The sequence below is a fragment of the Varanus komodoensis genome, unplaced genomic scaffold (genome assembly GCF_004798865.1).
Source record: "Varanus komodoensis strain SLA01 unplaced genomic scaffold, ASM479886v1 scaffold39, whole genome shotgun sequence".
Classification (NCBI taxonomy): Eukaryota; Metazoa; Chordata; class Lepidosauria; order Squamata; family Varanidae; genus Varanus; species Varanus komodoensis.
The window spans coordinates 6,265,139-6,337,227 of record NW_025335922.1 but is presented as its reverse complement, the minus strand read 5'-3'; the positions used below and the strand labels follow the sequence as shown (position 1 = coordinate 6,337,227).

General features: G+C 42.9%; 1 long non-coding RNA gene across 2 annotated transcripts; it reads left to right on the top strand.

The window, feature by feature from the left end:
- The first annotated feature begins 29,722 nt into the window (after window positions 1-29,722).
- Window positions 29,723-45,363, top strand: LOC123028942. 2 transcript variants are annotated; one of them, XR_006415797.1, is made up of 4 exons: window positions 29,723-29,888; window positions 39,824-40,016; window positions 41,170-41,239; window positions 44,927-45,363. It is a non-coding gene; the product is annotated as an uncharacterized LOC123028942 (long non-coding RNA). The 2 variants fall into 2 exon arrangements; XR_006415796.1 differs by having other exon boundaries at window positions 39,824-41,239.
- Window positions 45,364-72,089: the final 26,726 nt, after the last annotated feature.

Below are 72,089 nucleotides of genomic sequence, written 5' to 3'. Positions count from 1 at the left end.
TGTATGTCAGAAGAGACTCAGATGAGGCTGTGAAACGGACACAGACTCAGATACAAGAGGCTTGGATGATGGTGCCAATTGGCAAAACTCAGTGCATTGTCTGATCTGTGGCACACCCAGGGCTGGATGTTGGGGCCAGAGACTAATGCCTCATAGCCCACGGACTCCCCAAATGACCATCCAGAAAGCAGCTGGCGATGAGGACAGAGGCACAGAAGCCTGGCTTCAGCATCTGGGCCAGTGCTGCATACCAGAGCCCATCAGGGCTGACACTGCCACCTGTAGAATTACTTCTTTGGGTGTTACATGAGCATAGCTGGCTGGAGCCAGGGGTCAGCCTAGATGGCCCAGGAATCCCCTTCTGACTTGCTCTGTTTCTATGTTTCTTCCTTCTTATACAAAACCGTTATAGCCAAGGGGTAGCCAGCAAGTGGTGCTGGAACATGATTCCAAATGTTTGTTTCATTATTGAAAAATAGATAAATTCTCTTTTTCTTTTACATGAAACTGTGCTTTTTGGTTTAGGCTCAGGGCATAGAGATGATGCTGTGTTTTATTTCACATTTGGTATTGTTAAACTGTCTCGAGACTTCAGTAAGGGATGGTATAGAAAAGTTTTAAATAAAATAATAACATAAAAAATGATGGTGCCATGTTTATGATGAAGTGAGCAGAAAGCAGAATTGTGCATAACTGGCACCCCCAAATTCTCTACCGGATTCGAGGGCTGAAAAATTGCAGGGACAGCCAGTTTCTCCAACAGGGGGAGAAATTCTTGAACGGTTTCTTGGGGGTCAAGCACCCCATTTCCATGGATGCAGCACGACTGCTTTCATTTCCCCCGCAGCGTTTTTGTGCTGCCATGGCAAGTGGTGATGGCAGCCCGTGTGTTGCTAGTCCCTGTTGGCAACTAGCAGGGGCACCGTCCCCCTGCATGTACCTGGAAGTGGCCAAATCACTCCACCAGCTCATTCAGGTGAGTGTGCTGAAGACCAGGCCCTGATTAGCCCAGGCTTAAAAAAAATAATAGCAGACTGAAGAGTCAACAACTTTTCAGGAAAATATAAAGAGTTGCAGTTTAAACACTGAGTTCTGACAGGTGTCACCCTGCCGTGTCTGATCTGAAAATTAAAAACCCTTGACATGTCTCATTGGGCGCTGCTGAATCCAACAAAGGCTGAAAAGCGAAAGCAACTTGCATGCCACCCTCACTCCAAATGAGCCATCAATGTCTCTGCAGAATGCAACTGTTCAGCCAAAACCACTTTGTGACCCCGACACAAATGGGACTGTCTTGGAACGGCAGGATTTGCTTTTGTGCTTTGCTTCCAAGAAGAGTGAAGGAAGGTCAGGAGGGAGCCTTGCGTGAGGGAGCTGACCATTCAGTGCAAGCAGCAGCATTCCCCGCTGTCTGCTCCAGAGACCATTGCTGGCAGCCGGCCCTGGAGGCAGCAGACTGCCGGCCCTGCTAGCCTTTGATGGGGCTGCTGTGGCCATGACAGCTACACACAGGAGAGCACTTTGGAAGGAGCCTGGGAGAGGGGGAAGCCGGTTTCTCCTTTTCTTTTGCAAAGTTGCAAAAGGCCGCTTCAGATGTTCCCTTTATAGATTCTGCAGTTGCCATCTCCCCTCCATCAATATATGTAGTGTATGTACCATATTTTTTGCTCTATAAGACGCACCTGTCCATAAGACGCACCTAGTTTTTAAAGGAGGGATCCATGGAAAGCTTCCTGATAATCACAGGCACATTCCCCAGCACTTCCCCATGGGCTTCATTAAAAGACGGGTTGCCATTTGAAAACACACACCGACCTGTGATTAACAGCTCTCACCTGCGCCGGAGGAGGGGGGCGGAGCAGGGTGCGCCGAACGCTTGTTGGCCAGGTGTGGTGCAGCCGGGCCGGCAGCGTGGCGGCGGTGGTCTTTCGGGCGGCGTGGCGGCAGCAGGTCTTCCCAGGCGGTGGGGGTAAGCAGTCCGTCTCTCCATGCAGCCAGCAGGTTAAAGCCCGCGGCTCCTCCTCCTCTGCACCGCTCCCCCTGAGCGGCAAAGCTCTCACCTGCGCCGGGGGGGGGGCGGAGCAGGGTGTGCCGAGCGTGTGCCGGCCAGGTGGTGCCACGTGGTGCAGCAGGGCCGGCAGTGTGCCGGCAGTGGTCTTCCGGGTGGTGCGGCAGCGGCAGGTCTTCCCGGGCGGAGGGGGTGAACAAGTCCATCTCTCTGTGCGGCTGACAGGTTAAAGCCCGTGGCTCCTCCTCCTCCACACCGCTCCCCCTGAGCGGCACAGCTCTCACCTGCGCCGGAGGGGGGTGGTGGAGCAGGGCGCGCCGAGTGCGTGCCGGCCACATGGTGCCATGTGGTGCAGGCGGGCCGGCAGCATCCTGGGCATCGGGCATACACACTTTCACTCTATAAGACGCACAGACATTTCCCCTTACTTTTGAGGGGGGAAAAGTGCATCTTACAGAGCGAAAAATACGGTATTTTGACTGTACTGCCTTGCAGGTTCAATGAAAAAGACACATTGCACGTGAAAAAGCTCATTCCACATGATGCTTTATTTGTTGTTTTTGCATCTTCTGTGATTCCACATCAATGTCTTGATCTCTGACATCACTCTTCTGCAAACTGCATTTTTTTAAAAAAAATTTACAGAACATAAAACTGATCTTGAGGGAATTGAAGGATGAGGCTGAGCTGGGCACTCCAGGGCATGGTGTGGTATTTTAAAGAGGACCTACAGCTGCCCACTGCAGAGGCTCAGGGCAGAAATTGCTACAGGTCGGTCCTAATGGAATAAATGGGCTCTGTGAGTTGGCTGAGTGACTCCGATCTTGATACCCATTCCCCCTTTGTGCACAATTGAAAGTAGTGATTGAGGGAGCCTGGCTGGTTCTCACTTCTTCATCCCTGCTTTGCATGACCATCCAAGGTCATTCCGTATCCCTCTACCCCATTTCCCTTGAAAAATGAAAGCACAACAGGAAAAGTACACATCGCTATGGAAGGAAGGTCGTGAAAGAAACAAACAGTGCACTTAATGTTAAACCATTAACCTTGTGCAAACAGTTCTGATGCACCAGGCTGACACAGGTCTCCCTGACACTGGCAGTGCTATGGAGGCCACATTTTCATGAAAATCAGCTGTAATTCCACATATCAGGCATGGCACTCAGCACTGAGATGTTTTGAAAACAGATGTAAGACCAAAACACTTTCTGCACTCTTAGGAAATACAATCCTGTATCAGGAGATTTTGGTTTCCTGTGGAATAATGAAAATGTGACCGCTTCCTCATTCCCCAAGAGTAGGAAGTGTGTTGCCCTGATACAAAGAAACCCCTCAAAAATTTTAGCACCACTTCTCCAGACTCATGTGGCTGGTTGCACAAAGGCAGGCTTCAAACACTGATATCGCACTCCTGACTTCCATCAGGGTTGATCTTTCCACAAGGACCAGTGAAACAGCCACCTCAGGTAACAGAATTTTGGTGTTGTGAAAAGGTAGCAAATTGTTCAGTATTCATTTTATTATTTTTCTGTTTTGACTGGCAGGGCACATGTGAGGAGTTCTGCCCCAGATGAGGTTGGGTACTATGTGCCCTAACTTGTGGTGTTTGTATCTCAGGCAGTAAACAGACTTATTCTAGACCTGGCTGCCATCACAGTGTGGTGTTCCCCCACCCTCCAAAAAAAGAAGAATGCTTTCAGCTGGTTTGTCTATACACAACAAATGTATAGCAAGAACAATTGTTCTCTCACCAGGCCTCCATATAGGATTAATCATTACTTTGGCAGTAATGATCTATAAAAATCCACAGCACATCTGTTTGAAAAGCATCTGTGTATTAACATTTGGATTTATGAGTGCTAAGATCACACAAAAACTAGTAATAGCACACATGACAAGAAGTGAAATCTACCAACAAAATAGTGCATTTATTGGACCAGGTCTCTTATTTCTAGATCAGTACTTAAACAGTTTTATTGTTGAATATATCATTCTGTGCATAGCACTGATAAGCAATCTTCCATTGTATTTGCCTAGGTTGTATTAGTTTTGCAAGTTATGGAAAGTAGCTATTTCTGTTTTCTTTCATGTTGTTACTGTTTTAAACTGATCGAGGCTTGTGCCCCAAATAAATTAAGGCAACAATACAGATGGATATACACTTTGTTGACTCATGTCCTAGGTTAACTTCAAGTTATTATCTGCTTTAAATTTGCTATTGAATTTTGTATTGTAAACTTTTTGTGATTTTTAATATGTTTTAATATGATGTATTTTATAGTTATTTTTAATGTGCTGATGCGAACCACCCAGAGAGCTTCAGCTGTTGAGCAGCATAGAAATCAATTGATTGATTGATTGATTGATTGATTAAATGGTAACGATTATTCTCGAGCGTAATGCTTTGACTGGCAGTGGTGTCCCATCTCAGAAAGGTCTTTGTCATGAGCTCCTTATTTGGAGATAGTCCGCCGTACATGCGTTACCGGTCCACTTTGCCTTGCTCCAGAACCAGAGGATACAGAGGACACAAGAGCCACTGAAAACAGCAGCTCCACACCTCTTCTGTCTTTCTTTCCCATAATGTTTAATATTTGAGACAGCCTCCTTCAGTGAGTAGGGTTGTCAAAAAAAAATCTGCAATGGAACAAAATGACACCAAGATTTCTAGGAGTCCACCCCACATAAACAACAGAGAATCATGTTCAGATTCTGCAGATTCTGTGGAATTAAGGATTTTTTTTAACGCTTCTAAAACTTTAAGCAAGTTTGGACATGCAAAACTAAGGAAGCTGCATAAAAACACAACAATCTATATGCCATTTTTAAAAACCCAAAGTGTTCCACACCTCTCAAAACTCCACAGTTTTCCTTGCTGTAGCAGTTTCTGGAGGGGAAATGGTACTTTACGCTGACCTTAAAAAAAATATCCAGCACAAGTGCCATGGATTCTGATCTATTTTTTAAACATCCATTTTCAGGGGCAGAGGAGATCTACGTTTGTAAGTTCATGGATGGTGGAGCAGATGGGGCATCCTAACAGTCTACAAAACGTAAATGGAGTTAAACACAATTTTTGCATTCCTAACTGTGAATCCCTCCACCTCTTTTCTGTGCTGGCTTCAGCCTGGGAGGGCACAGGGATGCCACATCTGTAAATGCTAGTGAAGGACAGAGGAAGAAGAGAGGTAGGCTCCGTAGCAGCTTTCATCTCTTGCTTAGTTCTTGGACAAAGGTCCTAACAACTCTAACTTGAACTGACATTGCATAGGACGCCTGCATCTACCTGGAGAGCATCATTAAGGGAGGTTTTCGTATAAAATAATGTAGACAAGGCCCTTTTTTACCTTTGCCAATTGCAGTACATGAATTTAATTTAATGAGCAGCTTTGTCACAAATGCCTAGTGTATAAATAGATGAAAAACCAGGATAAGGGACGCATGAAATGCCATGGTAAATATAAAGGCCTCACGTTAGCAGTTCTAAAGACTAATCTGGCATTCATAATTCACTGTTTGCCCTTATTTGGTGTGTCGATGCTTTCACTACGATCTAAACACGGTGCTTCATCATAGCTATTGAACCATTGTCCAGGATGAGCCCACGAGCTGGACACAAAGAAGGGCTGAACAAGCAGCAGGCACACATGGACAAAAAATAGGAGAAGCATTCATTCTGCTTAGCTGCATCCCCCTTTCCCTCTCTCTCTCTCTCTCTCTCTCTCTGTGCCTCTACTTGGCATCCAAACAAATTAATTTGGGAGCACAGCCTGAAGAAAGGCTTAGCAAAAACTCCTCAAGTTTCAAGCACCAAGGTGCCATTCGCGCAACTTCCATGCACTCACACTGACTTGGTATTTGTATTTTAAGCTAGTAAAGCCTACCTTTCTGAATATCCTGCTAATTGCTCTGGCCAAGAGTTGGATGAGAATTTGCATCCAGGTTTCACAAAATTATATTAGTCAGCAGGGGAGGAAATTTGCCACATGGATATAACAGCTTCCCCATTCCAGTTTTAATCTATCAACCTTTCTTCAAATCCCTCTTCAAAACATACTCTGCTCCAACAAAGCCCTACCTAAATCCTATCATAGCTTCATATTTCTGGTGCCTTCTGCCTTCGAGATAACCCTCACATAGGGATATGTGAGCTTTTTGTTCTGTTCATTTTTTAAACAAAAGAACTCACCAAAATGTGCACATTTCATCATGAAATAAATGGAAAAACTTGGGGTTTGGGGAGAAAACAAAACTGACAGATTTGTTTATAGAGACAGAAGGCTTTGAGTGATTAACTTTTGCAAGTCTGTGCTTGAATCCCTGTGTACTCAACCATATTTGTGGTGCTGAAGGGGGCCTGACAGCTCCTTTTTAAGGTGGACTCCTTCTATTTGCACAGATACATAGTGGGCCACCTCCCCAGGCTGAACCATTTCAATAAGTGGCTGCTGCAAATCAATGAGAAATTTATGATGGCTGCTGGTTGATCAGAACTTTAAATAAACTCACAGAATGCTTTAGAAGTGAGATTTAAAAATAGCTTGGGATTTAAAACATTCAGTTGTGAAAGAAAGCAAAACTGACTGATGAATTAATCCTTACCCTATCTCATGTTGTTGTTTTTAAAATATTGCTATTTAAAGTCTTTCCTTTGGTGGTTTTTGGCTTAGAAACAAATAACATATTAGCCTAATCACATATTTCAGGGAGGAGAGGTATTTATTTATTCTGAAATAAGCATGCCTGGCCTTCATTTGGAAGAGGAGGTCATTTATACCTCCTCTTCCAAAGCATGACAGCCCCAGTCTGAATCAAAGCCATGCACACTTACACTAGAGGAACTAAAATGATAAACCCTAGACTATATGCAACATGATTTGTGCAATGTATAGTTTGGCTCTTGAGACAGCAATCCAGGAACTTTGAAAACCATAGTAGAATATGGAGGGGGGGGGGAGGGCTGGAGTCCAAGTCCTGGAAGGACACATTGAAAGAGTTGCTCATGTTTAGCTTTCAAAGGAGATGATTACAGAAGACAGCACTGTCATGCGGATGGGGCATTGTTGTTCTCTACTGCTTCAGAGGGTACGCCTGAACTAACAGGTTCAAATGTCAAGAAAGTTGAGTTCAGCTAGACATTAGGAAGAACACTGAGAACTTTCTTGGAAGATGTTGAGGGCCCATCAGTGAGGGTGCTCAAAGATAGGCTAGACATGCACACGGTGGACATGTCACGAGTGGAGCTGGTTGGGTCAGACTAGATGACCTGGGAGACCCCTTCTGACTTGCTCTGTTTCTATGTTGGACTTTGTCCTTTGTTAGAAGATTTTCATCAGAAGCTAGATGGCCAACTTTCTGGGATGGTGTAACAGTGGATTTCTTGATAGGCAGGAGGCTGGATTAGATCTAAGATAGCATTCAAATAGGGTAAAATAATTATAAAACAAATATCAAGATTAGTATTTAAAATAATAAAATAGAAAAATATATAATGTATTTCAAGTCCAAAAGCCCATCAGAGGCTCTAAAACAGCAATTTTAAAACATTAAGCAACAGTAACACCAGCCTACTCTCTTAATTAAAAGTAAAGTGAATTTCTTAAAAAGACGGCCTGCTTAAAATATTGAGAGCCTGTTTGGGGGAAATTCCTAATCATATATCTTGGGGGAAGGAGTTCCATAAATATGGGGCCACCACTATGCAGGTTCATACAAGTGTAGAAGGTCCTTTAAGTAACTTGGCCAGAAACCATTTAGAGGGGCTTAGAAAGAGACTGAGGTATTTTACCTAACTAAAGTTAAAAGGGACAGCAACAGCTTAGACCAATAATTGTTCTTGCCTCTTAGGGGGCATCAAATTTCTCTTCACAACAAAAGGGGGAATACATACAATCATTACATAAAGAGACAAAATGAAAGAAAAAAGGCTGCCAACTAATGAGTTCTAGTATATTGGCAATCATCACAAAAGCAACAGTATAAAATACAGTTGAAAAACCATGCAGGCCTTTATTTGTAATCATGAAATTAATTCAGATTGAAAGATATTCACTAGGGTGGAGGCAGAAGGGGACTAAAGGAAGGAGAAGGACAGGCTCATAAAAACAAATAACCACATACAACTACTGTGCCTCACAGTGACTATATTCAAGAAGTCTGGTCAAATACTGACTGTCTTTCATAGTCAATCAGATAATAATAAGACCTCTTTTAGATGACAGAATAGTGAAATTCATCACCATAATTTAATTGCGAAAGGTTATTAAAGAGCACTTCGACTCCCCTCCTGCTCCGGCAGTGCTTTTGTATATTAAACTCAGCCTAATCAAATTGCAGATTCCAAGAGTACGGTATTAGTCATCCACATCTTGTTTAATTTCTTTAATGGCCTCCCTGTGTGTGTGTGTGCTTATGTGTAGCTGCAGCACAGGCTCACGCCACGTAAATAAAGAATGAATGGGAGAGCCAGCTTGATGAAAAGAATAAAGTGTGCCTGCCTTCTAAGGTTACATGTCGGGGTAATTCATGGGATGTGTGTTGTGGCCAATGGCTTATTTCTGCTCAACCGTCGACAGACACCAGAGGAGCAAAGGAGGAGGTGGGGATAAAGGAAAGAAATCAGAAGTCTGAATTTAGATTTACTGCTTCAAAACCCCTTTTGTATTCCACCAACTTCTCCTGGCTAAAGATACGGGGCATTTTGTCAAGAAGTTGGCTGCAAGAGAGGACCGATAATAAGAAAGCCTGAAGTAGCCCATAGAAGAGTCTTCTTTTGTATGTGTGTGTCTCTCTCCCTTCTCCCCACACATGGGGAGAAAAAGGCCTGTCTAGGAAGTGAACTCCCCCATTTCATTGGGATTTGGCTTCCAACAGATGCTTCTCAGTAAGTCTGGTTGGGTAACCCTCAGAACTAGTCAGTGGATCAATCACTGAAAAGTTGCATTGACCACAAAAAGCAGAAAGCCAGCCAGACCCAAATTCTGGGCCCTTCCCTGTGGGAGCAGCCTCACATCACCTGGAAGTCACCTGGAGATGTGAGAAGCAGGCTGCAGATGCAAGTGGGGAAGTTCCCTCCTTTCCCCTCAGCAGTAGCAACGCCAAACCTCCACCGAGCATTGTATTTTCTAAGTGTGCAGAAAGCACGTTTTATAAACTGTGATGCATGTGCTATGGCTGGCATGCTCAACCACCTCTTTGCTCCTGACTTTGGTAGCATCGTCAATGCCATGGCATGCCACTGATTTTTCCAAGCCATTTACGTGGACTTTATAGGAAGAAAATGCTGGACTAGATGTTCCTTTAGTGTAACAAGCATGACCCACCCCATGATCTTATTCATTGTATTTCATTTTAAGTTACTGATGTATCTCTAAATATAGACCTGGAAATTAACATATGAAAACACCCACACACACCCTCTTTTGTCCTTTCTTTTGGTGATGCTTTTCTTCTTTTTTCATGTTGCCTAAATGGCCACCATTGCTGAGGATAAGTTTACACACACAGACTTTGCACTGAAATTTGCTCCATGCTGCAACACACCAAGACCATCAAAATGGGGTTAGCTGCCCAAAAGAAGCAGTGACATTTGTGCAAGGAGAATTTGAGCCCAGTTTTACTTTCTAATGATCTATAGTATACGAAAACTTCCTGTAGTTACTCAGGGGTGAACACTTGCATTGCTCAGGGAAAATTTCATCTGTTTAAGATCTGGCACTGCCAACACATGTGATATTAAGCCATGCTGAGCTATGGCACAAATTAAACCTGATTTTTCTTCCCTTCAGTGCTTTTGGTTTACCAAAGATAAACATGTTCTCCTTCTGCTATAGGCTCTTGGGAGGAAAGACAAAGGGAAATCTTCTTATGAGCTTCCCTTTCTTGCCATCCTGAGCTACCCTAGACAGCTGGCCCAAACTTCATCGAATGAATTCAGTGCAGAAGGTCTCCTCTGAACAGAAATAGAAAGGCCTTTGTCTCTGTGGAGACCAGGCCTTATCAGTCAGTTCTGTCACTCATCCTTCCCCAGTCCACTTTCAAATCCTGCTGGATTTCTTGCAGATGTATCAAGCATGCCAGAAAATAATGGTACAGCAAAGAGGCTAGTCAGCTATCGACTCCAAGCTCTGGACAATGCCAGTGGGAAATTATTCAGACAAAAGGTGCGCTGGGGTGACAAATGAAGAGAATGCTTTGGACCCACTGGAGTTGCAAAGGCTTCAGGAAAACCAGCACACGAAAGCCAAACAGCTAGATGGCTCTATCTGATTACATCTCATTGCTCAATGCACAGACACAGTTTGAATACACACACAATTGCTTAAGAGGCACAGGTTGCATTTTGGACCACTGTGCCATGGCACAACAAGGTGGACATTACCTCATTTATAAAATGCACGTGCACATAGACAGTGATATTGCCTCCATACCTAAACTCTCACTGAGCACAGTAGCTCTGATTTTTTAGAGTGTCTGAGGTGTGCAGGAAGGAAAACAAAACTGACATCCACAGTATTTGTGTGTATTCTACACCAGCTCTAACCCTTTCAGTTTTCAGATCATTTTCAGGATTCTTGCCTCCTTCCCCCGCACTTTCTGAACTGCTGGGTGAAAGTCCCTGAGTGAACACTAGAAGATAATCAGATTCAAAAATGAAAAAGGACCATCAAGTCATCTCTTATGTTTTTCTTAGGAGGAAGACAATATAGGATGGCTTCCTTAAGTCTTTGGTAGTGTCCAAAATATTTGGATCCTTGGCCATTCAGATAAGAGGAAATTCCAAGCCACACATGCAGCATGAAATGGTAGAGGGCAAATAGCAGAGACCACTGAAACAGCCAGTTGGGATACCATTATAGCTCCATTGCATAAGAAAAACAACCATTTCCTGCAAGCAGAAAACTAGAACCTCAGAACGTTTCTTACTGAACTAGAATGTTTCTACTGTGCTAACGTTTCTACTTACAGGGCTTTAAAAAAAAAAGCATTAAAATATTTCTCCCTCCCAGGAGTCTGAAACGATACAGTCTATTTAGCAGCCTCAGAATTCTGTCTATCTAAGATGGCATGTCGGGAGGAACTTGTCTCTTCAAGAACACTTTCTTCTAGGAGTACTCTCTTGGGAGCGACATGCTGGCTAGAGGCATGGGCAAAGTGGCAGCGGGCAAAGATAGAAAGAAGAGGATGAAACCAGAGGCAAAAGATGTGAGGCCAGAGGCAAAAGTGGCTTGGGCTTGCAACTCTGCAGGTTCATTTTCTCTGCCACTTCCTCTCACCCCACCCCACTCATCCTCTCTCACTCGCTATCACTGCCACATGCAATTAGGCTTCACGCTGCCCTTGGGCCACAAGCCTGTAATGTAAGCTTCACAAATACCTCATTTCCGTTTTCTGGGTTGGTGAGCAATGGAGGAGTAACATCATGACTGTGATGTCAGATGTCAGAGAAAACTAGAGTATTCTAAGCTAAAGGAGTCCCATGCTTGAAAGTTCTTCCCAGTGATCCATGAATGTTAACTCCAGTGTGTGGAAGAAGATCGTCCTGTTATCATAAATGGCATCAACCAAGGTGGAGACTCCAAAGCCTGCGGGGCAAATCTAATTCTCCTGGGATCCTAATTTGGTTCCCCAGGTAAACTAGATAGCCAGACAGGCAGGCAGATGACCTGCAGTGTAGCTGCAGCTGGACTGCACAATCCCATTTAAAAGAGCACGTTTTCAGCCACATTGCCCAACTCCAACTTCCATGTTACTTTCTCGCAGCCTTGTTGTTTCTTCCCCCACCACCAATGAATCCTACTAAATATGGAGCACCTTTGCTTATTAGTCATTGTTGTTCACTTTGTCAAAAGCAGGTGCTGCTTTTGGAATGTTTTTGTTTCAAAAATAGAAAACATCCAACTGCCGCAATCCTGTTAGAGAAAAAGGTGTGAAAAGCAAAAGACTCACATTGTGAACACAGAATTTACCTACTTCCCAATTTCCATGGAACATTTCAGCAACTAGGAAAATAATACTTCTCAACTTCATTAAAGGTATACACATTTCATCTTCACTGATGTATACATTTCCAGCAAACTCAGAACATTTCTCTGTACCAATAAGGATCAGAGAACGTTCAAAAAATGATTTCCACCTGAATTCATTTGCCAAAGAACTGGTAGCACTTGGGCCACAGAACTCCAGTGGGAGGTTTCTGGGACATGCTCTTTGGTACATGACCATATCGTGTAGGATACCTACCAGGCCTGTTTTCCAAGCCTAGTAGAGGAGCTGTCCAGCAATGTCAGCAGTCAGAAGGTCTAGTGCAGAAGAGGAGCTGTCCAGAAGTTCACCAGACCAGGATCCCGTCTCTGGAGGCTGTTGCTTTAACAGACCCAAGCGGCAATGTTCTCTGCCCAGCTGCTCACCACCCTTTCAGGAAGGGTTGCAGGGCCTCAGTTCTGTCTGGCTTTATGGCCCTGGTTCATTTTCTTGAGTAAAATTGAGTTAAAGGGATGCCTCATATTGCCGGTGAGTACGCCACCCTCATGACTGAGCTCACTACTTTAGGGCAAGGCACTGCTGAGAGAGACTAGAGTCACAGATAGAGACAATTTTCAAGTGGAACTCCACATGCATCTGCCCTTCCATCCCACTTGTATAACAATTAAGAATAAAAACACTTCCATTGATTCCATTTTTTCCTAAACATAATTGCATGAAAGAATGAGGAGGAGGAGGAGGAAGAACTTCTATATCATCCAATAGCCAAAGCTCTCTCTATGCATTTTGAAAGGGCTCATGAAAAAAAACATCTTAGGGCATCCTTGTTCTGCATTTTTTCATGCCTGCTCACACCCATTTCAAATGAATTGCAACTGAAGAGCTACTGGTTTAGGAGAATCTGTGAATGTGGTGCAAAATAATGCAAACATTTATTGTATTTGGTCTGGTCTGGAAGAGAAGCCAGTTGGCTGGCTTTGCCTTCTGTGAAATTTAAATAAACCATTGCCATATTTTTCAAAGTGCGCATACATGCATATACATTAGTATATGCACCTTGGTGCCCCATGGGTATGGGCCCTGAACTTTTCATGTGCACAGCATCCCCCACACACCTGATTACCAAGCTGAGAAGAAGCCATGGGACTCCATTTCATTCGTGGTGAAATTATTGATCTTGCAGAGAAGCTTTTCTGTGCCTGCCAATTCCAAGGGCTGCATCTCAGAAACTGACCACGGTGAGAAACCCACTTGAAGATGTCTTTGTGAGGGGACTGGCCCAAGAGCATGGAGTCGTGTGGAGAGAGTTCCAAGACAGATCACTGCAACATGGCTATACTGTGACCCTTTTTACTAAGTATCTTGTTCCAACTAGAATTGAACTTTTTTAGGTATGTTTCAAGTTCCTATGACCTACACCCTAACAACAATGCTCAGAAAACCTTCTGAAACAGCGTTATCACAGGCAGATGAAAAAAAGTCCATCAGTCCATGATGAAATGGATGGAAATGGTCACCTCAAATATTTAAAGACCCTGACATCTAGCTGCCTTGAGCTTGTATATGTATCAGATTAAGGAAGATCTATCTCTTTATACTTTTTTTAAAGGATGGCAGCTTCTATTCAGTAGTGCTGGAGAAACAATCCGTTAAGCTGTGTCAAAATGCCAGTTATCCTTAGATGCCACCCAGATTTGAATAATTTAGAGAGAGACAAAAACCCCACAGAAAACAGGAGTCATCCTTTGAGTAGGGCTGCTTTGACATGACAGCCTCCTTCATTTTACTGAGGCGGCTTCATCTCTCTATCAGCCATGACTAGTGCCAATCAAACCTGCTGTTCCTAAGCTTTTGGAAGAAGACGATGAAGAAAAAGAAAAAGAAGCACGAAGCATTTTTTAACAATTGCTGAAGGAAGATCCACTATCAGTGTGTGGTCCAGGATAGGAGGCTGGAGAAGGGGTGAGATAAGGGGGGAGCAGACAGCAGAAGAGGAAAACCACATCTTTCCCCCTTTTGCACTTCTAATCTCTGACACACATCCCCCAAAATACCTCTTTATACATTTTAATCTCTTGGTTGCTCCAAATGATCCTAAACAAATTGTAGGTCAGCCTGGATTAGCTTCTTTCTTCTCCCTGATTAGGACAATTATTCATACTTTTAACATCTTCAGCAGCAGCAGCTGAATGTCAGGAAAGATGCAGGGAAAGCTCTCTTGTGTTTGGAGTAAAGCTCTGACCCACACCACACAGAAGAACTACATTGGTTGGAGCAGGAAAAGAACTGAAACGCAGTAATGAAAAGTGATCAATACACTGCTAACGATCTGTATATGTCTACTCTGACCTTCAGGCAAGTCTATGTTCAGGAGAAATTAAAATACAGGACCTCAGCACTGGGACTCCCAGATTTTTAAAAATATATTTGTGTGTGTGTGTGTGTGTGTGTGTGTATTCAATTTTATTTTATAATTCATTTTAAATGGTTTTGGTACATTTCTGATGTTAACAACTGCACTGCAAAATTTGTAAAAATGCAGAATCCTATATCCAGAGGTCATCTGCAGCGGTCCTTCTCTAGGAATCCCTTCCAAAGGAAGTGAGGCAGGCGGGTCCCAGGAAAAAGGCCTTTTTCGTTGTGGCACCTACTCTGTATTCTTTTTGGTGCCAGGTGAAGACCTTCTTATTTTCCCAGCATTTTAAAAATCTAACTTTTCACCTTTTTAACTATACCCCAGTTTATTTTGTACCACTACTGTGCTGAATAATAGCAATTGCAATTGTAATTATGGTTTTGTCCTTTTAAATTAATTTTTGTCTGTATGTCTTTTTAACTTTTGTCTAATTTTATTTTTTTTAACTACCCAGTGAGCCTTGACTATTCATTTTGGTATAAAAATGAATTTAATAATACTACTAATAACAATTCCGAATGTATCTTAATCTAGGTGGTACAGACCACACTGGTTTTTCTTTGCAATGCAGACTGAATGAAGTACTTGAGCATCAGTAGTTATTGCCATACATCTTAACAAATACCAACATGCATAGAATCCTTTCATTCATGGCCATTCCCAGGGGCTCTTTCTTTGGTGGCAAGTCTATTGCCAGAGGGCACTATACCAAGCCCAGGCAAACTGAATCAGGAGAGGAAAGAATCTTTTATCACAGCAGGTCCAGCAGTTGATGCCCTTACTCCTACCTCCATATCTACACAATGTACCTCAGATGCAAATGAAGCACATTTTTCATCTATTAAAATAGTTGCTGATTCATCTGCACAGGAAGAGGGGATGAACTCATGTTTCCAAGCCATTACTGGGGAGGGGGGGGGGGGATAGCATTGCAATTCAAGTTTTCCCAGAAGGTCATGTCCCTGCCCACAACCCTTTTCCCACAAATGGACAATGGGTTCTGGTTTCCTGCCTCTTGCTCAGGTTCTTTCCCATTCTAAAGTGTTCACCTGACTGTCTGAACACTTAGTTAGCTTTAGGCTAAACTATGCTGGTCTGTGGAGTCATTTGGCCATTTCTCTTTGCCTTTGGTCCCATTCCTTTTGCCTTAGGCCCCATCCACCAGTAGAAGGTAGCTAGAAGAATGTCCCCAAAATTGAAATCGGCTCCCAGACTGAAAGAGGTCCAACACACCAGTGGAGATCATGCTGAGCTAGAGGACTCGATGGTCTTCCTTGGTATAAAGCCACTGCCCATGTTCCTGTTACGACAATTAGGGAACACGAATGTTTATCCCAGGGTAGGTTTTCTGTTTTTGAATGAGAGACACGGGAAGTACAAAAGTCATGCCAAGTGTCACTCCTGGAAACAGCCATTCTTCCTGGCATTTTCCTAAAATGGAAGACAGCATTTAATTACACAATCCCATACCTCCTTTTTTCCACAGAGCTCCAGCTGAGGATTTTGATCCACAAAGATGTTGATTGATATGTTGTATGATCCTAATCATGTTTAGTCAGACGTCCTGTTGAGTTCAGTAGTTGGATGCAATCGCTAATTAAGTATGCAAAGAATTGTAGCCTTAATTAGAAACGTCTGTGGAACTGGGAAGCGGGGAGCCTTGTCTGGAATAAAAAGTAAGAGGGATAGAATTAGAGTAAATTATATGAGACCAAGCGTTAGCAGTCAATTTCAATTTTGCTCATTATCTTATGTTTCCAATCTTAAATTCATTTCACCCCATTTTCACATTGGTTTGTGCCCTAATGTTCCTACCTATTTTTGGCACACAGTTCCCCTGATGTACACATTTTTGTATGCATTTTCCTAATATATGCATTTCTGCAATATAATATGATTATATTTCCCCTAATATTAATTGTAAATTGCCCAGAGCACTTCAGCCATGAGGCAGTATAGAAATGAAATAAAGAATATAATATAATGCATTTTTGCTTCCAGTATTTCTAGTAGTATACCCATTTGCGGATCTGTCTGTCTGTCTGCCTATCTTTCTTGTATCTTCCCTTGCAGTTCATCGTTGCAGTGCAACAATGGAAAAAAAGGCAAATAACTGTCTTCTGCGTTGCACATTACCTGGGAAAGGTAAAGTTCACACCAGCCAGATTTCTCCCCCATCCCTATCCCTACCTCACTGACCAGGCCTTGGCACAAACCTGAATATGCAGAGCTGTGCTCTCCCATTCTTTCCTGTTGTCACTAAAGAAGCATCGCCTGCAGCTCAAGCTGCCCCATTGCACCATGTTGTCACCCCCACCCTTGCCGTTGCATTACATAGCCCCTCCAGGGCAATCTTCTAGGATGCCCTTCCTAAAAAACCGAGCCTGAAGAAGAGCTCCTGCAGGGCCAGGCCGTCTGAAGAGCCCGGCCACCCTCTGAGAGGCCTCTGGCTTACCCTGCCTCTCTTCGGTTGTGTGCTGAGGCTGGCACTGCCACAGAGCTGCTCTCCCACCGGAACGTTGCCCCAGCAGGAGCGTGAGGAAGCAGGCCTCTCCCAAGCGCCCACCAGTGCCGCTGAGCAGGCAGCCCTTCCAGGGACCTCCGTGAGCACCACTCTTGCACTGCAAAAAATGTGGAGAAGGGCTGGGCAGCTCTCCAGCATAATATTTATTTATTTTATTTTTTATTTAGGGAACTTCTATGCCGCCCCTTTCGCCGAAGCCTCATGCAAATAGCTAGAAGAGGCCATGGTGCACCCTACTGGCAAAGGCCGGGCACTGGCCACACCCCCCCTCTGCCACCTGAGGCAGGGCTGCATCCTGCTCACCGGAGGGCCAGCCCTGACAATGGTACAATCCAGCTTGCATTGAAATCTCTTTGTCTGTATGAAATCTTCGGGTTTTTCAACCCACCCAGAGAGCCATTTGGCTAATGGGCAGGATAGAAATTTAATAAATAAACAAATTTAATAAATAAGAGAGACCTTGTTTATATCCTTTGGCTGCTGGATCAGTAATGTCATAGTCAGAGCTTTAATTTGGTCAGTATATTTTTACTTCTTTCTTCCTTCTACAGGGCAACCAGGAGAGGTTCTCCTCCATTGCATACACAGACATAGATGTAAAATTCACGACATTTATTGTGAACATTTAAACATGTCATGTTGACAAAATCTCCCAATGCAAATTAGCCAACTACTTTATGTAACCCTGATGAAAGATTAATGTTCCATGCACTTTAAACTGAATGAGTTACTGGAAACCTGAGAATCTAAAACAAAACAAAACACCCCACTCTGAAACTTTAGTATTTCATAAAAGACTTAACTAAAATCAATATTTATTTTAATAGCAGTTGGTTCACTTCATCAAGTAATTACTTTTTATTTTTAATGCAAAAGCCAAATGTCCTCTTCACTAAAAGATCACTGATACACAGTAATTTTGACAACATTTCTACTGCTTTTAATTTTGCTTTAAAGAAGAAACTGCAGCCAGAACTTCACTGTTAAAGTTAAGATCTCTATAGCATATTAGGAATGCAAAATCAAACAAAAAGAAATTAACATGAAGAATGATCCCCTGCATATATGTATCGGTTGACATAGTTTGGAAAGCAGCATTCCTATCTGCTGCCCTCTGGAAGTTTTGAACTTCAGCTCCCAGTATTCCTGATCATGAACTATGCTAGCTAGACTAATGGCAAGTGAAACCCTAAACATCAACAGGGTACCAAGTTGAGGGAAGCCGCTGTAGAGCATTGATGGAATTGATACACTGTCAATCTGGAGTTTCTGTGGTCTTCACATATATTGAGAAACAAGGGTGATTCCATGTCTGCTTTCATACACGGTCACATCCTGGCCACACATGGCTGGGTTCAGACAATGTGACAAGCTATGGCATTTTTTAACCATTGTTGTTCTGTGGTGTTGTCTAATTTTTTTTTACCAATGTTGTCTGATGGACGCAAGTAGGATACACACTCACACAAATTATATTGGTATAATACTAATGTTACATTCAAACATACCATATCACATGTGAAACTCTCCTAATGGGAAAAGGACCCTTGAGCACAGAATTCTGTCTGGAATACCATGGTATGTAGAAACCCTAACTCTTCATTTCTGAAATTCCAAATGATAATGTTCTTAATGCAGCCTGGGGCCATAGAATTGCTTGTGCTGACTGAACTATCACAACTGAGCAGGACAAGTTTCTATGGGTAAATACAATTATTCCCTTTTAAGTGTAGAGAAGTAGGACGAACACACATGCACTATGATCTGAGGGTAACAAACGTGTGTCCATCCCACTTCCACCATATGTCCAATCTAATGTCAGATTTCACCCTAGAATTGCCCTATGCCAATCTTCACCCCTAACTCAGATCCAGTCTACTCAACCATAGAGCAGAGCCTGAAGTCATATGAAGACGACTGGTTGTTGACTTTGTTCATATATTTGGCAGAGTAGTTGCAGATTCAGATCCTATCCAGATAGCAAGGAGTGGGAGAGACAAGGCAAGGATAAGTCAAGGAACAAGAGTCACCTATCAGCAGGAGCAGAAAAGCATGCCCAGACCAATGAGTAAGTCTGACATGCAAGCATCCTTCGTGCCCAAGTGGAAGTCCAAACTAACCCATTTCTGTTCAGAATCTTCCATGCTGGTTGGTTGTTTTGTGCTTCTTTCTTTCCTAGTTAGGGTTTGATGGACTTAAGCTGAATTCCCATTTCCTATCCCTCAGCTTCAAGACCAGCTGTGAGTTTTCAGTTCAGGTCAGAGGGAAGAACTTCCTGCTGACCCAGACAAGTAGCCACAATTACCAACAGAGACATCCCTGAAATTTGTGTTTCTGGGTTCCAACAGACAAGATCTGGGATTTCAATGTTCACCTCAAATGAGAGCCAGAGGATATTTGCTCGCCCACCATAAAATTCTTCCTACTTATCCAGAAGTGACTGAGAAAAATGCCAGTAGACCCTGGGAAAACTACATTTTCCACAGGCTATCTCCACCTTGCACCCTTTGTAGTAGCACATCAAGCACTGGAGGACAAGGGAAAGAGAACTCACTCCCTTCCCTCACCTTTGTTGTGCCAAAGAACCTGCAATTAAACATGTGGGTAGGAAAGGAGTGGAAGAACTTTCAGAGAGACTCTCAAGTGTATAGATGGCAAGCAATCCAAATTTGGGTTGGCTCAGTGAAATATTGACTTATTTCTTGTGCTTATTCAAGGGTTGTTGTGGGGTTGTTTAGAAATAGTCCATCCTGGGGAGACTGCCTTTTCACTTGTTACCACTAAAGTAAACCAGTCATTAACTTTTCTAGAATGAGATTCTCCCTGAAGCCTAAACCAGCACAATACAGCTAGAATACAGCTGGTTTGCACGAGGTCTTAGCAGAAAGAAGGCTGATTTTTATGTCCTTGGGATGGAAGGTTCATTGTTTCAATCAAATAGAAGAATAGCCAGATACAAGCTGCGTAACTTGATGCTCTCTGTAACCTTTCCAGATTATACCCTTGAAAAACAAACGTATGCTTTATAAAAAGCATTTGAATCAGGTGCAAAGAAAGACACAAGTGATTGCAAGTCCTCAAAAAAAAATCTGTTGCAAAAGAAAATAAAGAGGGGGAAGAAGAGAAGAGAGGAGGGAAACATTATTTTCTTAAAAAGTAAAGTAATATTTAATGCGCCATCAACAGATTTAGTCATGCGGTAAAACATGAAGCTCTTTTTAATCATCTGAATAGAAATTTAATATCTTTGAATCTGCTAAGCAATGCAACTTGTCCAAGCAACCAGATACACAAAGCTCTGGGTATTTGTTCTGCTTTTGTTGCTACTGAACAGAGCTTGAAATTACAAGCTGACTAAGACTGGTTTTAGTTTTGTAGTCAATTGCTCAAAATAAAAATGAATTGAAGTTCATTTATTGGGATTCAACAGTGGAGTCTCAGGGATAAGGAGAGCCCAGTCCTAGCCTGCCAGCCCTGCTGTGTCTCTGCTCCAAATGACCGAGGTCTTTTGTACCTTCTTTTGGTCTTGAAAGAGTCTTTGTTGTTGTCCTTTAGTTGCAAGTCATGCCCCACCCATTACAACCCCATGGACAGCATTCCTCCAGGCTCTCCTGTCCTCCACCATCCCTCAGAGCCCACCCACCCAAGAAAGAAGAAAGCGTCTTACTGCTCTTTGACTGGAAGGTAAATGAGGCCAAAGACTAAAGCCATTTGGAATTGTCAGGGACAGTTTGGGAAAGTTACATATTTTGCCTTGTGGGTTTCTTATCAATTTCCTGTGGTAACCAGGGACAGCTACACATACAGAATATAACCTGCCTTTATTAAAGCTACTGAGGTGTAGTGGTTAAGAGACCAGAACTGGGACTCAGGCAAGCTGGGTCCCTGCTCAGCCATGCAACTCACTGGGTAACTTTGGGCCAGTTACAGACTCTCAACCCAACCTACCTCACAGGTGTGTTGTGGGAATAAGACTGACAGCGGAAGGAGGAGATTGATGTAAGCTGCTCTGAGTGCTTTGTAAGAAGAAAGGCAGGCGATGCATCTAATCGTCAATGGGTTGATATGTGGTCTCCATTGATGGTGAATGCATCAGATGATCCATTCACTGCAAGCAGGGAGGAGCCACCCTGGTTGTGGAAGGAAAAGGAGCCTGTGTGAGCAGGCTGTCTTGTCTTGCAGCCTTCCTTTCTACACCACCATCTATTGATACTAAGATTTGCAGCTCGGTTGCTGAAATGTTTGATTATATGAACAATGATCATGTTTTGTGGCTGTCATAAATCTCAAAAGGAATAATGTGTGTGTCACATGCAAGGCAGAAAAAAGTTATTCTCTTAACATGAATGGCTCACCATTGTACACTCACCCTCTCGATCACCTATTCCATTACTTGAATGCATATCCAATGCATTGCTTTCTTTCGGGAAAGCAGGTGCAGGCTGAGGCAGGACGCCTGCCAATGGGGATGATAAATTGCCTTTGGATGCTGAATCTGAGGAGCAATGTTTCACATGAATGCAATACAGCGAGGCATTAAAATGATCCTGTGGTCATAAATTACATGAAGAAACATGTTGTTGCATCCATATTGAGAAGGGAGGTGGGTTTGAGGCAATTCGAAAGCTGCCACCTCCAAAATTCAGGGAGAGGAAAACCCCCTGTTTTGTTATTTTGACCATGAATATTAAGCATGCCCCTGATGTGGCTTTTCTAAAAAAAATCATACAAGGATTTGCCTTCATCAGGGTGGCTTTGTCCAGAAAGTTCTCTTCTGATGTTTTGAACAGCCCTGTTTTTATGTTGGCACTCCCAGTGGGCTGGAATAAAGGCAAGGCATGCTCTTTTGCCTGGTTCCAAAGGAAGAGCTTGCATTTTCCCCTCCACTGCTGTCCTTCTGTCAGTGGAGACATCACAAGGATATGGGGTCCTTCAAGTAAAGGGGTGGAACCAGGAAGGACTAACCCAAGACCTTTCCTCACTCTCCCAAACAACAAAGCAGGGCATGTTCACTCTGCATTTAATCCTTCACTCCACTCTTGATCCTTCTGCAGTGAGAGTCCAGGGTATGCTGTTCTCATGCATGTGTCCTACGTCAATTACAAAATACCTTTATTGCACACCCCACATGAAATTGCACACTCATTATTCATGATCTGATCGGCTTCCTACTGATAGATCAGCAATTTGCAATCATATTCTCTGTGTGAATAGACTTTACATTATAAGGACTTGATGCTCTCCAGAGGCTTTGTACACACATACATATGATTTTGACTCTTTCTGTGTTTTCATGGGTGGAGAGCACGCTCAGACCAACACATTTCCGCAAAGTGCTCTGTGCATGATTATATCCATTCCTTCCTAGTTGGGGTTTCTTTTTGCAGTTTGATCTTGGCACCTCTCTCACACACACTGCTTGTACTCGCTCCCTGCAGGGCCCTGCTGTGATTGTCAGGGGCAGCTACCCCATTCCTGGGTCCTCTTGGCATCCTGTTCCCTGGCTGGAAGCTCTTTGCTATGGACCCAAGTCATGAGGTCAGGGGCTGCTATAATCCAAAGGGACTGTTTGTTTATTTACTTTACTTTACATTTTTCCATACTGCCCAATAGCCAGAGCATTCTTGGTGATTTACAGCAATGTATAAAATACAGTAAAAATCATAAAATGTTGCTACAGAGATTTAAAAACAGCTGAAACAATGCAGACAGGTTACTACAGCTAGGACTGTTAAAACTGCTGACATAACCATCCATATGCTACCGACAGCTGGGAAATGGCTCAGTATAGAGAGCAGTTTGAACTCGGTGCTGAAAGGACAGTAAGGTTTGTGCCAGGCAGGCCTCAGCGAGGAGGCTGCTCCATCCCTGGGTGTCTGCCAAAGCAGGGTGTCCTCTGCTTTGCTGCCTCCAACCAAGCCTCCCTCGGAAATGGAATTCAGAGGAAGGCATCAGTTGCTGAATGCAGACATTTGGTGGCCTGCCAGCAAACTGGCTCCTGGCAGATCCTCTTGAAACAGTCCTCTTACTCACAGTCCTTTTGCCTCAGTCCCTCCAGATGCCTAGAAATGCCTGGGGTTCAAATAGTCTGCTGTGGCATCGACTCCTCCTGTTGTTCCTGGTTGCCTGGTGTGGGAAACAGGAAGCGGGACTTGTTAAGCCAGGGTGGGGAACCTGCAGCCCTCCAGTCATTGTTGGACTACAAATCCCATCAGCCTCTGTCAACCTAGTGAATGGTAAATAATTGTGGGAGTTGCAATCTTCCACTACCTGGAGGGCAGGGATGTGCAAATCAGCACAACTCAAGCTAACCAGAATTATTATTACTATTAATTTCATTTCTATATCTCCCTGTAGTTGAAGCTCTTGGGATGGTTTACAATTAAAATGGCTTTAAAATACAGTAAAAGTGCAATAAAAGATCCAGCAAGAAGAATCACCAGGATAATCCGCATATGCCCCTGGATAACACAGGAGATCTTTAAAGGCCTCTGCACAGAGGGCTGTCTTGACCTGGCACTGAAAAGATCACAAATTTGGCACCAAGCAAACTAACAGGGAGGTTGTTCCAAAGATGGAGGGCCACCACTGTCAAAGCCCTCCCCCTAGTTATACCTCTTCAAGCTTCTCATGGGGTTGGCACTCAGAGGAAGGCCCCACAGGCTGACCGCAGGGTCTGGATTCTCCAGATTCCAATTCCAGAATGATTTTCCTGCTCATTTCCACTTGATTTGGTGCCAGATCAAAAAACTGATTTTCTTCTTTTCACATGAAAATTCATACATGTTTTCATGCACATTTCCTCATATGCATGCATCAATTCTGCACATTTATAAATGAATGCATGCTTCTACTGTTGATTGGAGTGTATGTGCACACATTTTCCAAAAGTGCACAAGGTGCTGAACTCAGATTTTCAGGGTGAGTGGTCTATGATTCATGCTACAAGCTTGGAATTGTACAGACTTTGACCACGGACTGTGTCCAAGTCCATGTTTGGTCTGGATAGTGTTGATCCTTGGGAACACTACATTAAAATTTGTAGATTTTAAAAGAGTGCAGTTATTATTACGTTTTGGTGGTGATAGCTTGTACTCCCCAGGAGTAGAAACAGTTTTTGTACTCATTCACTTGAGGGAACCTCAGGGCAGCTGGTGGGCCACTGCGGGAATGGAATGGTGGATAGACAGAGGAGAGCTCTGATCCAGTGCAGCTTTTCTCCTGTTCTTATAAGGTGGCACTGGGGATAAGAAGACCCACACAAACCTCTTAACAGCATGCCTGGACATCAGCGTCTGTTGTCAGGTTTACATCCCTTAAAGTGGATGCTGCTAGTCCTGCTTCCAAACACAAATACAGCTTGAAAAATAGGCACTCACAAAATCTGTAGTTATAATGGTATACATGCCCACCCCACACACAACTCCACTTCCAAAGGCAGCAAATGTCACGGCCCAGCAGAGGTCAAAGTTCCATAGTGCAAGTGGCGGCCGGGGGTGCTTGCAAGCCAGGTTGTCGATTGAGAAAAGCTGTCCCCATCACCAAAGGAATGGCCTCATCAAAGGAATGGCCCCATCACCAAAGGAATGCGATTCAGCTCTTTTTCCAAACTGTGAATTCCCTTCTGGGGAATATCCAGCACAACAAGAAGGCAGCGTACATCTCTCATGTTAAACCTAACAAAGTTGTGCCTCCTAGTTGATTCCACAATGGTGCCTTGCTTCTTTCTTCCAGCTGTGGGTGCCAATAGCTTGTTTCTCACTATTGCACAACTCCAGGGCACAGTAGCTGGTGTGTCTTTGCTGCACCCATTTTCGAAATGCCAGTAGGGAAATGTAACATTGCAAATGGTCCTGAATAATAGTCTAATTTCATACTTAGCACCCTTTCAGAGACTTGTGCCCATAAAGATGGGCTACAGAAGATCAGTCCCTTTGAAGCAATGAATTCCATTTAGGTTTTGACCTTCACATAGCTGCCAACACTGCAATCTCTCACTCAAGAAGGTGGCTATTTAAACACTAATGACAGCCCTATTATTTATCTCCTCTCTCCCTCTCCCTCTTTCTCTCTCCCCCCGCCACTCTAATTTCCTAGTATATCACCCATAGGAACAATACATGGAAAATTAGTGAACAGTATTAGTGATTTAAAAAAAAACCTTTAAGGAGAGGAGCCCTGTCAAAAGCATTCAACATCAGGCTGAGACCCACTTAATCCCATGGCAAGGGTGTAAGTGTGGTTTTAAGTGGCACAGAGGACTTTTTGTGGCTTCTTTTGCCATTGCATGAATTTTATCTAATAAGACATAAAAACAGCTATGCTAAAAGATGGGTCCTTGGAGGGTTCTGAAATGAACACGAAGTGAGCAGACTGTTGGCGAGCACCATCACCATAAAAACAGAACAGACAAACACAGAGTCGTTTTTTATAAGTTGGGAAACTCTGAGTTTTATTTTGAGATCTCTTGTTTGATATGCATTAGGGCACAAGCCAAAACGTACACGAGCCTCTGAACTTGGAGGCTTACATGTGTCCAGTGCATGGCGCAGGGCACAGTGGTCGCAATCTGCACTGCGGACATCCCGCACACCCAGCTGTTTCCAGCTGTCAGGATGAAGTGGCATGGAGAAGGAAGAACATATTTTAAAATTCAGTATCTATACACAGTTTGTATAGTCCAGTAAATAACACTGGTCTACAAGGAGAAAATAGGGACTGCAGGTGGCGCAGTGGTTTAAACCGCTGTGCTGCTGGGCTGGTTGATCGAAAGGTCGCTGGTTTGAATCTGCACAACGGGGTGAGTTCCCGTTGCTCAGTCCCAGCTCCTGCCAACCTTGCAGTTCGAAAGCATGCAAATGCAAGTAGATAGAAAGGTACCACTTCAGTGGGCAGGTAATGGCATTCCGTGCACTTTGGTGTTTAGTCATGCCGGCCACATGACCACGGAGACTGTCTGCGGACAAACGCTGGCTCCCTCGGCCAGGAAACGGAGATGAGTACCGCCCCCTAGAGTCAGGCATGACTGGACTTAATGTCAAGGGGAAACCTTTACCTTTACAAGGAGAAAGCCTCAGAAATGAAAGTAGCTAAATTTTACCAGAATTGGGTCACTAATAAAGGAAAACTAAGTCCTGAGTATTAATTGGTTCCAGTTTCCAAGATCCAGCTTCAGCTCAAAATTGCATCAAAACAATTCAAAATTACAAGGGGGATGTGGTACCATTGTCATTGTTCTACCATACTTTGTCAAGAAGTTATGAGGCATCATGATCATCAGACACCTCCCTCCCTTGTGGACAAATATACTCGCCAGTGTATTAATCTTTACTGTGAAATATCTTGAAAACTTTAGCCAACCAGCACTTTTATCACCTGTTTTCTAATTCATCTAATCAAAATAGGTAAGAATTAGCACATTTTATCTCGGAGGTTGATAATTTTCCAAAACTTGTAGACCAGTGTAACCAAAGACACGAAGAGAACTTTGGTTTTGAATGAAATATATCTTTGCTTGCACACAGATTTCTCTCTGTGTGTGTTTTAATTTTCTGAGGTGAGCCAGAAGTTCTCATATTACAGAATCCATTATCAGTGTTTGACCCCAAGAATATTCAGTGAACTTGAAGGGAGTTAATGCTCCATTATATTTTCTCTTTTCCAGTAGGCGCGTGATGCTTCTGACCAAGTCCTCTCAAGTTGGTCAGTTACTTACAGGCAGTCCCTAGGTTATGAATGAGTTCCATTCCTGAGAACGTCATTAAGTCCCTCCTCTGCTTTCCTCCACGCAACACCACATTCAAGCAGGGCTCACCAGGAATAGCACCCACGCAACTGCTGCACAACCAGCATCACACCAACAGCCTGTGTTTGTGCCGCTGCACATGATGCAGAAGAAGGTTGCCATTGGCACGGTCTTCATTCTGCGAGTGTTCACAGACTCTCGCTTGGCTGGGCTCATTTTCTAAGACTGGGCCAAATGCAAGAGGAAGCCTGTGAATGCTAGAGGGACAGATTCCACTGAATTTCATCCCAACTTGATGTTAGGGTGTCTTTGAGAAAAGTGCAAGCAAGAAGGATTTGGAATATTCCTTGGCTGTAAAGAATGATTGCTGCTACAAGTCTGTTGGGAACATTTGCAAACCTTGTCCCCATGGCTCAGATCTAAAAGGTTAAAATATATTTTCTGTAAAATAAGAAGAGAATCTACAGCAAGAGGAATCTAGCAATCCTTGACACAAGATCAGTAAATTGTCATTATGGAGAAGTATCTCCCTGAATGCTCGCAATCTTTTCGTTATTAGAATTGGAATTGTTCTGAGAAGTAATTGCAGTGAAAGGGCTAGAGAAGAGGACGGCAGCACTGCTTTCTGTCTCCCCATCTGGGTTAGCTACATGCTATGTAAACGACCTTTGGAAAATGCAGAAAGTGAGAAACAAGGAGCAGGGGAGGGACGGAAGGCTTTACCACACTAAATAAAAGGCAGGCAATATGTATATCAGCATCCTAAGGAGATGTACCACTCTGCTGGGAAAAGGCAAGACAAAAGAATGATCTGATGCAACAGTTCAAAGCATATTGCACCTGTCAAAATGTCTGTCATCTTCTATAGAAATGTGCCTTTCCAAAAGGCGAGGGGGTGGCAGAAAGGGAAACTCAACCGAAGTCACTCCAAAACAACAGCCCACTTTGTCTCCTTCCTGCAGCCATCTCCTCCATCTGAAAGCCATTTGACTCAATGCTAAAGATTGCCTGGAAGGGCCAGACAATAGGAAGGTCTTTTTCATTGTCAAGGACAGTTACACTTTGAAGATGACGCTCAAAAGGGGTTAAAATGGGTCAACAAGCAATTGTTGGCCCCATCCAAGAAAATGTGAACAGAACATTGTTGGAGTCACACACAAAATCCTCCAAAAAGGAGGCATCTTTAACCAAAGGCTAGTGTGGGAAGACGAAAATCAGCACACCATACTGATTTAGTCTCCAGGAATAAATTAAGACAACTGCTACTACTCCCACCTCCCCCTCCCCACACACACACATGCTAAATAGACTGATGAGGCATTTGGGTTTAGATGTGATGGCACTTAATGGTGACCTCTACCTTGTAGAATACCAACCATTCCTTGTATGGGAAATCAGGTGATCACCAGCAGGAAAGAGAGCAATTCTTTCTACAGCATTTGACCCAAGGTAGCCTTGGCATTCCCGCTACTTTCTAAAGATGTGCATGGTGATGTATACAAATGTGCAGCCAGGGAAGTATGTATAGCCTCCTATCTCTGAAGACCACCACACATGTATCAAATGTATTTATAAAATGAACATTTGCTACGTGGACTCTCTGACTCTTAACTATGAATTTATTTCTAATTATTTGTGAAGTTTGTAAAGCAGTGCAATGTTAATAAAGCTAGAGGAGGTTTTTCCAAGTTCCTTTCCCAGCCATCTGATAAACTGTCAGTAAGTTTTTCAGAGAACCCCCATTTGTTTTTATCTTCCCATAACGCAACACTTCTCACAACACTAATGCATTGTAGTGGTTAAGAGTGCTGGGCCAGGACTCAGGAGATCTGGGATCTAGTCCCTGCTCAGCCATAGAGCTCACTGGGCGACTTTGAGATCCAGTGACTAGAATGGTACATGGTATTCCAAATCCGTTTGCACCATGGATTTGTACAAAGAAATTATGATATCAGCACTTTCATTTTTAATTTCTTTCTAATAATTCCCAACATGAAACTTGTCTTTTTCACAGTAGTTACACAGTGGCTCACCCTTTTCATCATGCTATATTGCTTTCAATCACGTTCACGATCCTTTTCTTCACCAGTTACTGGATTTCTTAAATTTTTTGGCTCCAAAGTGCATCCCTTTATACTAGCTTCCAGTGTGAGCTCTTTACTACTGTGGAGGGATACTTATGAAGCTCTTCACCCTTTTATTTCAACCACCCTGAGAAGGAAACCTCCAGCTGCCGCAGCGTGCGCATATTCAGTGCTCTTGCCAGTGTGGTGGCAGGCACAGCAGTGCTGATTTCCGGCTCTCCATCCCCTGGTTATTGCCCTTTCCCTCTTGATGGGCCCCTGAGCCCTTCTATAGCACTTGTGCCAGTGGGGGCTGGTCCCAAGTTGGGGAGCCATGGGGCTTCGTGTATCCTGCCCTCTCTTCTGCCCTCGCCTCCCTCTTCTCGGTTCATCCAAGCCCGCATTGGTGACTGCAACAAGCTGCCCATGTGGTTCTTTCTGTGGCAGCTGCCAGGCAGCAGGGAAGGGAAATCCAGACTCAGGGAATCTCTCCTGAGGCCTGTGGCTTTGGGAAGGGCACTGCAAGCAGTCCTATGGTCCTAGGACTCTCTCTGCGGGACCATAGGACCTTTCCCTAAATGATGTGATTCCATCAGCAACCTTGTTCCCCCCCCCCCAATGCATTGAAAAGCACCAGCTGCAATGCAGACCCTTGTGGGACCCCACAATTTACATCCCTCTATTGCAAGAACTGCCCATTTGTTCTAACTTTCTACTTTCGGTTCTTCTACAAATTCCCAGTACATTCCGTGACATCTCTTATTCCATTGTGATTACACTTCCTTTCTATCCCGTCACGTTTCCTCCTGTGAGGAACCCTCGGCAGCTCGTCTTCCTTTCCATTTTATTCTCACATCAGCTCTGTGAGAAAGGTCAGTGACTGGCCAAAGCCACCCAGCTTCATGGCCGAGCGGGGATGAGAACCTGACTCTCCCCAGTCCCAGTCCAACCCTCCAGCCACTACACCACACGGACTGCCACTCCTTGACTGACAAGGTTGCCGAGGAGATCAATGAGGAGCTGTGCCAAAGGCCTTTTGGAAGTACAAGTAAACATCACCTGCTGGTAAACGTGTGTCCTCATCCTTGTTGGCACCTTCGAAGAACGGTGAAGAGTCAGTGAGACGAAACATAAGGGGATTTTTGAAGGTAATGAACCTTTCTCCTTTGAACAGATTCATCTGCTATCCTAGCTTCCTGATCTTTTGCTATCTTTTGCCCCGCATTTTGCAGTGACTATCCAATCTGTTTCCTCATGACTCACACCTTCTAAAAGTACAATTATTACCATGCTTCTTTTCTACCTTCCATGCAGAACAGGCTCATTTTTGAAAAACTATGAAGCACATATAGAAAACAAGCATATAAAAAGTCCAATGGTCCAACCATAATTATAGCATTAGGGTGAGGTGAATTAATTTCAATGCCAAGGCCTAAGATGCTTACAAATCATGGATAATGTCTGCCCTGGTGCTATATTATCTGCCGCATTCAGGAACTTCATGTTTGTTTTAGCTTGTGTGTGTTTTTGCTGATAACACGAAGAGTGGCCTGTTGCCACAGCACATTAGAGGGCTCTCTTTTTTCTCATATGGCTATAAAATGCATTCATTTCCTATCTTCAGCTGAAAACAGATACACGCCGATCTTCTGCAAGTGTACCTGTGGCTTGGAAAGTAGCTTAGCCATGAAATATCAAGTGCGCCATAACACTGGACTTGCACAGAGCGGAGCACCACCCAGTTCATGTTAAGCATAGCTAAGTCCTACTGGTTTCAGAGGGTGAGTGAAGCACGTGCTTTAATCTTTCCCAGCTGAAATCAGTGGGATATAAAAGTGCCTTATCATGCCCATAATATTCGCAGGTTGCCCTGTTATTGGAAAATGTGAATACACCAAGGGAAACAAATTATGTCTAAAAGCAAGATGGCTTTGTATGGTGCCATCACTTACAGACAGAGCTAGTAGAGAACTTTGCAAGCTAGAGGACCAGGGCAGGACAGGTTGAGCTCAGGGGATGAGACACCTCTGGCCAATACAGAACTCCCCCCCCCCAAAAAAAAGCAGCCACTTCCTGTTGAACAAGTTGAACACGATTCTAGTTCAGAGCTGGGCAAGATCAGCCCCTCCAACCTGCTTTTGCAGTCCCTGCAGTCCCCTCACTTTTGCTGCTGAATTTGTTACCACAACATCAGCAGCTTCAGAGTAAGGCACAAGTAGTTTAATTTAAAGCAAGATGCATTGTTGGGAAGCCAAATGGCATTCCCAAAAGAAGCGGAACTGTGTTTCCCACATGACTTGAGCTAAAGGAAAGTCACTGCCTTCTGCTGCTTGCTCCCAGATTTGGAGGCATGCATGGTGGGGGCAATTTCAGCAGTAAATGGAAGCGATGACACCCACAGAAGATCCAGGGATAGAACCGGTCCCTGGACTGCCAAATAAGCACACACACCCCACTACTGCCCTAGCGACATGCTCAAGGAGGCTTCGTATTGCTCCAAGAACAGCCTTTCCATGAGTTCAGCAGGCTTTGTTCTGAAACTGCAAGAAGGTTCAGATAAGGCATGAAGAAGGGTGCACTGTGTGGAGAAGGAAAATACGGGTGCATGTGCTCCATGGATTAGCTTTTTGATTCCCCACCATTCATTTAAAGAGCAACGTGAGTTATGGCTCCTTCTGCTGCATTTCTCATAGAAGAAATGGAGAAAAGGAGACCTTGGCCACAGGGGAGAATCTGCATCCTTTCCTTGGAACAAGCCTTTGAAACAGCTTAGGCTGAGAGGCAGTGACTGGCCCAAAGTCTCACAGTGAGCTGCATGGCTGAGTGGAGACTAGAACCTCTATCTCCTGGGTGCCCGGTCTAACACGAAGCATTGTGCCATGCTGGCGATATCTTCTCTTTCTTCCAATTTTAGGGTGGCCATGGATCAAATATTGCATAGGACAGAGCTCTGTCTGAAGGAGGGCTGTCCTCTGCTTTGGAGGTGCCCTCTGTCTGGATAGCTGCCGAGCTCTGGTCCACCGGAAGGAAGTGCTGGGCCTTGAAGCTGCCCTTCAGCAGCACGCGGACAGCAGGCTGAGCAAAGGCTCCACAGTACCTTGTCCCAGTCTTCCACATTATGATAAAACACACTGTATTTCTGATCAAGTTATAATCACTATGACTAAAGGTTCATTCATGTGATTTATGAAGTACGTATATAAGCAATTGGCATATGGGAATGTTAATCAAATTGGTATCCTCTTTTTCTGGCAATCCATAAGCAGACACCACACATTTTCCATATGTATTTATGGGGAGGTACCATGGTTCAATTATGGAAAATCATTTCCTGGCTTCTCCACTTGAAAGGGTCATGTTGTCAGTGACTTTGAAGTCTCTGTCTTGCACCCAAGAGCCCACTGACAAAGCAAGGCCATAATTCAATGGCAGTGTCCCCACAAAAGAACTGATGGGAGGATGGGACTCCCAAGCAGTGGGCAGTGTATCCACTCTGAGCTTTAGTCTGAGCTTTAAATGAGTTATTTTGGGTTAGGGTTCAGCGCTGTGGATAGCTCCTTTAACGACCATAATGACCTCCACTGAAATCCAATGTTTGGTCCCTGAAATCTCCAAGAAAGGCTTAGGAAAAGCATTCTCTGACACAGAGCTGTTGCAGATTTGTATAGTCAGCACTAATCTATATGGACCAGAGGTCTGGCTCAGGATAATACAACTTCTTCTATCCTTACAGTAGTGGCCACATGGAAAATAAACTGACATGGTGAATGGCAGTGCCTTGTGTCCACTTACTATGCAGAATGTTAACCCATAAGCCATTGTCCAGGGAACAGGAATCCTGCTTGCTGGACTCCAGGGCCAAAAAATGATTATTAACCTGATTTCCTTAACAACGCCATCCTGTGGACTGCATGTCCAAAGGATGGAGGCTGCTGAACTTGGAGGCCTCCATATGTTCAATGCACTGCCAGGCTCTGGACAGCAGGACTGATGCAGACTGAATTTGGCTCTCCGTCCTCCATTCAAGTATTTTTCATTGGACAAGCCCCTGAGCCCATCCAACTTGCTCCCTCTGCTGGGGGAGGGATCCAGTAACCTCTTCCTTCTCTGCCCACTGTCCCACTCCCACCTGACCTGCGTCTTTGCTTTCTAAGATTGGCAATGGAGCTTTGTCTCTGGACTTGAAGGGAGAGATCTGTCGTATCTTACAGCCCTTCAGACACAGGGGCCTAAACATGTTTAGAGAACACAGGATTACTCTTTTGGAAGGCTTAAAGAGAATTTAAGTTCATTACAACCAAATGTAGTAGAAAACTTGAAGTGACTTGAAAAAAATTAGCAATCCCTTATCTAGGCAGAATTTCTCTCACAATGATTACCCATCAAGGTTGCCTATATATCTAAAGTTTAAAATCTGCACCCCTACCTCCCTCTCAGTAAGGATGGGAAAACAAAAATCACTCTCTTTACTTCACTCTTGATTATGCTATTTAACTCCACTTGAAACATCTATTCTCTGAAGGAATCTTTATACTTAAAAATATTTAAAAGGTTAAAAAAACCCCAGAGATTAGAATTTAGTACCAAAATTTCTCCATGTTTCTTTTTTTAAGGAAAGGGGGGGAAATCATATTACAACACGGCACGCGATACATCAAATTACGGTTGTAAAGTGGAAATTCTTTGCAACACTGGAAGCCATCACAGAACAAAAATACTACTAGAAGGATTTCAAAAGGAACATTTCTGGCTAGGATAGAGACTTTTGACATTATTTATTAGGTTCAAAAATGCTTAACAAAAGGCCAACAATAGTCCTGTGGAAACCACTACATCTGAGGCACTTTCCCTTGTTGTGGGCCGGCATTGATGTGAAGATGGCCAGCATGAGCAGAACAATTCCCTCACACCAGTCAATGCGAGTGCACATTCATACACAAACAAGCACAAGCCTGTGAACAAGCCATATGGAAACATTGGGGGGAGTGAGCACAAGGGGAGGGGTGAAGTAAACATTTATTAACCTCTTTGTGCGGAGATCGGCGGATGGACAGGCCAGCAGTAAAGGAGACGGTCATGCCAAATTTCCAAGAAAGAGGGTGTTTGCCCCAAGCATTTTTCCACAGAATATGGTGAAGCATGGAGAATGTCTGAAGCACCATGGTAACTGAGGCTATTCAGCTTACTGTTGGAAGACCGCTGAGGAAGCCACTTCCTCCAGTGAGGTGTTCGTAGGAAGCCTCAGTGCTGTCACCTCCTTCCACGTTGGTGTGGAAGAAACTCTCGCAAACGTGGAGGATAAGCTTGAGTAAGCACAAGAGGCATTGCTTTTCTGGGGGCGGAGCGGGGGGGTCTAGAAACATTTGCAGAAAAATCTAAAGCATTACAAGAGTTTCAGTGTATAGGGAGGTGCAAATGAACAAAATTCAAGCTTGCGGAAGTTCTCAGAATTCTGTCCTGAAGCTCATTCTTATTGTGTGCTTTGGTTTTTGTTTCTGTTTTTTTTTTCCAGATGAAATTAAGCATGTTTTTCCATGCATATTTTCCATAGCTGCACATCAATTGTATTGTATCTTTTAAGTTATTATTATTATATTAAATTTATACCCTTCCTTCTTCCTCTTGCAAGGGAGCTAAGGAAGTTTTAAAGATTCTCCTTCTCTCCATGGTATCCTCGCAACACAACCTTGTATGGGCGATTCAGCTAACAGTGATTGACTGGCCCAAAGTGACCCAGTGAGATTCAATGGGGACTAGAATCTCAGCCTCCCTGGTCCCCAGTCCAAGAGTCTAACCACTGCACTGCTCCAGCTCTCACAAATGTATGCATTTTTCTCCCATTGATCTAACCATATTTGCGCACATTTTTCAAAACAGCACTAAACAAGGGTTTGTAGGGTCCTAAGGTACAAAACTGTTTGCTAAAAACACCTTGAAGAAAATAATGTGTTTACAGAGCTAAGGGTCAAAGAAAGAGGCATTATTTTAAGTGTTGTAGCAGCTACATTTCTTCTTTTCTTTCTTTCTTTTTTAGTTTTGTGCAAGTAGGCTAGGATTCCGGCATGAGGGGTGAGGTAGCATTGCTCTGATGTTGCTCTAATCCAAGATGTTTTACATTTACACCAGAGTGAGTGTGTAACAATCGAGTTCATAAAAGTTTAGAGTATTTGGCGTTGTCTTCCTTTTCCTTATAAGATATGGAGATTCTGTGAAATTGATAGGTGCATGAAAATATGACAATATTTTCACTTGGCTGCGGCATGAGATTCATAAGTCCTTCACCTTGGCTGCATCGATCCTCTTTTCCAGTTGGATTAAGAACATAATTCAAAGAAAGCAAAATTTAGACAGAATGCCACCAGGCATGAGTAGAAGGCAGCTCTCCAGATGTCTTGAAATTCAACTTCCAGATTCCCCTGCCAGCACAGACTGTTCTGGCTATTGGAGTCAAAAACATCCAGAGATTTACACGCTGCCCCACCCCAGTGTTAAATTGTTCTTATTGCATATGGTCTTCAAAAAACCCTCTCCTAAATATGTAGTTCTAGCTGTAAATGTACATGGAAAATCACAAGTACATCTAAAAAAAATGGGTTGCCACAGTTATCAAACCAAAGGCTGGCAAAAGCATTTTTTGAAAAATGGAAATGTTATTGAGGTTTTCCAGGCTTACATCATCCAGTCCAAGAAGAAAATGGGTGTCTTGCAGGCAAAGCCTGATTAATCGAATGTAGAAATCCAAAGTGCACATTTCCCTGTGAAAGCATGGAGTTTAATATAATAGACTGCCTTGTGTTATTAATTAATTAATCCACATATGCATTCATTTGCTGGAATCTAGTTTTAAGTGATACATTTCATAGGAAAATGGAAAAAAAGAACAATGTAATGGGTCTTTTTGACCTGGAAGGCTACACAATGCTAATTTGAAAGCCAGTGTGGTGCAGTGGCTAAGAGTGCAAGCCTGGGACTCAGGCGACCTGAGTTCCAGTCCCCGCTCAGTCATGGAACCAACTGGGTGACTTTGGACCAGCCACAGACTCTCAGTCCCACCTACCTTACAAGGTTGTTGTTGTGGGGATAAGATTGAGAGCAGCAGCAGGAGAATGATGTGAGCTTATTTGAATTCATTGAAAAAAGCAGGCTATAAATCCAGGCTATAAATCCAATAAATAACTTCCATGAAGTTATGTAGCATTTTAATCTAAATTCTTTTAAATTAAATTATTATATTTTTACATTTAATTATTGCATAACTATTAAATCTAAATTATGATGTATTATTATTTAATTTATGCATTTCCTCTCCCCACAGAAAGCAATCTTGAAGTGAAAAGTAGTCCCTAAGTGAAATTAAACTAATAAAAAATTACACTAGATGCTCAAAAGAACAAAAACACTTTCCCCAAAAAATCCACATTGTAGCTATAGTAAACTAAACACACTCAGTTTGATTCTCACTTTGATTCTATGTGCATTTATAGGGAAGAAAACAAGAAAATATCAGTATAAGCTTAGTGCAAGCTGCATAGTACTGCATAGTACAGGCTATATAGAAAACAAAATGTTTTGGAAACACTAGATAATATCAAAGTGAAAGTTGAACTGTTACACTGGAAGTTTATTTTTTTGTAATGGGTATGGCTCTAGACAGAGTAGACTCACTGAAAATCAATTTTACAGGTTACCTATGACTAACTTAAGTCCAATTCATTTCACTCATCTGCATCCAACCCAATATTTATTCATATGACCACATACATTATTTTACATGACCACTAAAAATAGATATAAACTGCAGAATATGTTTTAGAAGCATTCGTAACACTTGTTAGATAGAAGTGGATTGGATTGGAAATTGTTTGCTGGCAGTTAATAATGATGAACTTTAATATCATTAAACAAGGGGCAAATATCATTAAACAAGAAACACTGCTGGAGCAAAAATATATATAATCTTTTTTAAAGTTATAAACAATTTTAAACTAACATTCTCAAGACATGGAACTTGTTAATCTCCCCTTATCTACTTATTCTCTATGAATGGAGATTCAGCCTCAGCTGGTCCTAAGAAGTGTAGTTTGGCTAAGTAACTACAACTAAGTAAATCCTTTCAAAATAATTGTGAACCTGTTATTCTTGGAGTCATAATACGCTATGTAAAGGATCAGCAAGCGCATCTATGCTTGATTAATTAGGTTTGTAAGTATTGTTCAAGTACTAAACAATATTTCTAAAGATTTCAATAGTTCAAAGATTGCCCTATGGCCATCTGGCCAATACATCTTCCAGTGCAAACTGTTCACAAGCATTTTTCTTCCCAATATGTTGTCTTTGGTTGGTGCGACATTGTTTGAGTACACTTCTATTTGGGTCAAAGTGGTTTTCTTCGCGTCACAGCAGTGGTGCTGCGCACAGCACTTCGACCATACATCTTCCATGTCATTTCAGTCAAAGGCGCTTGGTGCTTCCTGGTGACCAATCTGGAATGGTCCAGCATTCTAACAGAGGGTCATATTGGCAAACCAAGCTTTAAAAAATGACAGGCATTGTTCAAAGCAAACAAAAGGGCCATTCTGAATATTAACATGCAGCCTTGGGTGAAGGTCACCTGTATGGTCCATTCATCATATCTCAGACCCAGGGTGAGGAAGAGCATCTTACAAATGCTCTGTCAAAAACAACCATTGTCAAAATAAGTGTTGAAAGCTGACGGATGATGGAAACATAATGCATGACTCTAAGTGATGATTCTCTCTCTCTTCTTTCAATCCACTGGCACCCTTTGAAATGGCAATGAATTGTTCCAAGGATGAACTTTAAGACAATGCAAATAATCCTTGCTTTTTCCTAGTGGGGAGTCACTTTCATTATGCTGTCCAATTACCAAATTAATTTAATAATCTGTAATAATTAGGCCATGCAGTTGCCTCTTCCAGAGGGAAGGACTCCAATGAACTGAATCATAGCAAAATCATGGTCAAAAACAAGCCACCCCACCCCCAACACAAACACAAAATTATAGCAAGATAGTATTGGCTATAAGAGTTTGCCCAGAAGAGGCCCAGAGAATATGAGGCATGGATCCTTGGTTAGAAATAGATAGCTACCCCATTGAAGGTGCCAAAAGAGGAGGAAAAACCTAACACATGACTGGTTCAGCTTTCACATAGGGAAAGAATGGAGGGGTGGCAGGGAAGGGGCTGAGGGCTGAAGCCTGTTTCTACGGGTGCCCAGCCTCCTTGCCTCCCCCTTCCCCCTGCTTTATCTGATGGCCGGAAACAGCTGTCTGGGCAAACTACACGGAACGCGGTGTGGCAGTGGTGGAGGCCATTGCCATACATTGATCCATGTAAAGGATGGCAGCCCCTGAGCTCAGGAGCTTGCATGCCGTGAAAGGGGGAACATCAGACTGCACCCTAAACCACTCTGGCCCACCAACCCTGGCTCTGGCACCCCACGGCTCCCACTTTTGGCAGTCAGGCAAAGCCCTTCTCCCCAAGGCCCCTCCTGCGCATGCAGGTTGCCTTCTCCCCCTTCCAAGTGGGCACACCACGCATGCACAGAACACAATCAACGAGAACAACGAGGTGACCTGGAAAGACTGTGGCCACACACAACTGCTTGTGAAAGTGCTAGCGGCTGAGTGATCCCACAGTGCCGGGGTGGGGGGGCGGGGGGGTCAGCAGGGGGCACGGTGCTGGGAGGGCTCTACTCCTCCTGCCCAAGAGATGGCCCAACTCTGTCATCTATGCTTAATAAAAACTTAATTTGCTTCCCAGGAACAGCTTGAATTAATTTGCTTCACTTTTAAGGAGATGCCTAGAAGAATATTTGCCTGGCCACTTTCTTTCCCTCGTACTTGGCAGTGCTCAGAACAATGTTAAATCCAGAAAGCATACAACTTGCAAGTGTGGGTCTTGGGGTCCTATTCTTGTTGCCTTCCCTTCCTGAGCTCTGAGGGGGGGGGATGGGAGGGCAGGAGGAATACACCACCCACGTCAGCTCTGAGTATGCTGAATCTAAAGCAGCTCTTATCTTAACTTGCCTATGTGCGATTTACAAACGGGAAGAGAACAAATAGTCAGTAATTTAAATTTTAATTTAAAACCCCTCTATTTTCTTATCCCTTATCAAACTGCCAGCATTTTCCCCCTAACAATGAGCTGAATGTCACTGGCATAGCACAACCCTGCACACACATTCAATCCTGACACCCCAACTCCAAACCAAGTAATCTCTTTCATCTAAACCCCCTGATCCCTTTAATAAACAAAATGCGAAAAAGGCAGTCAAAATTACGCCCTGCTTTATGAAAGAAGCAAGGAAATCCTGGGAGTACAATCCCCTGCTTGTTATTTTTCACAAGCCATGTGACCCAAAGTCATTCTGAAGGATAAAAAGGCAGGGGCAGCCACCAGATCCCTGGCATGAGTTTTCTACAATTCCCAGCCTTAGTCCATCTGTTATCCAGAAGCCGGATGAATGGCATGTGTCAAGAGAGCCATCGCTGTGCAAACTGCTCAAAGAAATCAACCAGCCAACTTCCTTTTGCTTCCATGGCTTCAGCAATTGTTGCTGAGCTGACCACCATATGGTGAATAATTAGTTTTTCGACCCCACTCCAGAAAAAATGTTCATTCCATTGCCAGGCCTATGTGCATTAATGAGCAATGGATGAAATGCCTGTACATTAACAAAAGTCTGCATTTTCTGAACAGCATTCTTTTGCAGCCGTTTTTACTCTTGGTCAAGTGTCCCAGAGCACCAGCAAAGTGCACTGTGTTTTAGGGCTATTTAGAGAAAACAACAATCTTAAAATAATAAAATGTTATTTGTATTAAATTTTATTTTATTAAAATTGTTTGATTAAAAACAAAACAACCTGCCATATATAGTGCTATCAGATTTATTTTTTTTTAAAAAGACTAATACTACAAAGGTCACAAACCAGTAATTTCTGGGTTTGCAGTTTATCGTTTTCCCAGTTTAGCTTCTCTGGGTAGACAGGTATACAAATACAAGAAGGGCCCTGCTGGATCAGACCAAAGCTTCCTCTAATTCAGTGCTGTGTGTCCTACAGACACCAAGCAGAAGCTCTGTGAAGTCCTGAAGTGAGACCCTGTCGCACTGCTACTCCCCAGTGACTGGCAATTCTGAGCCAGAAAACCTCGTCACAACAGCAACGCACCTTCATGTAGCTTCATTCCAGATGGCTTTGCAGGAGAGAAACAGGAACCACCAGCTGGTAGCTACTGGAGCAACAGCAGCAGCAGGTAAATTTTGCCTGCCCATTCATAAATCAAAAGCAGGGGCAATATAGAGGAGCATTCTTCGGTGTCAGTTGCCCTGGGACTGGAGAACAGAAGGGGTTCACACTCTGGCTTCTGCCATCAGCCACAAGCTGAAGGCCACTGGAAGACTGTGCCCTCTGCTTCCCAGGAATGTCAAGCCAAGGGGGAGACCAATCTGGCCCATCTGTTGGTCACTGGAGGAGGAGCTGCAGTAAGGAAGCACTCACGAAGAGTGCCAGGAAGAGCACTCAGCTCCAGCTGCAGGTGGCCCTGTGAATGCAGAAGGAAGGGGAAAGAGGTCTCTGGTCATTGGCCAAAGGAACAAAGATCAATCAATTACTAGTCAGGGAATAATATTGGCAAGGGAAGTGCAGCCCGGCCGGATATGCTTTCAAATGCCATCTTGTTCTGCCCTTGAAAATCTGATCTTCCATCTCTTCCTTTTCTCTTTCCTTGTGAGTCTTGCCATTATGAACTGCTTTGAAAGGCAATAATCATGTGAACGGGGAGAATGAAATATTGCAAACAAGCAAACTTAGAGATAGGTGTGGAACTGGATTTATACTCCACACATTTGTGCAATGCTTCTTTCAAGTCATATTTATGGCCTTCAAGAGCACAGTCCTATGGGGATGCCCATAGTGTCCTGTGGATCCACCTTCTGGTGCAGGTGCACTCTAAGGCTAGGTGGATCGTCCGCCTTCCTCTGAGGCACTGCAAGGGACACAAGGCCCTCAGGAGGAGGAGACATCAGAGTCTATCAGTACTGGAGGATACCAAGCAGTTTCCTTGAAGGTACTAGCGATATCAGGGGTTCTACAGGGTTGCTGGACACTGTAGACTCTAAACCTTCATCCAAAGAGCATGCTGGCCTGGGCCTGGATAAGGCTTGACAGTATCTTTAATTTCCTTTCATATTAGGGGAATGAAAGATCCCTTGACCCTTGCCAAGCCTTACATAGTATAGCTGTACAGGAGCCAACCAAGTTCTGCTTTCCAAAGTTGCTGCAACAGTGCATGGTACGGGTTCAATTCCATGCCATGGTACCAGAGCCTTTGCATCCAATCTTAACCCCCTTTATCTTTCCCAGCAGACTATAAGGTCCAATTCTGAACATCTATTCATGTCTCCCAGGTGATTGCTTTTGAGAAAGTGTGAAGCTGTTGGTGCGTTCTTAACAACCCATTTGGGATCTGTTGGTAAGGTAGGATATACCTTATGATTGTTGTTATAAAAGAGAACAAACAAACATGGTAGGTTATTGTTATAAAAGAGAGCAAACAAACATGAATGTAAAAGGATGTTTCTGCATTTGCCTTTACTGTGTCTTTTATTCGAAACATTTGAGAAGACATTCCTCTTGCCAAAAAAGATATTCCTAGTTGAACATGCAGCCACTATGAATTCTGCATTGCTGCGAGAGCGCACTATGACCTGCTTCACTTGAGCCAACAGCCCACCAGGAGTAACCAGCTATGGTGTGGTGTTATCCAAACCTGGAACAGTTTCTGCAGGGTGGTTTATTTTTCACAAACAAGCCATCCCGAGTACGCATGGCTTGTTTCAGGTTTGTTCTTGCCCATGATGGATTCTTGGGTTGTCTGAACCAGGCAGGTTGATTTTATTGTGGGTTTTTGGGATTGGCTACAGAGCCATCTGGCAAGAACAAGAGAGCATCCTACCACTCACCTCTTTTGCACTTTCCAGTGACTGTTTTTCCAGCAATGCCTAAACAGCATGTTGAAAGGACCATCGATTGTTCTTTGACTCTTTATCTTTTATTTTTCAGCTCCTCAGAAAATCTGCACTCGGTGTCACAGTGTTTTTTAATCATTGCTATATTTAGTCAGTCTTTCACAGGCACACAAGTGTGCCATTATGGCTATCCATCACGCGTTGCCTTGCTTGGTCAGTTTTTTCATCAGTTTCAGAGGGTGGGCGAGGGGAGACTGCACATTTGTGCACAGTTGCCAAGGACCAGTTGCCTAGACATCAACTGAAAAGCATCAATAAAGGGGAGGGAGTGGCAAGAGAAAGGGCGCCGAAAAGGGTGAAAGGGGTGGGGACAAAACCTTAGCAAAATTGAATGGCGTGTTCTCAGTGCCCTCCACCTCTCCAACTCTTCCCAGCACTCCAGCTACTCCAGAAAGTGAAGATATCAACTCCTCCCACCCCACCCTGACCTTTTCAGAATCTCGCTGCTGTGATTAGTGGGGTTCCCTGGCAGTTATTAAAAACAAAAACACACAAAAAGCACTGTGCCCAAATTTAATGGATAGGCGGTAAACTGGAGGGGGGATTTGCCCACCTGCACGAAGGGAGCCTGCTGGTTGGGAGAGGCTAGGAGTTGCAGGACATTCTTCCACTGAAACATTCATAGGGCTGCACCCTCAGTGTGTGTTTGGAGAATAAGAAAATGTGGGGATTTTAGATGGCAAATTATTGTATAAAACATGTGTCAAGCAAATCGTCTGCTAAATGTCAATGGAATCTATCTTTTCGATAGGTGATGATATTTAGTTGTCAAAATGTTCATCAAATAAATGAGTTAAGAGGAAAAAAGACCTGTAGAAAGCATGAGATGAAAAATACTCCTTTTCATTTTTGTGAAAAATGTGAAGTTTGATTGAGCCTTTTTCAGAAAGCTAGTTAAAAACCTTGTTTTTAACTGATTTTACTTAATAAGGGAGATCAAGAAGACATGTTCTATCTCTGTCGAAGTCAGTATGAGTTTAGACATTGCTCTCGGTACAAAGTGTGACGCCGTCTTTCTCAGTAAAATGCCCAAGCCCACTGGATTAATGGGGACGTCGGGGGAGAGGGGCTGAAGGGAATCTACAGGCCATGCTGGCACTCTGCCAAGGGCTCGCAGGTTGGCCCTCATTTGCATGTAAGGGAGGAAATCGCAACTCAGTGTAGTCAGTCTGAGGTAGACAAGGCGTCACATGCTGCATTTCAATAAATGATATGTATCACATGTCTACATAAAAACCAAGTAAAGTGATGCTGGGAAATACACTTTTGCTGGCTAGTAACAGAGAGTTGCGGGCCAGGGGCAGGGGAGAGTTTTATGGACCATCAGGTCAAATAATCAGCGCCAAATTTTATATCAATCCATTGTCTCTAGGGATGAATTTAAGGCATGAGAATAACTTAGTTACTCCATTTGCTTTATTCATATATTTATTCTTAACAATGTGGTAGCACCCTATCCACTAAGAACTCATCGTGGCTTCTTACAACTTAAAATAACATTTCAAAACAAATGAGAACTGTAACACTGGTTTGTAAAAAATCTGTAACATTAAAACTATGCACTTTGACAAGTGAAATGGAAAGGATGCATCTTTATTATTTTCATAAAGGCCGAAGGAATTGAAGCCAAGGGCAGTTCCTGATGGAAGCCATTCCATAGTTTGGGAGCATAGAAGGCCCTTTGGACACATGCCCAGCCATCAGGCCTCTGTGGATCAGGAGCCTCAAAATGGCCTCTCCTACTCTAGGAAGTTTATAGCAAGACAGGTGGTCCCTTAGCTAGCCTTCAGGGCTTGAAAGCAGCTTTTCGCAACCTGATGCCTCCAGATGTGTTGGGATGCAGCTCCCATAGATCCCAGCCAGCAACATCATGATGATCAATAACTGATGACATCACTTATTGATGATAACTGATAATGTTATTCAGAAAAAGCCAGACTCATTCAGAAAAGGTGGCAGTGTAAACATGCAGGCACAGCCAGGGACAACATGGGATCAAGGAGCACTCTCAGACGATGAGCTGATCCCTTCAGATCCCTGAGCCAGCTCTTCCACTGGCCAACACCACAGCCGTCTCATCTACACAGCTCAGCCTGTTCAGCCCCAGTCATTATCAAACCCAAGCAATATCCAAAGGTTTCAGCGGCATCCTTGATGTCGGCTGGCAAAGAACAAAAGAGCCGAGTGTCATCAGCTCGTTCCAAAGCTCCAAATGGCCTGTCCCTGGGGACAAGGCAGATCCATGTGGGTCACAACAAGATGATGGCCATGTAATCAAGCCACAATCTCCCAGCATCATTTTCATGACATGGGAGGATGGAAATGACTGAAACCACAGCAAAACAGCACTCCTTCCAGACAGCCCAGGGGCATACAAAGCCCAACAGCGTCAAAAGCCACTGAGAGGTCCAAAAGAAGGAGCAGGTCCGTGCACCCCTATACAGATTCTGGCATGAACCATCCACTAAGATGACCCAAGCAATCTCAGACGCATATCCTGAACACAAGCTCAACTGAAATGGGGCCAAATAATCAGGTTTATCTATCTGTTTTCTTCCCTAAAGCGTTTCTGTTCTTATTACTGTTTTTCAACATTTCTTAGACACCTTTTCAAAACGTATTCAAGATGACTTGCAGCAGAATGAAAACACGATGTAACACATCTCTAAAATATTCACTGCCCCATCAAACAATTAAAATGTCAGTGACAACCAAATGATGCATTGAATCCTATCCTACCAAATGCCTGGAGAAAGCAGAATGTTTTCACTTGGCACTGAAGAGGGGGTGGTGCCGGTTCCCCGTGGGCTCCACTGGGAGAGCTTTACCTAACCGGAAGGCCCCTCTCCCTTGCTGCCATCCTCCAAACCTCTCTGAGAGGAGGCACTCAGAGGACAGCCTAAAATATTTGGTGTCTGGAACTGCAATCCCTCCGTCCCTTGCCTGAGACTCTCATGAGACCCTCCTTGAATGCAGTGGTACTTTCTTCTAACTAAACATTCATGAGAATGGACCAGAAGGTGGAAATTCCAGATGCATGACAAGCACAAATAAATAAATAAAGCAAGCAAGCAAGCAAGCAGCTGGGGAACTGTCAGTGAGCTAACTTTTAATGCGTTGTGTTCTGTCTCTGTAGGAGGCAAGCTAGAAGTCCCAGGACAAGTAGGCCTGGTCAGTGAACTGGAAGAAGCAGAATCCTGTGTGATTGGCTGAGCCTGCATAAGCTGATCAAGGGCCAGAACACACCCAGGCCCATAAGACTCACCTATTGGCAGTATGTGCTTCAAGCTAAAAGCATGAACACCTCTTTTGCCTTTGGCCCTGCCCTTTTTCCCTCCCCTGCCACTAAGATGTGGTCCCAAAGAGCTTCTTCCTCGAGCTGGAAGAGATTCGTAACTCCTGAACATGATGGACAAGTTACCTGGACGAATCTCAGTTCAGTGGTACTTGCTGCTACACACTGGATTTTCCCAGGGAATTAATGCAAGAAGTAGTGGAGGATTTTGATGCATGTGCTATTCTCACGTATACAAGAAATAGAACCCCAAAATCAAACCCTGTCAAATAACTGGGGGTTGGCATGGCCAACCCTGTCATTCCAAATGTAGATTGCATTACAATAAGTTTATAAAGGAAGTATCTTCCACAAATGCAGGGGAAGAAAAGAGAACACTTGGAAAAAACCACTGCAAAACAGCGGTTGTGAGACTCTCTTAACGTCAGCAGGGTTTGCACTATCCCTAGGAAAAAGATACAGTGCTGGCTTCTTTTTTCCCCAACCTTATATGGGCAGGTTGCACAATGTGCAATTTGCTGAATTACCAGAGATGAGAACTTTGCACATTTGCTGAATTTGCCGAAATGTGCAATTTGCACATTTACCTGTGTAGGCAGGTTGTCTGAACCCAGCAAGGTGGATAGCTGTGGATGCTTCAAAATGACCCCAGAGCCCATGGTTTGCTTTAGGATGCTGGGGTGATTTGGAAGCCACCCCAGCACACCCGTCTTTGGGTTCAGGCAACCCAGCAACCCACGTGCCAGAAGGCTAATTAGTCAAAGCAGCATGCATGAGGATGGGGAAAAGAAATCCCCCGGCTCCTTTCCTTTGTTAATCATGCAAACCCGGCTATTGTCTGAAGAGTCCAAATGAATGATTAAGCTTAGAATTCCACACATACACATTTTGAGGCATCAGACACAATATCTTCAGTCTGTAAGACATACTCAAATCATCATCATTTCCATCTAAGATTTAAAAATGCCGAAAAATTCAGGAAGGACACCATCCAGGAGGGGAATTCTATCAGTTCCAGTGGCTACAATACTCATAGAAATGCTCCTTCTTTTGTTCCAGTACAGCTCGAAAGAAACACAATAAAAGAGAGAGAGAAAGACAAAGTGTGGGAGGCACCAGGGAGTGAATGCAACAGTGTTTTATTAATCCATGTGATTAATCCAGCATGCTGAGGAAGAGTCCTTACAGAATCAAAACGTTCATGTTTTTGATCCACATGGATTAAGGAAATACTGTTGCATTCCCTCCTTGGTGCCTCCTCTGCTTTGTGCTTTGGTTTTATTCTTTAGAAAGTTGCAAGGACAAAAGACAGAGCGTTTATAGGAGTACAGCAGAGTGAGGACTTTGATAACCACCCTCCTTCCCTCCCCACATAGATACGATGCCTCCAGAATTTCATTCCTGAGATTCAAGCCTGCCCATTGCATTTTGCATCATTTCCTAAGAACTAGACCATGAGGAAACAAAAGGATTACGAGAAACAGTGGCCGTGCCTTCTCTGTGTGTACAGACCGTAAATCAGCCTTTGTGCAGTGATCAAACAAGAATTGTACAATGGGTGAGCTTTTTAAAAAGTATTAAGAATTATAAGGCTGATGAGAAACTGCCTTCCTAATTTCGCAGCCTGAGAATCCACATTCAGGGGTCAGCTGGAGAAACTTTTATGACTTTTGGGGGTCGGGCGTTTACAGTTGTTTGTGTGTTTCTTTGTATACTGTCTTTCTGCCAGGCCACCAAAGCAGGGCACAATTTAAGAAATCATACAAAAATATGCAAATATTAAAAACAGAAAGTCATAATTAAAAACAAAAAATTATCCTATGGATGATGCAGGTTAAGGAACCTGTAATCTCTGAGTCAGCTGCAACAGATTCTCTTCATTAAAACAATGTATTTTACTTTTTTACAACTAGGTTTTGCCACTCTGGGATCTCCTCTCCAGTAATACCCCCACCCATATCTGAGGCTTCCTCACCCACAATGCATTGAGAAAACAGCCTTCATGAAAACAGCCTTCACATTCCAGTGTGTGTGCAGAGGAAACATGGCAGCTTCCATTACCAGAAAGTAGGGCTGTGGTGCTAGCCATGATTTCTCCATGCAATACACCACAAGGGTCATGCTTCTTCTGATACTTTGAGGACAAAAATGGGCCCAGAAATGACTGTCAGAGCATTCCCAAATGGTCAGACTTGGGGAGGTCTACGTTGATTTCTTGAGCACAAATGAATGGACCCAGCTTTGCAAAGATGAGAATAACACTTTATTTGATAGAGCGAAAGCTCCCAGCACAGCTGTGTGAGTGAAGGCACAGCCACTCTTGCCCCTAGGCATGACCCCTGCCATGGTCAGCCCATTCCATTCCCCAAGGGGAGGGGCTGCCCCACAGCAGGGAGGGGCATAAAGTCATGTCCCTTGATCTACAAACCTCTCTGTAGCTTCAAACTCTATGGACGGCTAAGCTGTGCAGTGGCTAGGGAAGTCTGCACCTAGTGGCTGAAAATGTTACAGCATGCTTCAACAAGGACGCTTGTAAATTAATGAAAATTAATTTGTTCATTTAAAGAGCAAAATAATCCCAAGGTGCACATCCCTAGAGTACCAATAGTATGCAAGTGAATATTCCATTTTCAGTGGCACAGCCCTTGGCACTGTGGCGCACAACTAAGAGACAGACAGACCTTTATTATAAATGTTTCTAACCTGCCTTTTAGGGCAAGTTCTCACAACGTGGTGTACTACAAGAGTAGCAATAATAAATGCAGATGACAAATGACACAGTAAAAGCAGCATCAGATAAAATCCTATGAAGGAGACAGCCTCTCCCCTGCCTCCAATAGGTATTTTCAGTTCAACTGAAGACCACAAGAGAGAAAAATCGCAGGAAAGAAAGGCAAGTGGCGTTCGGAGGGAAGAGAGTTTGAATGGTCCTATGCAAAATATTTAAATCCATCCTATTTTACAAGCAGGGGAAGCCCTGCCATAAATTTTAAAATATATACATTTATTGCAACTTGACTGGAAGATGTTTGTTTGCATTGCAAGGAAATGTACAATTCATTAACATATTTGGGTTTAGGACAGATTCCCATTTATTCAAATGACGTGTGATGGCACGGACAGCAGGCACAGATGGAAGATGCTGCAATGAACATTTCAAAAAGAATTCTGAATGCAGTTTGGATTTCATACAAAGCAGTTAGGGCCTTTTTCAATTTGATTGAACATGGAGAAACTTATTTTTCAGCAAGTAATAGAGGATCAAATTTTGAAAGGATGAATTGTGTTAGATTTCTTGGAAGAAAGAGTGAGGGTTCTTTCTCCGAGGATTCCCGACACTTCTGGGGCTGGCATTCGGGGGGCAGAGAGCATGAAAAATTACAGACAACTCCATCAAAGTATTCATTGACCATTTTGAAAGAAGTGAGCTGACTGCACAGTATGCTAAAAGCCAAGTCTAAAAATAGGTGAATTTGGACATTATCAGACTTATTGCCTGAAATATTAGGACAGGAACAGTTTTCAGGTGCTTCAGCCCTTCCTTCCCCACCTGTAACCTCCCTGTGTTGATGGAGAAGTAAGGATGTCTGAGAAATCCACAAGAGCAGCTGCAGGGCGTAGATGACAGGCACTCCAGGCAGTCTCTCCAGCTGCCTTTCCTGAAGACCAGGCTTCTTCACAGCTGGAATAGGTGTGGGAGAGGGCCGCTGCTTGTGCCAAAGATGGGACTCGATTCCTGGCAAGCACTCCGTGAACACTAAGAAGACTCACCAGGAACCTGGACTCCAGGCCACTGCAAAGCCGACTGGAGTCCAGGGGCTGAGCCCAGGGAACCTGACCAGTTCCTGTCCCCAAATGGATTTGTGGCCACTATGGTCCCCTTACCTTTAGCAGCTATATGATTGGCTACCATGATACAGCCTTCCTTGCACCAGGAATAGCCGTATTTATTATTAAAATTGTCAGTGCTAATGCATGAGAATTTCTTTGGTGCTCCACTTGGTCAGAAATCACCTGAAGTTGCAAATATCTCAGTAAACAGGATGGAAAGAATTTGAGATTTTAAAAGTTCATTGTGGGAAAACACATCATCACCCCCCACACACATCAAATGGTGCTGTGAAAAGTGGGGGAGGGGGAGGTGTGCTGGAAGTGCAGTGTGCAGGGATGGAAGGTTTAACCCCCCCCCCCATCCCTGCCAGCTGCAAGCAGGGGACTGTGTTCAGGAACATGCCTGGGCGAATGGGAGGAGGATGTGCACGTGCGTGAGCGCATGTGCATGTGTGTATACACGCATGCAAGAGGGACGTCCCTGTGTAGGTAAAATGATGTGTTTGCATAATGAGGGGGAGGTCTGGAAGGTGATTCTGTGTGTGTGTGAGAGAGGAATGAATCAAAGAGAGTATTAGACATGTCCAAACAGGAAAATAATCCTACCATTCCCAGGGTGCCCCACCCAGCCAGCTGGGAGCCGTAGGGCTTTTTCTCTACATAGGCAACGGCTGAATGAAAGGGAGGGAGACAGAGAGACGAAAGGGTGCCACTGCAGCTTTGGCGGAGTCCCACCCACCCTGCTCACCGCCCCACCATGGAATGAAGTCCTCTGCCCAGAAAAGGCTGCCCACCCCTGCTTACAGCGGAAGCGAAACCACATCCTTACACGCTATACATCATCCTCTTGTTCCACCAGGCAGACTTCTACACCACCAGAACAGTAAATATTGATCTTCCTCACTGATGGTACACCTCACGCCACATGGACAACTCAAGCATCTGCTTGTTACCACAGGCTACCCCCTTTTGTCAGGAAATAAAGCCAAGTGGCATCATGTGCTATCCGTTTCCCATTGTAAATATTTAAGAGAAATAAATTTCTCAGCACGAAAGATGACTGCTTTAGATTTCCTCTCTGAACTAGTGTTTACTTTGGGCCTGTGCACACTCCACGCACCTGTCCTTTCCACTTTGGCGCTTGTCAAGACTGTGCCAGCTTCCACAATCATTTGGCAATTGTTATTTAGAATATAATTATCAATTATAAATGTAAGTTCAAGTGAAGAGATGAAGTTAATTTGACCTATTTTTTAAGGAAAAAATGGCACATGTTTTTTAAATCTATGTGTATTTGTGCTCCAAAAGAGTTTTCCCAGGACTGCAAAGTGGCAACAACCTGCAATCTTATGCATAAAAAAGTCTTACAACCTTCACAGGAGTTGTGGAACTTTTTGTTAGTTTAAGAATACATGGGATTGTATCCTCCTAAATTCCTTAATGAGGCAGGAGACAAATCAGTCATGATTTCTCCTTCATTTTCTCTCCTGGGCCTGTGCTCTACCCCCTCACTTGCATACTTTAATAAGCAGAACTTCAGGAATATTAAAATACGCATGTGCACAGATTTTGTAGGGGCAGACAAGACAGCTGAGGCAAGACAGAGTGGGAGAAACTGTGGTTGTTTCCAGATGCATCAACTGACATGGGCAGGAGATTTCATTGGCTGTTACCAAAGCCTACTGCTGCTGACACCACTGATCACTGCTCCAATGACTGGGAGTTGTAAGAAATTGGTTCAATTAATATTGGACTAGCATTTATCCGGAATTGCCCAGAAATGAATCTGAATTCACAATCTACCACTGAAGTCCGCACATTCTCAAGTTGGCTGTGCAGTTTTTGGAACAACAACAATATGAAGTGTTCATCAGCATGTGTACATTTGAAAAAGAAATGTGCATGAAAACATGCAGTCATGTGAAATAGCTATGCAAACATGCTGTCATCAATGGGAAAAATGCAGTTGTTTTGCAACATGCACAATTGATGTACACCTTTGGGAAACTGTATTCAAAAATAGGCACAAATGTTTGTCCGAAAAGGAAGAAGAATGCATGCAATCTGATACAGAAATGAGGCAGAGCAAACTTCAAGATGGATCTTAGAAAACTTCAACAAGCACATCTTTTACTGATATCAACACCCTTATTGCCTGGGTTTGCTTACATGTTTGCCAGTTATAATAGCATAGTGGGTTTGATATGTGCTGGCCACCTTTGTGAATACTTGAGCCATAGTGGGCTTATCATGATGGACAAACCCTGGCAGGGTGGTTTGCTTCTATGGGTAACAGAACCCAGAAGCCACCCCAGAAGGCTACTGCAGCCCATGAATTTTGGTTGGTATGTTACACAGAGCAACAAGCCCTGCTGCCTGGTGACAAACAGCTCCCATGGCTTCAATATCCACACCAGGACCCACTGTGGCGTATTTAAGCCGTGGTGGACACCAGTAATCAGGCAAACCATGTCAATGATCATCAAATGACCATCAATGGAATTGCATTCAATGCTTCAGAGGGACTCTGAGGTGCTGTCCAATGGATGCTACCAAATAAAGTTGCCTCTAGCAATTTGCTTGCACCATGGATTGGCCAAGAAAACCCATAGTACCAGAGCATGCTGTTACTACTCCGCTACAGGTCACGTCTGCTAGTATAATCTAATTAATGTTACTACTAGTACTGCACTGGATACTATACCAACATTGTTCCAGTACATTGTGGGCAATTCCAGTGGAAGCCAGGTGGAACTTCAGTACTGTGCTCTACTTCTTTTTGATTTATTTTTATTGTAAATCTCACCAAAATGAGCCAAGCAAAATCTATATAACAAAAGAAAAGACAGCTATTCACATAACTGCATAAATGCAAATGTATCAATTATTCATATGCTTCAGAAGAGGCAGGCATTTGGGAACGGCCTCTGTGCATATCATTCATTCATTCAAACACTGGAAGCATCATCAGGTCCTCCATCTATTGTGCCATAGGAGGTGAGTCTTTATCTCTCCAGTGTTTTAGCTGTCACAAGAGCATGGAAAATGCGTCTGCAATGACCATGCTATAACTTTCAGAAAATATGTGGATAATTTAAAAGAACATGTACATCAGAAAATATTAACCCATATTCCAATACAAAGTGTATCCATATTATAACTTCCTCCCCCCAAAAAGTGCACTAGTACACACTGATGTCTCCTACTTGTGTTATCACTCACCTCCTTCTGGAAGCCCCACTGCAAATGTGGTGGGGATAAATAGAAGAGAAGGGGAAACGTCTTCCCCAGGCTGCTATGGAAACTCCTCCATGTGACACGCCAAGAGCCTACTCAAAGATGGAACCTTTTGTTGTTTAGGAAGCTTCCATTTAGCTGTCTTTAAAGGAAGTCAGGAGAGTAGGGCAGAAGCCAAACTGCGCTTCAATGACATGAAACCACTGCAGTAAAAATGAAAAGGCACTTATGAATGCATAATATATTTTAAAAATGGAGACAAAAGGAAGTGTATTAAGCTGAGCACACTTGTGAGACCTCTCCACAGCAAAACCATTACTGTCACCTCAGAAATCAATTCCAGTTTTTTTAATTATGTGTGTCTAAATGTACATGGGTGTACAGATTAATAAATCTATGCATTATTCTGTCTCAAAATGTGTACCTGCATCAGAATGAAATTGCTACGGTTAAGCAGGATTGCTTGTGCTGTCATGAAAGAATCCTCATTTTGATTCTAGATTGGTGTACATGGAAGGGTGATTAATTTCAACCAGGTTACATTGAAAAGAGCTGGGAGCAGCTTGTTTGGGGTAATTTGGTGCTCACTGGCACACAGGAAGGTACACAGTCAAATCTGGAATTAAAAGTATGTAACCTATGGCAAATCTATTAGTAACCCTCAATTGTTTATCAAAAATACTGGTGAATATCTTGTAGTTAAAATCAGAGAAGGACTGTGCTGGATGGAAGCAGAGGCCAAGGTCCAAAGGCAGCATTGCCATAAAACACATCAGCCACCATAGATTAACCCACAATCCGGACCTGGCCAGGTGGTAAACAGAGATAAGTGCTACAGAGTAGATATGTAAGTTGCGAACTCACACTCTGTACCACAAAATTGGACGGCTGCCCATGGCCAGCATGGACCATGATCATTTTCTGTGAAATTTCCTGTGATTCTGACTTGCTCTTTGATCCTTGCCGAAGTTTAAAGCTCCTAAATCTGGGAATCTTTAGAGGAACGTACTTCAAAGACTCTGGAAAAGATGCATGGCTGGTACATCCATTCTGGAATTTTCCATTTCTTTTTCCAAATAGGTCCTATCATAAAATGCATGCTAATTCCACAGTAAAAGGTACTGTTTGGCCCGGAAGAAGAAATCTTGCTGGGTCAAGATTTCTTAGACAATAATGTTCTTACAGTCTTCTTTTTCAGATTCTCCTGAACACTTAAGAGAATTTCAGTGGCCTCTTCAATAATATTCTGAGTATTTTGTCACCAGAAAATTGGGTGGAGAATTTGTTGTGCAACATGATCTAGTTTTAATCATGCTTATTTACATTATTTTGAAGGAAACAGTGGCTCTGCTGCCTTTGCCTTCCAGGCTCCTATCTTAGCCCATTTTTCCACCATCCAGCACTAACATTATTACTCCATTCAATATTAATTGAGCACAGTTTTCTCAAAACTTTTTTCAGGATGTCCCCACCACCACACACACAAACTGTGTGCCTCTGCCATGGATAATAGCCAATTAAACAACATGCACACATACACAAATAAGCATTTGGGGATAAAATTTTAGGAGTGTGCTTTCATCTAAAAACATTAGGCCTGCTAGCATTTCTAATTGTTTTTTTTTTTTTCCACCTTACTTCAGAGCTTGTAGTTTGCAAAGTAGAAACAGTGTGCCTGGGCAATTGAGAAATATTAAAAAATACATATTTTAAATCAGACATGCACAAAAATGGAATGAAAAAAAATATCATAGAAGCACCATGGAGATGTGTAAGTTATTTATACATTCTGGCAGTGCCTTAAAATAAACATAAAGACTTTCCACTACACAGTAGCCTTTTTTATATCATGCTATTACTTTCAAAGTGGAACTTAGAGTACGATGGCCTTGTTTTGCAGTTTCTGATTATTCTTTTATTCTTCTGTTTATGTAAGGCTTGGGTTAAGTCATCCTACATCAGGTACGGCATTATTTATTGCAAAATATTTTGCCCAGACCAGCTTGTTCAGTATGTAAACACCATACTGGTACACTTGCTTCTCTCGCATTTCAGATTTCATTAGCCTATAAAACCAGGTTTATTTGTAATAAAGTTAAGCCCATCAAACCACTGACCATGGAAACCAGATTTTGAAATAATTCAGATTTGTGTTTCTGTTCTTTCTAATTAAGGGTAATATCTGGAAGGACAGACAGTGAGTAGCATTGTTCAAGCACCATGGATTTAAGCAAGAAAATCTGATTATCAGCTCATGTCAGAAGCCAAACGATAATGCAGTTTAGCATTTGTTTGGGCTTTCTCTTTAGCCAAAAGATAATTACTGTTCGTTAAGTCTTACGTAAGTGTATCTAGTATCTATGGTCCTCAACACTATGAATAGCAAAAGGAACACAATGGCCAAAGAAGAATTATGGGATTTATTATTTACATGGGGTTATTCCCTTCTGATAATTTCATTAACCAGAGAAAAGTAAAACTTCATGTCAATGTATAATTTCAAAAAAGGCCAAGAAGTTAAACATGTCAAGTTCATGTGCAAGATACCCCAAAGTTGTATTTTTGTCAGCGCACAAAAGCTATCCTCTGAATCCCCTCTTAAAATACAGGCTTCAACAATAACACTTTTATTGGACTAAAATGATAACTGCAACTGAGCTGAAGCTGCCTTTCAGAGGGAAAATTCAGTATCTTCTGAACAGTTTCTCAGCTCCCATTGACTTCATTATGCTTAGTACCTAAGAGTCATTTTGGTAACATCAGCAAAATTTCATTAATCTTCTGCTTGTTCGAATTGTTGATTTGTGGAGAATAATATGGCTATTAGCTGCCCTTAGCCATATTCATAATTTTACAGAGAATCATGCAGTCATAGAACTGTAGAGTTGGAATGGTTCTTGGGAGATCATCTAGTCCAACATCCTTATTCCAAACAGGAATCTTGCATCTACAGCATCCCTGACAGGTGGCTGTCCTACCTCTGCTCATCCACCCATTGAGGAAAGTTTCCCAGCTCTCAAGGCAGTCTATTCCATCATTGGATAGCTTAGGAGGTTTCACCTAACGTACTGCCAAATTCTGTTTTCCTGCCATTTTCAGTGGGGATATACACATTTTGTTCAACCTGTTGCAGTTTGCAAATTATCAGACACCTTTCACTGCAACATCCACTCTTTGATGCGCTACCCTAGAGAGGGAAAAAATCACATTTTGGTTAGTGCTTTTTTATTTTCATATATTTCTATGACTATATTTCTGTAAAACCAGTCTGCAAGTTCACAGAATCCAGTCCACTGTGGAAACCATGGGCAGTAATCAGAGATTTGAATCCATTGTGGAGAGTCCAGCATAGCTAGATGGCCTGGGATGCCCCTTCTGACTTGCTCTGTTTCTATGTTTCTATAGCTGATGTCCAGTTCAGAGAGGCTGAAGTTTTCTGATCAGTTTTTTTCCCTCCAGCAATTTAGGTGGAGGGATAAAATAAAAATGTCTTCAATGATTTGGGGACAGGCAATTTTCAGCAAAGGGATGCAGGTGGCGCAATGGGTAAACCGCTGTGCTGCTGGGCTGGTTGATCGAAAGGTTGCTGGTTCGAGTCTGCACAATGGGGTGAGTTCCCGTTGCTCCGTCCCAGCTCCTGCCAACCTTGCAGTTCGAAAGCATGCAAATGCAAGTAGATAAAAAGGTACCACTTCGGTGGGCAGGTAACAGCGTTCCGTGGACTTCGGTGTTTAGGCATGCTGGCCACATGACCATGGAGACTGTCTGTGGACAAACGCTGGCTCCCTCGGCCAGGAAATGGAGATAAGCACCGCCCCCTAGAGTCAGGCATGACTGGACTTCACATCAAGGGGAAACCTTTACCTTTAACCTTTTAATTTTCAGCAAAGGTTTAATGGCGAGTCCTTGATTATGTGAGGTGACCAGTACCTCTCTCCCTTTTTGACCTTCAGAAAAACTCATATAGCTTCCCAGAACAAGCATGACTCCCACTGGATCAGTTCAAAGGCCTAGCTAGTCCAGATTCTGTTCTCACAGAGACCTCTATGAAAAGCCCATTACCAGGATTGCGATGAAATCACTGTTTTCTCTTGGTTCCACAAGAGTTATATCCTATAGTAGTTCCTGGCCAGGAGTCCCTCCTTCCCTTCTTGACAGGTCCATGACTGTATCTATGTTCTCCTTTGAAACCAGTCCCTCCAGTTACTCTAGAATTTCTTCTCTCTATAGCTCCTTCTGTACAAGTACACTAGACAAGTGACCCTGCTAGACACCACCTCCAACCCTGCAAATGCTGCTGGCTCAGCTCCCTCAATGTACACATGTGCAGATTTGTGCTCCACACAAGCAGAACATGATGCAAATGCTCAGACATATTGTACGCATGGTGCACCTAGGTACGCAGAACTATATACTAGTAGGCAGACTTTGTGGCTGCAGGGATGTTCAGTACGAGATCAAGGAAGGGTGGCCAATGGAACAAGTGATGTCAAGGGCAGGGTCAGCAACACAGCCCCACTCACCCTGTCCCCATGCACATGGGGTGCACACGAAGAAAGCCCTAATAAGACTTAGGAGGACTTGTGTTATGCGCAGTCAAGTCTCCTCTGACTCATGGCAACCCTATATTTGAAAGCTCTCCAAAAACCTTATCCATGACAGCCTTGTTCAATTCTTGTAAATTCAAGGCAGTGGATTCCTTTATGGAGTCAGCCCATCTCCTATTTGGCCTCCCCTTTCTTCTTCTCCCATCAACTTTCCCTAGTTTCCTTCCCCAGCCTTCCCCAATCTGGTGCCCATTAGATGCATTGGACTACAAATCCCATCATAGCCAGCCAGCATGGCCACTTTCCACACTGGCTGAAGATATTTGAAACAGTAGTTCAGCACTTCTGGAGAGTATAAATTGGGGAAGGCTGTCTTAAGCAAATATTATAAACTGCCATACAAAAGACAAAGGTAAGAAAGTTTAAATGAGCTTTTATCGGATTTATAGAAAAACTACTTATCAGCAAACACCCACACTCCTCAATAACTTGCCACATTTCCATAGAGTCCTAAATAAGAGAAGAGGTTCCTAAGGGGCATCAGGGATACAATCCTGGATGAAAGACGCTGCGTTGGGTCCTTGCACGTCTGAGGACAGACACCTCTAGCACAGTAATCATCAATACTGAGTAAAATCAAGCACCTTAGAAATGCAACAAAAAAGAATCTTGATCTGAAAAAATAAATATGAAAAAGCAGTAATGCCCCATATGTTTTTATTAAACACTTCCTATTGTTATGCAGTTTATTGTTTGCATTTCTTCAATCAAGGACTTTAAAATGTTCAAATAAAGAGAATTAGATGCTGTGTTAGCACTACTTTCTCTGCATGTTTGAACACCTGCTCCTTTTCATTGGCTAATTCTGCTCACTGATGAGTAATGTATCGAAAATACTGTAATCTGTCTTGAAAAGTATTTGTGCTAATGTTGCAGGATATCAGGCTTTCCTTTTGAGAGGGAGTATAAATTTAACAGAAATGTTCCAAGTAATATGTCACAGAGTGAGAGGGTGCTGGATAAGCCAAGTACCTTGGCACAGTTCTCTCTCCCGCTCCCTCCCTCCCTCTTGCCCCCTTACACAGATTTTCCTAGACTGTGACTTAGATCTGCCAAGCTTGAGGAACTGTTGCATGTGTCACCCACTGCCCTGTGATGAAAAAACCAGGGGCGCATTTTGATTTGGCCGTATCCTGAACCACAAGCCTACCTGGGCTGATTCAGACAGATTCAGGAAAGTGTGGTAATGTGATCTGAGTGCTGGACTGGGGAAACTTTTGGCCATGGAGGACTATCTAAACCATCTTGGTTTCCTCACAAGAGGAAAAAGCAAGGATATAAATGCAATGATGATGATGCCCAAAGTGAAATGAGGCTTCTTACAGCAGACTAATGCCAAAAGTTCATAAAGATTTGGAATTCAGAGGCACAAAGAGAACCTTGTCTGACCTTGAAGTTGAAAACCTGGATTATCCTATGGCCTCCAATGACTAGGGGTCAAAGGATCATCCCCTCATTTGTTCAAAACATTTCTAGGCCTCTTTTCAGGGCAAAAACCTCCTAAAATGGTATATGATTCATATTACCGCAGTACTTTAAAAATACTGTTATATAGCAATATTCATAGAACAATAAACATGATAAAGCATGACTAAACCCTACAGCAGAATTGCAACTACAGAGCAGTCCAGGAAACAGAGAAAGGCCACACTAAACAGTTGGCTTTCAAAGCTTTCCTAAAAGCCTGAAGTGGTGAAACCTGGTCGATGCCAGTGGCAACGTATTCCAGAGGTGTGTGGCCACTGCAGAAAAGGCCCTTTCTCGGGTACTCACCAATCTCACTGCAATCCAAAGTGGGCAAGTGAGAAGGGCCTCTCTCGCTGATCTTAAAGAGAGGGCAGGATAGCATGGGGGAAGGTAGCCTTGCAGGTAATCGAGTCTCCAACCATTTAAGGCTTTAAAGGTCAGAAACAGCTTTGGAAAGTAGCCTTAGAAACACTTTGGCAGCTGGTGCAAATGGAATAGTATAGACATTATATGATCCCTGACCATTAAGCTAGGTAAAAGTCCTCACTTCGCTTTTCTTCAATCTCCAAATTCCCCTTCTACCCTATTGACAACCCACAAACCAATTTCTCCCTGGCCAGGATCCTGCCTCTGAAGTATCCAAAGAATTCTTTACTGTTGGCTTTGATATTATCTGTGAAAGGTCCTCAAAAGAGTGTTCTGCATTCCTTATCATCTGCTTACAATCTCTTTGTGCAAATGTGTTCTCCGCATTTGGGCAAGACTTCCAGGTTCTGAAAGAAGCCATCTGTTCACTAATAGCTTCCTTGACACCACTTGTTAGCCATGCTGGTGACCTCTTGGACTTGGTGCTTCCTTTCCTGACCTGCACTATACATCCTAGCTGAGTTTTATTATTGTGGTTTTCAGTAACCTCCAAGCAGGTCAGAGAAATGTAACCCTCTTTGCAGGCTTGGTCTTAGATGGGAGAGTAAGACTCTTTAGCTTTACAAAAGATCTGCCCCTAACGGATGAAAAATCCTATAACTAGTTGGGATGGATCACAAGAAGTACCTGAAGTTTGTGCAAAGAAGGCTGGCAAATCCTCCGTCAGCTGGGCTCCTAACTCACTGCAGCTTTTATTTGGGGCTTTACAGGAATTAATCTTGGTGCTCCAGGGCAGTCAGCCTATGTTGGAGATGAATTGCCCCTGCAGCCCCCACCTGTCCTGAGTTTTGGGTGCTCTTTGGGCATACCTATGGATACTGTCTTGATGAGCACCTGCACTCCAAAATTTGCCCACACCACCAGAGGTCTCCCATGCAGACCCTGACACCTGTAAACAGCTGCAGGCCTGCTTAGTTTTAGCAAGGTGAGCCAGGTTGTGACTTGTTACAGCTTGCTATTCTAATGAAATAACGGCTGTGCTCCCATTTGGGTCACCGGGTCACAGTCTGTTTACATGGTCATTGACTCTCATGGAAGGGAACTGCCACTGCCTTTCATAAGCAGTGTAGGAGGTTGATTTATACGCAGCCAGACCATTTGTGCATCTAATCCAATATAATCGACTCTGCCTGGCAACTTCGAGTAAGGAACAGTACCAGTTTTATTTGTGTCCTTTTTATATATAAGAACTTAGCACAAATTTAGAAATGTCTTCACTAATGAGATGGAAAAAAACCTGGAATTTTAAAAATGCAGATGTGGAGAAGCCAAAACTAACCATTTTGTCCACCCAGGCAGAGAGCTTAGCTCTCCAGAGTCTGGATCTGAATCCCTCTTTGTGGTGGGGCCACCACTTTTTTCTGACACGTTCCTCATCTATAACAGCTTTGTGGAACACAGGTTCTGTATGGTCTGTCTCCACTAGGAATTGCTGTACCCACTGAATTTGGCCAGTACAGATGCATGAAGATTTAGTGAGGCTTGTCAACATTTGTGCACTTCTACATAGACAGCATGGGAAGAATTTCACATTCTAAAATGCATACATAGGAGAAAGAGAAATTGACAGACTCCTCCTTCTGCCCATCACCTTTTACTTAAACCAGAGAGACAAAGACTGAACCTAGAACCTTCTGCCAGGTTAGAGTAAATATGGCTGTGCAGTTCAGCTGGGAGCTTGCTAGGCATATAAATTCAAGTCAGGCTGAAAAGAATGAACCTGGGGGTTCTTAAAATGGTTTCCTGTGATCGTTGCACTTTGCACATTGGTGGTCCATTAAACGTCTCTTCAACAATCTCTTACACAAGTGCAACCAATTTCAGAATTGGTCAGCTAATTTTGCAGGTGAGACTCAAGTCAGTGGAACTACAAATGAGTGACATCTACTGGCTGCCAGAGAAATAATGCATGTCATACACCCAGGCTCTTCAGCAGTGTACATTAGATCACAGTCTAAGAATCAGATTAATTTTGTGTGCAATAAAACTAATATGACCAAATCTGATTGGCTTCAGAAAGTCTTATATACAATGTGCACAATGGTGTTTAGGACGTCATATTAAATTACAAAGCTAGATTCTTTGTGTGTGCTTTAAAATAATTTTCCAGAAGTAATTGACAATTTAGTTAATCAATCATATCCTATCATCAAAGCTACCATCCACAAAAGATGAATAATAAGATCCTTAAAGATATGAATAAATATAATGTAGCTATAACAAAGTTTTGGTAGTTCCCCCCCGAAAAACTGCCCATGGCATTTCAATAATAAATTATATTCAATAAATACAAATAAAATAAAATAGCATAGAGACAATATAAAACCACAGCAAGTCTCATTGGAAAAGATCACCATGCTAGGGAAAGTCAAAGGCAGGAGAAGAGGAAGAGCGAGTATGAGATGGATGGACTCCATAAAGGAAGCCACGACCTTGTGTTTCCATGAGCTGAGCAGGGCTGTCAAGGACAGTGTGTTTGGAGGACATCCATTCATAGGATCATCGTAAGACAGAGATGATTTGGAGGTAGGTAACAACAATAAAATAATGTCAATGTAACTCAGATGATGCTAGCACAAGGAAGCTAAGAAGGCTTAGAAGGAAGGGAACGACGTTAATGCCTAGCAAAGGCATAATTATGAGGATTCATAAGGATTGCTGAGAACAGTGTTTGATAAAATGGGGGCCATTAGCAAGAACATCACACTCTTTCATTAAAAGTTTTCAGTTCCCAAGTGAAACATGCATAGGGCAACTCTTACCTGCAGATCTGAGTAAAAGGGTGATGGAGAGATGCAAAAGATGTTTCTTAAGGTGGATTTCTTCCATTGTCCCCATGCACAGGTGTACCCACAAATGCACACATGTGTTCCACACTGTGTGCAGAGGACTGTAGGGGCCTGCTTATTGGATCTGCCTCTTCTATTCCATTCCTGGTGGCCTGTCCTTGAGGTCTGTCCCTCAGCACTGAACTTCTGCAGCAGAAAGCCTGTTGCACCCCATCCAGACCCTTCAAAACTGAGGATCCTGCCTGTGCTGGGTTCCAAATAGTGTGCAAACCTGATGATGGAAGAGGCTTCCCAAGATCCCACTTAATTATCTGCTATGCATCAGATCAAGATATCTTAATGCTTTGCATTTTTAAATAGCATTGAGAAGATGCTATATTTAAAACTTTCAGGACTGATGTTGTTCATCTGGCTGTTTTAATTGTGCATTGTGCTGATTATATTTACTTCTAATTGGTTCCTTGTACATTTTATTACAGTTTTGGTTTAGATCACATTGCAAAACACCCTGGGTTCAATAATATAAAGGTCTGCATATAAATCCCTTGATTTAAATATATTAAATTAAATAACCTAACTCAAAGCTTAATCCACCTATTATGTGGCCTTTATGTTAGGAAGAGTCTCATGAAGTGTAAAGGGCCACCTGGAGTAAAGGAATCCTTTCCATCAAGATTATATCAAGAAAATAAAGCATACAATTGCTTTGCCTATGCTCAAATCTTGCTCAACAATTACAGGAAACAGAGAGGCCCTTTAAGTACTTTGAGGATGCTATGAAGATGTCACAGCTGTAGCCCAAAATATCTGAGCAGTGCTTGCTGTTTGTTTTTCTTCTAACTCCGCAAAGAAATTAGCCGAGTTAGAAGAAGCACCTGCCAGATCAGACCGAAGACCCCTCTGGTCCAGCATTCTGCTCCCAACTTGTGCTTCATAGATTCCCACAAGGAGGGCATGGATGCAATAGCACCTTCTCCCTTCTGCTCTCCAGCAATTTGTATTTAGAAGCATACTGCATCTGACTTTGGAGCTGATGTACAACCATCATTAATCATAGTCATCCATGACTTTTTGAATCCTCTTTTGATACCTTTCATGGTAGTGGCCATCATGCATTTCACAACAGTGAATCCCATAGTTTTGCTATATGTGGAATGAAGAACATCTTCCCTTTATCTATCCTGAATCTCCCTCAAATCAGCACAAGTTCTAGTATATGAAAGGGAAAAATCCATTTTCTTCATATCAGGCATGATTTGATAAACCTCCCTCATGTCTAATCCTCCCTTATCTTTCTTCTTCATGAATGTCAGCTTCTTCTTTCTTCTAAGCTAAAAAGTCACAAACTCTGCAACTTCCCCATAAGAAGGCCACTGCCTTACCTTGACTGCCTGGCTGAAATGAAGATGATTTCCATGAGACTGATTTGAGGAAAGGAAGCTCTTCATAGTATCTTCCTGTTATATAAGTGGCTTTCATGCCCATATACCTGGCAGAGAAATTATGCCCTACTTTTGCCTTGTATTGCATTCCCCAGGGACAATTTTCCTTGAATTGTATAATATGAAGTAACCTCCCTTAATCCTGTAACATAATCTTCTCCTGTCGTATTCTGTTGTATTTCATTATACCAACTATGCATTTTGATTTCCCAGGCAATAAACCAATTGTTGATTGGTAGGGCTCCCCATTCCAAATACTTTGCTTTCCCACCTGCTCAGTAACATAGTTTTACACTCACTAGCAAACTATTTTATGGTGGATGGATGAAAGGGACAAGAAAATACCTGCAACATTTTTGTGTTTAGGTTTTGGTAATAGTCAGGCCAAGATTTTGCTATACAGCATTTCCTGAATTGGCAAAAATCAGGGTTTGGCCCTCACTCTCACCCACTTCCGAATCTGAAGCAAAGAAGAGGGTTCATCCCCGGGAGCTGCTTCAGGTTTCAGTCAAGTGAAGGGAAGCCCAAGTGGGGCCAGCAATGCAGCGTATCTCCCCAGTCCTGCTTGTTCATGAAGGCCAGGTCATAAAAAGGGAGCACAGGGTAGGGTGCAGTTTGACAGGCTTCTTAGCATGAAGGCTGTTTGATTTCCAACATCCACCCCTTGTGGCATCAAAGGGGTAGAAATTCTCCACTCCAGCTACAGGATGGTGTAGCTGAGAGACTCAAGTTGGGCCTTCTTTGGAAAATGGGGAAGTCTTAGATTCAGTGGGAAGCAACTGCCCACAGAACATCTGTTTGAGGGCATCCTGCCTGCTGCTGCAGCAGCAGCTGTTGAGCCACCCAGGTGCGGCGCTGGGTGATGCTGTGGCAGAGCTGGGCTGCTCCAACAGGTAGCACCCCTCTGCATCAGTACAGGGTACCAGCACGCCCTACCGACTCCCTCAAGCCATCAGTACTGGCTTAGTTGTGCTCTAAATTGCCAAATCATCACGAAAGAGAAGAACATCATTTTGCATTTGGACACCTCATAACAAAAATAGTCATACTGCTAACAGAGCTCAAAATGTTCCTTTATATTATTATTAATCAGGATTTGTGCCTTTAGTAAATATACAAGAGATGGAGGATTTCATTGTTCATGAAAATTTGCAGCCTGTTGAAACAGTTTGCTGGCCATGAGCATGGCTGCTCTTTGTTAGTTACATTCATTTGTTCCACCTCAACTTAGATTCCAGGGTAGTAAACAATAAAAGATACTAAACTGCCATATTCAAGTATACAAAGAATGAAAGAACATGTTGAGCACTGGGGAAAACCAAAGGCCAATTAAAAAATCATAGCTGGTTAATCAAGGATGGCTTGCTGAAGTAAAGAAGTCTGCAACCAATGCCTGGAACTACACAATGGTTGTGCCTGCCTGACTTCCCAAAGCAGGGATTTCTGCAGAATAGGCCCACCACACTGAAGTCTCTGCTTTGAGTCGATTCCACTTGTCTCTGCAGAACCACCAGGATCTTCTCATCAGATGACCTCAGTGACTGGGGAGGTTAATCAAGGAACACATGCTCCCCCCAAGCATCTGAAATAACACATTTGCACTTGGCAATATAATGATGAACTGTTCTGCCCCATTAGGTTGCAGCTTGCGCAAAGGAGATGAAAAGTAGGGAGAGGTACTCAGGAAAGATAAAGCATTAGTATTATCATCTCTTCCACCCCTGTAGTCTGAGGCAGGTAACATAACTGTCCATGTGAGAAAGCAAAGCCCAGAGAATACAAGAGCACAGAAGATATGCTATTTATCCACATAGTCTGACCCTCTCCTTTTTCTCTTATGCAAGAAAATCACCAGACTAAAAATCCAGTATCATACCTAATCAGTTAAATTTTTCCTCATAATGAATTTGTGAATGTTATTTTCCCCAACATACATATTTTGTACACTTTAAAAATTGGAGTGTGAATTACAAACGATTTTCAGTTTGCATCATGGTTCAAAACTGTGAAATGTAGTAATTTTGCATTAATATGTGAACAGAAAAAATGAATTATTTCCCCCTCATTCTTGGTGTTCTACTAAGGAGGGAAATACAGATTCTCCAGCATCCACTGGCTCCCTTCCTGGGCAACTGAGAGTGAAATCCAGTGCAGCCTTCCCAGTGTTGGAACTGCTTCCATCAGCAAAACAGGAGGAGGGGTGAGTCAACCTTTCCAGCAGCCCCTGAGGGCACCCTGAAGATCTGCTTTAGAAGGCCATTTTGGAGCAATCAATTTTTTATGTTACGTTCGCAAATCATTAAGTGTCATCCAGAAATATACTCATTGCTAACTCCATATCATTTACACTGGTTATGCTACTTTCTAGTTTTTTTCAATTGTATTGTAAATTACAGAAACACATCTAAACAAGAAAGACAACAAAGAATTTGGGAGCAAACAATTTGTGGATTATTCACTTTATGCAAAAAGTGAAAGGTGGGAGTTACATATAAACTGTTTCAAGTCTATAAACCTCTTTTTCTCCATTTAACCCAAGACATCTTTCCAAACAGTTTTGTGTGACTCTCATATGATTTTGTTTCTGTGTGCACATGTAACAAAGCAAAACTAGCTATCATAGATGTCATCTCTATGCGTATATTTTCTCCTTGGTTTTATTTGGCTGATCTTTCCATTGTCCTTCGCTCATTGTGGGTCTGCCTCTTTGCATTGTGCAAAGTCACCCTTAAACACTTGTATGATATTCACTCATGACACTGTACACTAGTTTACATTATGCTTCTGCCTGTACCAGTGGATACCCATGTAAAGAACATACACATTTAGCAGAAATTGCCTTCATTATCCCCTGTCACCAACAGGTGACACCAGAGAGCATTCTCTTAAATTTATAGTTGAATAATATGGGATTTAATTTAAAAGAATGAAAACCTAATGCAGAAGACTATCTCCCAGCTCCATTTCTTTAAAGTATTGCCCAGTGTTTGTACTGCTTTCTGAGTCCTTATATAAAAATATTTCCTAAAAATAATGACTGCAAATATTAACCACACACTTTCTCTGCAATCATGCACGGCACCCTCTTGTACACTGTAATATGAATGCGCGTCTTCCTCTTCTTCTTGAACACCTGCACTAGGAAAGCAATTGCAGAATCAGAACAAAAGCTGAATTTACCACTTTTTAAGTCAGGCTGACTGAGGATAGGAGACAGGTAAATCACCATAACGAAAATAAGGTATTGTAATCTGCAAAGGGGAAAAACATACTTGAAGCTACCAAGGGCTTTGGATATTCATTGCTAACCATTAACCCAATTTTCTAATGAATATAGCATTAGGCATTCGTTAACAATCATTTGTGTTTATATGGGACTATAGCCATACAATAGGGCTTGACAAATGAAAGCAATGAAATGAGGGAATTTTGGACACTTATAAAGCAATTTAACTAGTTTGCCAGTAATTACATATTGTCACCTAATCAAGTACGTTTGGGAAAAGCACAGTGAGGGAGGCAGAAATCTAAAGGTGCACAGGCCTAAAAAGAATACAAAGAGCTTTGTGTCCATCTGAATACAAAGAATGACAGACACAAGTATGGTATTAATGGCAAAAAGGGTACATTTCTGGGGGTTTTGTTTTAAAGGGAATGGGGTTCCAGTCTGTGTGTGTTAATAAAGAACCAAGCTAATGAAAAAATAGCTAAACAACTCTGGTTATTCAAAAAAATAAAATAAAAAAGAAGAAAGAAGGAAGGAAGCAAAAAAGAGGCAACCTTTGAGTTAAGAATGGAGTGCCAACAGGTGGTGTACTAGAGGGTTAATGTTTTTGTGTCATCAAGAAGGCCAACAGAAAAGTCTGCCTGCTTGAGTCCACCCTAAATGAAACAACCTAGTAAAGTAAATGTACAAAATGGGTGAGGAATGAAATGAGGGAGGCTTGTTTTACAGTTATCAGCATGCTAATTGTCCCTAATGAGCTGGTAACATGATCTCGCTTGGGGTCAGCTGTGTGCATTTGTTGAAGGAGTGGATAATGCTCGCTTCAGATGTGCACCAAGTCCTGTAAGACAAAGCATGGACGTGCGCTTTTAAGAGCTGTTTGAGGCATATTCGTGCACGGCAGAAGAAGGGGTTCAGATGGGGCAAGGCGTCATCCATCCGAGCCCCCTTCCCAAAGGCAGGGCAGGACCATCAGTCTGGGGCTGGGTTCCGGCTACCCCTGAGCGATTTTTACAATATGCTCTTTTTTGCCTGGATGTGCATGTGTCAGGAGCTGCGTACGCTCCTTCTCTCTCTCAATCAACAGACAGTTCATTGGCAAAGGGATTTTATTTCCAATGTACATCACCAACCTATTAACCAACAAGGGAAGAGGGTCTGACCATGCACAGAGCAGTTCATTCAACCCAAACTAGAGACTATTTCCAAGAACCTTCCTTTTCACTAATCCTGGGGCCCTGTGGAGAGTCCTGAATCTATGTAGGCTCTCTAGTTGGCTAGTTCTTCTCTCCCAATGCCCTGTCATGGGATCAAGGATCAGGTCGGGCTCTTCTGCCTCCTCACCCATGTCCCCTTTCAGCAATCCCAAGCCCTGCTGCTTCCGAGTCTGCTTGAACTCCTGGAGATAGCAGTCTTAAACTCTTATGCCTCCACTGCCTCTACATCCTCAGTTCCCAGATCTCACTGTCCTAATCTGAAGAGTTCGCATAGTTCGGCTTCAGTTGGGCAATGCAGATTTACCAAAAATATCACTTTTGATAGAGAGCAAGACTGCTAGATCTGGTTTATTGATTTGGATCGGCATAGTTTTCTGCATTCCTTGGGGTGTGGCTATGAAGACTGCTCCAGTAAGCATATGTATTGGCAAAATTTACCCCTCTGCCACTGGTCTTTGCCCTCTCTACCTTCCCTATTAACCATCTACACCGTCCCAGGTAAGGTAAACAGGGCAGGGATGAAGTTACAGAAACCAAACTGAATGCACCACCATAAAGATATGAAAAGCCTCTTTGGATCAGGCCAGACAGATTCCTCCCATCCACTGCACCATTGTCACCCTCCCAGCTGCATAGTTTTTCAGGCCCTGGTTTCTGTGCTATGACTTGGGCTGCAGGCTCTGCTGTGGGTCAGAACCAGAGCAGGGGGCAGATTACATCAAGTTCCTCAGGAAGAGGGCAAGGATATATCTGCACCATGGAAAGCCTAGAGCAGAGCAGGAAGCTCAACAGGGTCTACTGTGTGTTTCCGCAAGAATCACAGAAAGACTCACGTTTAAATAAAAGCAGTGCTTGATTTTGGTTGGTTGACCTCAGTTCCATGCTGACTGAAAACTTCTCTCTTAAGGGGTCTGTCCTATTTTAAGTAATCTCTGTCAGCAACAATACGCAAGAGGCTGTGGCATCTTTGATCATTCATGGCCTGGAGGAACTCCACAGTGAGGAAAGGTTATGACAGTGGAGATCGCTTAGCTGAGAAGAAAGGTGAGTAAGGGGAAAGGTGGCAGGAATGTACAAAATTGGGCATGGTGTGATAGGGAGGCATTCTTCTCAGTGGGGTCATCCCATGATTGGTGGGAGATTCAGGACAAAGGAAAAGAAGGACTTCTTCACAAAGCACATAATTAAACTATGGAATCCACACGCACAAAACATAGTGATGCTCATTGATTTGTATAGCTTTAAAAGGAATCAGACAAATTTATGGAGGAAAAGACATGAAATTCAACGGCACATGAGCAGACTTCTGCTTGCACAGTGGGAGACTTCCTCCAATTTCTGATATTATACTGTGCTGTGTACCCCAAAAACCACTCTGGTGGATCTGAGTGCTCCAGAGCAACCTTTGAGAGCGAGGATTTAATTGAATACCACCTTACTCAGTTGGACTTATAGTTGAATATGCGGAAGATAGTGCTGTAAAACTGCAATTTCCATGGGAGTAGCCCTGCACCCCAATTCTGAGCATATCTGCATAGGCTTCAGCACTTTGTGCACTGCAACCCAATACACAGCTAAATGAGAGTAAGACTCATTGAATTAATGACTTGCAAATAACCATATAGACTTTGTTAAATCCTGGAATCAGATGTTGAATGAATGCACTTGCACAAAGTCATATAGGCTATTGTAACTTTTAAAAGAGTTTTAATTTGGTTTTAAATTATGAATGGTAACCTTTTAATGATCCTTTAATGCTGTTTGTGCATTGCATTTTATGTGTTCTTGTAAACCACCCAGAGAGCTCATGCTATTGAGCAGTATAGAAATTAAGTAAATAAACATTATGGGAAAAAATGTATATTTTCAGTTGGTGAGAATGACTTTATTTTTTGTATTTTTATGACTAACTTTGCAAAAAGTTAGGGTAAATTTTTTAAAAGGTCCAGATGTCTCTGAAATCTGTACAGCTTGAAAACAGCTGGTCCTCCACAGAACCCATGCACTGGATTTGTAGACATTCAAAGTTATTTGAATCCATTGTACATTTGGAGATGGGTGCATTTTTTGAATCTGTTCCATCAATGTTTTGCAGATTGTCAGACATCTTTCATTCTGTTGCCTGCTCATTGACAGAATCAGATCTTTTGCATGAGAGTTTTGTAGCAGTTTGCAAATGCGCATGTACACTAATGAACAATTTGGAGATGCACATTTATTCAAGTGTTCTCTCATGCACACAATCTTGCACATGCCAATAATATTAAACTAGTCTGAAAGTCCATGGAACCTGCTTGACTTAGAAAAAGCTACCCTATTACAGAATCTAAAGCTTGGATTCACAGAAATCCAAACTCATCTGAATCTGTTGCAGTTTTCTTTGACATTCCTGTAAGGGACAGCTCAGTTTGAATAAGAATTCTCCAAAAAAAATTACAAAGTTCTTAGTTTGTCTCAAGTTGGGACAAACAGAACTTATGCTTTAAAATAATGGAATGCGGGGGGAACTGAAAGATTTGAGTGCTTTGGTCCTAAAAATCTGGATTTGGTTCCCTGTGTTAGTTATGTGAGTGTTTTCATAGGATTGCCACCCCTTTCTTCTGATAGGTTACTCATCCTGAACAGCTACAGGCAATCTGCTACATCATGATGCTCTTCCTGCTGGGAATAGCTATACCTATGGGATCTGGCTGGCACAGTTGTGCAAGAGTTTGCTTCACTCTGTTGTGAAGGCAATTTACTAGAATAAGCAAAGTTCTCAATATTTTGGAGAGAAAGGGGATGCTGGAGATGGTGAATCTGAGAAATTTGTCTAGACCTGCAGTGGTCCACCAGACTTAACAGCTTGATAAGTGTACACAGAGTTTACCGTGGCTCTATTGTGCTTGTTTTTGGCTGGTGAAACATCCAGGAATGTGTTACTACAAATAAGCGTGATTAAGGCTACAGTCCTTTGCACACTGAAAACAATGAGACTTACTTTTGAGTAGAGGATTGCACTGTAAATCATTTAAATGTGCACTCTGCACAGATGGGGATTGGCCCCATGGGATTCATGCATGCAAAAGGACCATTTCGAAACCCCTTGCTCTTTTCCATTTATAAATAGGTTTGTTATTTGCCTGCATTTTTGGGGGGAAAAAGGTTTGGGGGGGATTAGCATAACACCACATATTAGAGAAATGTTGCCCCCAAACACATGGTCCCAGCTTTTAAGTAATTGTTTCAGCACAATAAAATCAAGCCACACACTATTTCCAAATATCTGAAATGCACCTTCATTTTCTGGTTATAAGCCTAAACCTTTCTTTTTATGTTCCCATTTTACTCTGCACTATTTTCCTCTCCTTGTGGTGCAAGAGAACTGCAACAGGAAAATCAAAATGAAGTGGGAATACAGCTAAGGAAAACCACAAATCCTGAACTAACATATGCTAACTTTTCTTCTGCGAACAAAAGCTGCATCTTGGTTTTCTCCTAACCAGCAAACAGCAAGCAATCAAAGGACAAGCTTTTCAGCTATAAATGTTAGCAAGGAAATTCAATTGTGTTTAATTAAGTTCTTCCAGAGAGAAACTGCATGCTCTTCCAGCAAAGGAGGTTATCGGAGGTCAGATCCCCGCAATGACTTTGTGACCTTCAAAAGGCCAAAGAAAAAGTGGCAGCACCCCTGCTGGTAAGATGGCCTTCCCCATTTGTTTCTAGCTCTTTCGGCTTTAATTTAATAGCAATCAAGACAATACGGCTGCTTTTCTTCTAACAATGGGATGGGCAGAAGTTAGATTTACAGCACGGCAAGAGGGGACTCCGAAAACAAGGAAGGCACCCCATGACTTTCCATCTACAATGGGGACATCACTTTGATACCCATAAATAACTTGCAAATCTACTTAAGATTCATTGTTGTTGAAAGCTGACAGATGTGCACAATTTAAAATTTAGGAGTTGCCTCCATGTGCAGGACTCTGTTTTAACAATTAAAAAAAATTAAAATGATAGCATGTCTATAGCTAGGTAGCACAAACTGCATGATGTCAGTATTATTAAAAGGGCCTGGAGAAGGTGTTTATATTTGTTTATTAAGAGAGAAGTATGCTATAAGAGAAGTACTGACAGCACTTTTATTCACCAAAATTAAACATTAAAGGGTTGCTCTGGTGTGAAAGCGGAGGAACACTTAACTCAGAGGGTTGGAGGAACAATCAGCCTTCAAGATTGTTAGCATGTATGCCAGAATTTTAAGGCAGAAATTGATGAAATCAGCCAGTTTCTACAGTTGTTTTGTTTCCCTTTCTTTAATCTGTTCAACCCATTTCTGAATCAGTTTTTGACATTGAAGAAAAAAGTCAGCATGAGAATTTCTGTGCCTTTTAGTGCATTTGGATCCCTGTCCCCAGCTTTGGTTATAATCCTATATTACAGGCATGAGCTTGGGGCCAAACCCAGGCTTCCTGGAATTCCAGGCTGGCCTTCTGAGGTTCACCACATGGCCATGCCACCTTCCACAAGCTCATCAACTAGAAATCATGCAGTAGATTCCTGGATTTTGTGAAGTGTTCCCCCAGTCCCCAGAAGGTTTGAAATTATTCTCTTAAGGCTTAGTCATTGGAAGAAAGAGCTTCATGGTAAAATATGCTGGCTTTTCTTTTTTACACAAAGCACATAAAAATACCAGATGTAGTTTCCAGGAAAGCATATTTCAGCTAGTGTACCATGTCCAGTACAAGCCGGACTGGCTCCTACCAGCTACTCACTGGGTACA